Raw genomic sequence first — 71,782 nt, forward strand, 5'->3', positions numbered from 1 at the left:
CATCCTGTCTGCAGCTGCTCCCACAGGGATGTGAGGGCTGATCCCAGAGCCCCAGGCGTCACAGTCAGGGCTGCCCTCAGGGAATGCTCACCTGGTATTGAGGGGCAGCGTGGCAGCACCTGGATCTTGGAGCACCCAGCTGCCCCTCATGTTTGGATGTGCCTGAGGAGGGCTGGGATGATGCCAGGGACATCCTGCAGTGACATCCCCCCTGTCCTGCTCTGGGTGAGCTCAGTCCCAAACCTGACCCTGACCCTGGTCTCAGTCTCATTCCATGTGGAGACACACTCACAGTTCTGTATTTAATCTCATCCCAGTGCCAGACTTGTCTAGCCCCAGACCCAATCCCAACCCCAGCCCTAAAGCCAATCCCATGCGTAGCCTTAACCCCAATCCCAGCTCTAATCCAAATCTCTGCCCCAACTCCAACCCCAGCCCCAATTCTAGCCCCTTCCTAAATCCTCAGCCCCAAACCAAATCCCAGGTTCAGCCCTTCTGGGGCTTTGGGGGTGTCTCTGTCCCTGTGACCCCGATGATGTTTGGGTGGGGTCACAGCAGGGCTGAGAGGGACAGAGACCCCCCCAGCCTCCCCAGGGGTGAGAAGGTGGGAGAGCCCCCCCAGCCCCGAGCACCCTCAGCCCTGCACAGGCATTGCCTGAGGCCAGAGGGATGGAGACCCCCCAAGTATCCCCCAGGGTGAGGGGACAGAGACCCACGAGCATCCCCTGGGCTGAGAGAGACAGAGACTGCCCCGAGAACCCTTTTCAAGGAAGGACAACAAAATATTTTCTTTTTCACTGGTCAGTCAGAACAGCAATTTTCTTCATCATTTCTCCCATAAGTTCCCCAGGAGGAAGGAGGGACAGTTTCCAAGTCCTTCCAAGTTTCCAAGAATTCTTCCAGAAAGAACCACAACCTCCTCAGAGAAGGGAACCATGCTGTTGTCAAAGGCACTTGGAGTCAGAGAACAGTGCCTAAACACACTGTGCCAAAACAATGTCACAATCTGGTTAAGAAAATTGTTACAGAGATTCCTCTGCCCCAGTTAAGGTGCTCACGAGACCAAATCCAAAATGGATTTTATTGAACAGTAAATGTGAGGTAGAGAGAAAGATGGAAAGAAAGACAGAAGGGGGAGAGAGCAAGGGACAGAGACCTCCTCTGGAGGGAGCCAAGTGTGACATTGTCCCCTGTGTGTGTGCCCTTCCCAGGGTGGGGGTTTTACACCTGAGCCAGTTTGGGTAAGGGGAGGGTTATTCATGGCCTGAGCAGGGGTTACCCCACTGTTTCAGGTTGCAATGCAAGATGTAACCAAATGCATGTTTTCAATCCCCACCTTCATCAACTGCTATAAACAGGTGGGGCAGTGTTCTTTATCTCTTGCATGACTCACCCCTGATAATGCCCTCCAGGGGAGATATCTTCTGCTAATGGGCCATTGAGTGTCACTGCAGGACTGATAAAATTCCATCATCCCATTGTGGGATGCTCTGCCCAGGGGGAGGATCCAAGCATTCCTACCTGGATATAAGCTGAGCCTTGCCTACAGCAGGAGCAGCTTGCCTACTGGATTCCCAGAGGACAAGAGCTCCATAACCACCCCTGGACCTCCAGAGGAAGACCAGACCCATCTACAGGATCACTGCTGTGACAGAATCACGTTGATCACTCCAACAGGACTGCAGCCACCATTTAATGGCACTGCTGCCACCACCCTGACCAACAGGGTGTCAAGTTATATCCTGACTCTGTCAGTTTAAGGCAGTGTTTCTGTATCATTGCCCTGATCTAAATTTTCTTCTTAAATTGTAACTACGACTTAGACTCTCCCCCAAGTTTGCCTTCAAACCAGAACAAAAGACAATGTGTGCACCCTTTGTTTTCTTCCCAGAACAGGATTTCCCATTCCCAAACCTTGATTGGATGGAGGAGGAGGCTTTGAGGAAAAGGAAGAAGCCCTGGGATACCCAGGCAGGTGAGGAGGAAGTCAGTGTCCCTTTCCCCCTCCCTCCTGCTCTATCTCCCAGCCGAGCACAGATCCTGGAACAAAAGACAATGTGCGCACCCTTTGTTTTCTTCCCAGAACAGGATTTCCCATTCCCAAACCTTGATTGGATGGAGGAGGAGGCTGAGAGGAAGAGGAAGGAGCCTTGGGATACCCAGGCAGGTGAGGAGGAAGTCAGTGCCCCTTTCCCCCTCTATCCTGCTCCATCTCCCAGCCCAGCGCAGCCTGCGGCTGCAGGACAACCTTGGTGCCAAGACCGTCCTGCCGGGGATGCACTGGGGGAATCTCCTTCCCCTTCCTTCTGGAATGGAGGCAAATCCTATCTTCTCCTTGCCCTTCTTTCCCCAAACAAAAAGCTGATGATGGAGACCAGGGAGGAAAAATCTCCTTGGCAGAACCTCATGGAAGAGGCTGTTTTGAGTGACTCCATAGTGCAGAATTCTAATGGGGAGGAAAATCCCCAGAGATCCTGCAGGAAGAGGGGCTCCAAACCCAGCCCAGGGTGCTCTGAGGAGGAAAGACTTACCCAGAGGCAGGAAGGTGAACAGAGCTTCAGCAAGTTCTTGGAGCTGATGGCCCAGGAGCAGCTTCATGATGGGGAGAAGCCCCACAAGTGCTTGGAGTGTGGGAAGAGCTTCCGGCAGAGCAGCAGCCTGATCTGCCACCAGATGATCCACACCGGGGAATGGCCCTACGAGTGTGGAGAATGTGGGAAGGGCTTCAGCTACAGATCCAACCTTGTGGCCCACCAACGCATCCACACTGGGGAGAGGCCCTACGAGTGTCCCGAGTGTGGGAAGAGGTTTCGGACCAGCTACCATCTCCTCCTGCACCAGCGGATTCACACCAAGGAGAGGCCTTTCCTCTGCCCTTAATGTGGGAAGGGCTTCAAGCAAAAGTCCAACCTCATCAGACACCGGCGCATCCACACTGGGGAGAGGCCCTACAAGTGTCCCCAGTGTGGGAAGAGCTTTGCCCGGAGCTCTCACTTGACCAGTCACCAAAGGAGGCACTGGTAAAGTAATCTCTGCCAATGCCCCAAGTGCAGGAGGAGCTTCGTGCACTGCTCCAGCTTCAACCCCCATGGAGGACCCATGTTAAGCAGAGCCCTAGTGATCCATGTTCCCCATGATCCAGTCTGGGAAAACACTTGTACCTTTTCCTGCCCCTGCCAATGGACATGATGTGGCTCTGAAAAAAACACATGAGGGTCGTGGCATGACCATGTCATTATATTCTCTCCCACCTCAGGAAATTGCCTGGGGCAGGAAAGGGACTCTCTCTCTCTCTCTCTCTCTCTCTCTCTCTCTCTCTCTCTCTCTCTCTCCTGAGAAGAAGGGTGTCCTTTCCAGGCAGTGGAAAATTGTGGCCGGGAAGAGACAGTCAGTTATGTTGTAGCTTTCCCTTTATTTTATCCCTTCTGTTACCAGTATTATTTCTATTCTTGTTTGTTGCTTATCTTGCTGCATTTCCCAATAAATTGTTCTTATCCCAGCCCGGGATCTTTGCCTATTGTGCTTTCCATTGGGGGTGGGAGGGCAGTGAGGGCAGCATGGTTTTAGCAAGAGCAGGAAATTGGGGTATCCCATTCCTGAACCCCGGCCCATGGAAACCGAGCATCCCAGCTGGTCCCAGCCCTGGTGACCATGGCAACAGCCTTGGGAGTGGGTCCCTGGCTGGGGCTGTGGGAACCTCTTCCCTCTGGTGCCCAGGGACAGGAGTGGAGGGAACGGCTGCAGCTGAGTCGGGGCAGGCTCAGGTTGGATGTCAGGAAAAGGTTTTTGCCCAGAGGCTGCTGGGGCCCTGCCCAGGCTCCCCAGGGAAGGGTCCCAGCTCCAGGGCTCTCTGAGCTGCAGCAGCGTTTGGACAGCGCTGCCAGGCCCAGGCTGGCATTGTTGGGGTGTTCTGTGCAGGGCCAGCAGCTGGACTGGAGGATCCTGATGGGCCCCTCCCAGCTCAGCCAATTCTGTGGTTCTGGGATCCCGTGAGCCTGGGGATGGGGGCTGCCAATGGTTGCCATGGCAACAGCTGTGGCTGCAGGCCTGAGCTGGTGTCCATGGCAACCATGCCTGGCATAGGGTCTCCATGGAGCTCCTGAGGGACTGACCATAGAAACAGGGGGCTGGTGATGGTTGCCTGCTAAGGATCAGATTTGTCACAGGCCCTCAGAGGGGTTCCATGGGGACTTTCCAAGAGTTTCCAGGCTGTTTCCAGGCAGGGACAGGGGCTCCATGGAGACCTCCCAGGGCTTTTTGGAGATGGTAAAGAGCCGTGGGGTCAGAGGCAGTCACAGCCATTCCATGGTGACATCCCAGGGCACCTTAGGCGGCAAAGGCACCGGTCTGTCAAAGGCACTCGCAGCGTCTCCACAGTGACATCCCAGGAGTCCCCAGGCTGCCAAAGAGCCGGGATGCCCCAGACACTCACAGGGGTTCCTGTCATGGGCACAGTTGGAGCTTCAGGCAAAAGCTTTATTTCTTTATTGGAGAAACTCCTGCTGAGTCATGAGGTGAAGAAATGACACCCAGTAGCCATCATGGTTCCTCAAATCCCTGCAGGGCCCCTAGACTTCTGAAATTCCTTTTAAGAGAGCAGACTGGGAGTGGCTGTATCCAATCCCAGCCCCAGAATTTGTCAAAGGTGTAAAAGATTGAACAGGTGGAATTCAAATTTAACACAATTTGTCCTGCAGAATCAATGATAGAATACCCGAATAATTTAAATAAATATGTCTCTAGCTTATTCTCATCATGATCAGATGGAAAGATCACTAGCACAGTTATTTATTCCACAGATCAGGAGCCATAACAATAATTAGAAAATCGTGCTCTGGGCAGCAATTTTGAAGTCAATAGGGCCTTTCTGGAGTTGCTGCAGCCCATTGCAGGCAGAGCCTCCTGCTCCAGCAGGAACTGCCTTTCCTGTGCCATGAGCAGGGCAGGTCCCGCTGCAGGAAAAGCCCCAGGCCAGCCCCAGCACAGGGAAGGCCTTGGGCACAAGGGCAGAGTGCCGTGCTGGGAGCTGTGCCAGGGAGAGCCGGAGGCACCAAAGGCACCTTGGCAGCAGCAGCTGCTTGCAGGCCATGGCCAGAAGCCTCCCTTGGCAGCCCGGCCTGGTGGCCACCACTGCAGAGCTGCTGCCTCAGGCCTCATTCCTGGCTGGGCTCTGAAAAGCCACTTCTGCTCCAGGAGCCTGACTGGGAAGCCATTGGCCCCAGAACCTTGGGGACAAGATATTAATGACAAAACTCTTCATGCCAGCAGAGCCAAGGCAGGGGCAGAGGAAAGGGGAGAGCCAGGCCCAGGGGACAGGGCTGCCATGGTGATGGCTGTGAGGTCACTGCCCCTGCAGCAGCCTGGCTGCCCTCAGCAGACATTCTGACCAGAAGCGTTGTGGGGGCACCCAGCACATCAGAGAACCACAAAACAGGAATTCTGTCCAAGGGGATGAGAGGGTTCCCTTGGGTCAGGCTGCACAAAGCTCCTGCTCTTGGACAATTCCTGTGATGGGGCTTTCCATTCTCTGGAAAAACGGTTGCCATTTTGTGCCACTCTCATAATTGTAAAATATTTCCTCTTTCTAGCAAATGTAAATCCACCCTCATTCCATTTAGAGATATTGAGCCTGTCACTGCAAGATTTGCGAGGAAATGCCTTTGACTACATTTTTCCATTTTCACAGACTTTGGAGAGGAACCAAAAATCTCCCAAGATGGGATTTGGAGGCCTCATCACATAACCAGCAGGGATGGGCTGATGGCTCTGGGGTTGTTCCAGATTGAAGGCAAGATGTATTCTATTACCATCTGTATGGCAGTTGTCTTGTCAAGTGGGCAGTTTTCCTTATCTCTCTCTCTGACTGATCACAATCACTTCTCCCTTGGGAGGGGCATCTGCTGATAATGGGCTATTTGAATGTCACTGCATGACTGATAAGAACTCTAATATCTGACTGTGAGATGCTCCGCCCAGAGGGAGGAGCCAAGCATTGCTACCCAGATCTAATCTGGAGATTCTGGAATACCAGAACAGCTTTCTCCACTGGATTCCCCAGAGGAACAGCAGCTGCCTTGTCTCCCACTGGATCTTCAGAGGAAGAATACATCCTTTTCTACAGGACCTCCTGCTCCAACAGAACCACACCTGACACTCCAGGAGGACTGCAGCCACATTTCTAATTGGACTGCTACCAACATCCTGACCCACAGGGTGTCAGGTTGAGTTGTGACTCTGTCAATGTTGTTCTAGTGTACTGCATTGTTTATTTGTTTAATTTTCTTCCCTATTAAAGAACTGTTATTTCCTGCTCCCATATCTGTGCCTGAGAGCCCCCTCAATTTCAAAATTATAACAATTTGGAGGGAGGGGGTTTACATTTTCCATTTCAGGGGTAGCTCCTGCCTTGATTAGCTGACACCTGTCTTTTCAAACATTAACAAGGGGAAAGTTTCAAAGCCTCAGTTATAAAGCAAACAAAGTTTGGAGGAACAAATAAAATATGAATCAGGGATGTTCTATTAGTTCCAGAAGCAGGGTGAAATTTATTAGGAAAGGATTTACAGGTGCATTTTGACATTCTCTGGAGTGCTCCCAGAGAAAGGGAAAATGGTAGTTAAGCTTCTCCAATTAAGGGAAGAAAATGAGGAGAAAACTCAAGAGATGGTTTGGGCAAAACCAAAAAACTGAGGTAAATTGAACATGAAACCTATAGTAATAAAAATAACTAATGAGAACCATCCAGTTCAGCTATGACAATATCTACTCTCCCTGGAGGGGAGGCAAGGACTACAGCCGCTGATCCAGGAACTACTTGAGGACAGGACCTTAGAACCATGTATGTCCCCCCATAATACACCCATATTACCAGTAAAGAAGTCAAATGGGACTTACAGGTTTGTCTAAGATTTGAGAGAAGTGAACAAAAGAACTGTGAATCGGAACCCAGTAGTGCCTAATCCCTATACACACCTAAGTCAACATGCCAGTGGTTTAGCATGATAGACCTAAAAGATGCTTTTTGGGCATACCCACTGGCAGAGAAAAGTGGGTGATCTTTGCTTTTGAATGGGAGGACCCCCATTCTGGGAGGAAGCAACAGCTTCAGTGGACTGGGTTACCCCAAGAGTTTTCTGAATTCCCAAACCTCTTTGGTCAAGCGCTAGGAGAAGTAACGCAACTCTTCTCCATTAAACCTGAGATAAAGTTCATCCAATATGTAAATTATTTGCTTTTCTCAGGACAGGAAGAAAAAGAAGTTTGGGAATCCACCATAGTGTTATTAAATTTTCTGGGGGGCCAAGGATTTCAGGTATCCAAAGGGAAACTCGAATTTGTAGAAAGAGAAGTAATATACCCAGGATCTGTGATATACCCAGCTCCAAGGGAGCTGGCGGCTGAACCCTGAGAGAATTACAGGGATAGTCTCACTCCCACCAAAAACTAAGAGAGAAGTCAGAAGGTTTTTAGGCCTTTTGGGATATTGTAGGCTATGGATTGGAGGATACACGCAGGCCATCTGGTTCTTGTATGAAAAGTTAATTGAAGAGATTAGGTGGGAAAAAGACTATGAACAAAAGTTTGAAGCTTTGAAGCAAAAATTGGTCAGTGCACCAGCCCTGAGTCTTCTTGCCTTAGACAAACCCTTCTGTCTGTCTGTGGATATAGAAAAAGAGGTAACACATGGAGTGTTAGCCCAGGACTGAGGAGGATCCAGGAAACCAGTGGCCTATTTATCATAATTACTAGAGCCTGTCAGCCAGGGGTGGCCAACCTGCATTCAGGTGTGGCAGTGACTGCCCTACTCATAGCAGAAAGCAAAAAATTAACCTTTTGGGGGAAAATTGAAGATATATGTCCCAGACTCAGTAACGAGTATCCTGAGCCAAAAGGCTGAGAAATGGCTCACTGATTCCCAAATGCTAAAGTATGAAGCCATCTTAATAGATAATGGTTTAGAGCTAATTGTGAGTAACCAACTCAACCCTGCCCCGTTTTTGTATGGAGAACCAGATGAGGCACTAATACATAATTGCCTAGAGGTTATAAACTGTCAAACTAGAGTAAGAGAGGACGTAACAGATCAACCACTCCAAGGTGGAAAACGATAGTACATCAATGGATCTTCACAGGTAATAAAGGGGCACAGGTTATCGGGGTACGCTATAGTGCATGAAGGGTTGGTAGCCATAGAAAAGATAAAGTTACTTTCCAACTGGTCAGCCCAGGCATTGAGTTGTATGCCCTAAAACAAGCTCTGGATATATTAGCATAGAAAAGGGGAACAATATATACAGACTGAAAATACACTTTTGGAATAGTGCATATATTTGGAAAAATTTGGGAAGGGAGGGGGCTATTAAATTCAAAGGGAAAGGGACCGATTCACAAAAAATTTGTCTGAGAAGAGTTAGAAACCGTACAATTACCAGAGAAGTAGTGGTGGTATATGTTGAAGGACATCAAAAAGGGGAGCAAGGGAACAATTTAGCCAATTTAGAAGCTAAAAATGCCACTGAATCAGCGACAGAAAAACTAATAATAGTATTACCACCCATGAGAGAAATGGAAAAAGTCTCTGTATTCAGTGGGACAGAAGAGGAAGAATTTCTCAAAATAGAAGCAAAGAAAGATAAAGGGAAGTGGAGATTAGCAGATGGGAAGCAAATATTGAATAAACCCTTTTCCAGGAAAATGCTAGAAGGCATACATGGAAAAACACACTGGGGCACCCAAGTGCTAAGTGATCAATTTTTAAGGGATTGGGGATGCAAAGGAATTTTCAGAATAGCTAAGCAAGTAACTGAACAGTGTGTGATATGTCAACAAGTTAATAAAAAATAATGAGGGAAACACCCAGAGGAGAGCAAGAATTAGCCTTATGGCCCTTCCAAAACATCCAAGTAGCCTTTACTGAGCTTCCCCAGGTACAACAGTGGAAGTTTTTGCCAGCGATAGTAGATCACGTGACTCATTGGGTAGAGGTGGTACCCACTATGAAATTCAATGCCAATGTTGTGAGTAAAACACTTCTAGAATCAATCATTCCCTGATATGGGATGGCAAACAAGATTGATTCAGACTGGGGAACTCATTTCACATCAAAGATATTGCAGAAAGTTGTTCAGGCCCTGGGAGTAAAATGGGAATTACACACTCCATGGCATCCACAGAGTTCCAGTCAGGTTGAGAAAATGAATCAAACTCTTAAAAGAGCTCTAGCTAAGCTAATAATTTAAACCCAAATCAAGGATAAAATGTCTCCCTTTGGCCTTATTAAGAATTAGAACTCAACCCCAGTCAGATCTGAGGGTGTCACCCTATGAAATGATGTTTGGGTTACCCTTCCTGACCTCACCCCAGAAGGCTGCCACCTATGAGAAAGGGGAAGCCAATGCCAAGAAATAAGTGATGTCTATAGCACAAACCTTATAAGGGCTAAGATATAGAGGGGCAATTCCTCAAACTACCACCCTGGATTTCAGAATCCATAATGGGGATTGGGTGATGATTAAGCCATGGAGAGATCAGCCTCTAACTCCTCAGTGGGAAGGTCCCTTTCAGGTACTGCTCACCACTGAATCAGCCGTGCAAACTGCAGAGCGGGGATGGACTCATGCCAACAGAGTCAAAGGCCCAGGAGAGGAACCCGAAGAGTGGACTATAACATCCAGGCTGGGTGAAACAAGATTGACTCTCAAGCAGAGATTTACCAGCATCTGTTGAGGAGAAGTACACAAGGGACTGTAAAAGGCAGTGGGACAGCTTCCTTAAGAAAATAAGACAAAGGAAGGAGGGCATGACCAAGTTGGCCCCTTTGCTTGCTACCAAGAAGGCTCCATAGACCTGCTGTGGGTAGGAACCCCATAGGCATGGTAAGGTAGGGACAAAAGGCCATACCAGACCTCTATCATTCCTCAGTTGTCTTTTAATTCAACAGAAATCTGAAGGCAAGACTGAGTTGGCCTCTGTACTCACCCCTAAGAAACACCAACTATGGGTATCAGGCACATAGGCATTGTAGATGGGAGTCAAAGCCATACTGGACCTCTGTGATGCCCTTTTGTTCATTCCAAATAAGTGTGTCTAAGGAAAACCTGAGGTTTTTTCTGCTGTTCCCACTGTCCTTGCCCACATCAACAGATGCTGGTATGACTCATTCAAGAGAGACAGAAAATTTTTTACCTAACTGTTCGCACAAAATGACTTATAGAAAAAGAAAATGGGGGCTTGTTATAGATGTGTAATTCCATGGTTGATTTTCACAGTTAAGGGGTGAATATTAAATATATATGTTAAGAGAAGTTTTGTAGATGTATAGTTATCCTTCCCCTCCCCCTTGCATTGTTATCACAGGATGGCCTCAGTAGTTGGGCCATTTAGGAGGGTCGGCTTCTTACTGTTGCAGCACCTGACCTCCAATCAAGGTGTTAGACAGTGATCTCCACCACTGGAGAGTGAACAAGGAATCGATTCACAAGACTTTGGGAGGGGCTAGAGGTGTAAAAGACAGAATATCCATTTTGTAGATGAGCACACAGTGACTGAATTTTTGCTCCCAGCATTGTATCCTTTTCTTTATTCAGTTTTTGTTGTATTTTCATGAGGTCTCAATAAACCATTTAAATTTTTGAAAGTAAAAATAATTTCTCTCATGGGTTGGGGAATTTGGGGCAACGTTGTCCACACTGGGTCAGCTCCTAGGTACAACTTCACTGACCTGGCCAGACCTCCTTAGGAGAGACCCTGGATCAACATCAATCACAGGATGATGCAATCACCTCTTTTATAGTAAGAACAGCAATAAAAGACACCCTTTAAGATAGGATTGCATATTTCTCAGAAGCTCCTTGAAATATTTCTCCATAACTGTAAAAGGAAAACTTCCTGATGAACTGCTCCAGACCAGAGAGAAATCAAGGCAGAGCCATGGTTTGTCAGGACTTGCTTGATCCTAATGAGCCCTGTGGTGCATTTGGAGCTGAGCCCTGGAATCCTGGGCCTGACGGGAGATCGCACAAACCTTTCCAGGAGTCAAAGTCAGTGGAAAACCCCAAAGTGTCTCAAGGCACCAATGGGTCTCACTGAGGTCCATCCCAACACAGGCTCCTCATGGACTCCTTGGAGGAGAGAATTGGAGACCAGGACGGCAAAAAAATTTCTGAGAGACTCAGTGTAGAAAGGAAATTCCAAAGTACCCTAAAAACCGTGAGTACCTCAAAGTATTAATGAGCACCACTGAGTGTCAGTACAGAGCTCTCAAGGGACTCGTTAAAGCAGATAATTGGGGCCATGATTGCAGAAACCTCTCAGAGAGTCTGTATCAAAAGGGAAACACCAAGTACCTTAAAATAACTGAAGTACTCTGAAGCATTAATGAGCCCCACTGAGTGTTGTTACTGACAAAGCCTCTCAAGGGACTTATTACAGCAGATAATTGGAGGCCATGATTGCACAAACCTCTCAGAGACTCCAAGGCAAAAGACAAACTCAAAGTCCTTTGAAAAACCTGCAGTCCCTGCAGGGAGCATTCAGGAGCCCCCAGGGCCATTGCTGAGCAAGGCTCCCCAGGGACTCCTTCCAGCAGATCCCTGAGGCCACTGGGATGTGGGCTAGGGGGGGATGCTGAGGGCAGGACAAGGGGCTGACAGTGCCCAGCCTGGCTGGGGCTGTGCCAGGAGGCCCCAGTGCCTCAGGACAAGGTGTCTCCTCACAGCCCTTGGTGGCACAGACCCTGCTGTGCCCCAGGGCACCAAGACTTGGCTTCTCTTTGTCCCCACCTGTCATCACTGCCTCCAGTTCTCTGCTCTGCTTGGGGCCTGGGGACAGACACTTTCTCAGTTGTGTCCCTCACTGGGACCCATTACAAGTCCAAGAAACTTTGGAGTTGGATTCTGACTTGGAGTTCTGGAGAGGTTTCTTCAGCTCCCTCTCAGGGACTGATGTTCAAGGCCTGAGCACAAAGCCCCAGAGGCTCATTACAGTCCTTGTGCTGTGTCTGTGCTGCTGAGCTGGGCTGGGCTCCTGGCACAGAGGCAGCTCCTGGTAACCAAGAAGAGCTTCAAAAGCACATTTCTCTTGATGAGCAGCTCTTCTGCCAGCCCAGCAGGGCTGGGGCACTGCCTGCAGCCACCCCAGGCACAGCACAGAGGCACAGAGAGCTTCAATCAGTCAGGGCTGGAAAGATGCTGAGAAGTGCCTGGGGCAGAATCACTGCCAGCCCTTGGCACAGGAACCTCTGGCTGCAGGACAATGCAGCTGCAGCTGCTGGAGCCATGTCCTATAGCTGGAACATCCCAATGCCTACAGACCCTGTGAGTACATTCTCTGATTGTCTCTTGTGCAGAGCAGGCAGGGGTGCCCAGGGCTGTCCTGCAGAGCAGGGTCCTGCAGCCCAGGGCGCTGTGCTGGGGCAGGGACTCTGCTGCCTGCCAGGGACAGCTCTCAGCCAGCCCTGGCAGCTGCTTCCAGCACTGGGGGACAAGATCTGGGTGGGAGGAGACAGCTGGTAAGGCTTGGACGTGTTCTCCTTGTGTGGAGAGGATGCTGCATTGTTCAGGACTGCTTCAAGGATGGCATTTAAGGCCACAGCACTTCCAACTAGATTACACAGGGAGCATATTGAAACAGGGGCTGCATAAAAGGGAAAATCCTGCTTTTTTATCTACTGCTCTGAGTTAGAAATTGAACATACATATTCATCTCTCATTTCAGGTTGTGAAATATAAAAATAATCTCCCCATCTGAGTAAACCAGGCAGCAACAGCAATCAACACAGGACCCCCTAGAGGCTGCATCAGTGTCACTTTTTCTGCCTCCTCAGGGTCCCTCTGACGTTACCATCAGAGCCTGCAGAGCCAGAGCTGCCCCTGGGCAGTGCCAGAGGTGGGAGGGGTCTGCAGGGCAGAGCTGAGCCCCCAGGCCTGGGCTGGGCCCTGGCAGCACTGGCAGGGCCCAGCCCTGGGTACAGGGAAGCAGCTGCTGGCAGGGACAGCTCCAGGCAGCAGAGCCCTGGGCAGGCAGAAGGGGGGAAAGTTCCCCCAAGGCTGTGCTGGGATATTTCAAGTCCTCTCCAAACCCACCTATTGTTGTCTTATATATTACAACAGTTCAATTATCATTATATGTTGTCTCAGAGATTAAGAGTTCTGTTGTCTTACATTGTCTTATATATCAAGAGTTCTCTTATCATTATTGTGCAAGGATTTCATACCCTCAGAGTTTCATACCTCCTCTAAGCACTGACTGTTCTTGGTCCTTGCAGCAACCATCGGACTCCAGTGACTTCTCTTTTATACCACTAGTTCTTATTGGTTACAGGTGTTGCCTGTTATCATCCAGCCTGTTTCTCATCTTTAGTAGTAGGGTGCAGCTGCAACTTGTTGGGGGAAGAGATTACATTCTACATTACCTATACTGTGTCCTCCTACAACCTATTCCATGATTGCTTTTCTTACAGATCCCCATGCCAAGGCACAGCAAATGTCCAGCAGCAGCTCCATCAGGCACTTCCTCCTGCTGGCATTGGCCGACACGCGGCAGCTGCAGCTCCTGCACTTCTGCCTCTTGCTGGGCATCTCCCTGGCTGCCCTCCAGGGCAACGGCCTCATCATCAGCGCCGTAGCCTGCGGCCACCACCTGCACACGCCCATGTTCTTCTTCCTGCTCAACCTGGCCCTCACTGACCTGGGCTCCATCTGCACCACTGTCCCCAAAGCCATGCACAATTTCCTCTGGGACGCCAGGGATATCTCCTACTCAGGATGTGCTGCTCAGGTATTTTTCTTTATGTTTTTCATTTCAGCAGATTTTTACCTTCTGACCATCATGTGCTACGACCGCTACGTGTCCATCTGCAAACCCCTGCACTACGGGACCCTCCTGGGCAGCAGAGCTTGTGCCCACATGGCAGCAGCTGCCTGGGCCAGTGCCTTTCTCAGTGCTCTCATGCACACAGCCAATACATTTTCCCTGCCCCTGTGCCATGGCAATGCCCTGGGCCAGGTCTTCTGTGAAATCCCCCAGATCCTCAAGCTCTCCTGCTCACACTCCAACCTCAGGGAACTGGGGCTTCTTGCTGTTAGTGTGTGTTTAAATTTTGGTTGTTTTGTGTTTATTATTTTCTCCTATGTGGAGATCTTCAGGGCTGTGCTGAGGATCCCCTCTGAGCAGGGACGGCACAAAGCCTTTTCCACCTGCCTCCCTCACCTGGCTGTGGTCTCCCTGTTCATCAGCACTGGCTTTTTTGCCCACCTGAAGCCCCCCTCCATGTCCTCCCCATCCCTGGATCTGGCCCTGTCAGTCCTGTACTCGGTGGTGACTCCAGCCCTGAACCCCCTCATCTACAGCCTGAGGAACCAGGAGCTCAAGGCTGCTGTGAGGAGACTAATGGCTGGATGCTTTCAGAAACATTAAACTGCTGCCAAATTTCTGAAAATCACTTCTAATAAAAGTCATCTTTGATACTTCTTGTTTGTTTAATTGTGGAGGGAGGGGTTCCCTTTATTTTAATTTTTTTATCTTGTCCACATAGAAATGTCATTGTTTGTGCCATTTCTCATTTTGTTTCTCTCCGCCTTCCCTGTGGTCCAAGACTATGTCAATGAGTGGTTGCGCTCTCAGTGGCATTAAAGGAACTAAAGGATCTCCCAGCAAAGTTTTCTGCAGAGATGCACTTTGGCTGCCTTCTCTGGAGCTGCAGCAGCAATGTCTGTGTGCAGAGCAGGGGGCAGATCAGTGCTGGCACAGCAGCTCTGCTCCTGGAGGCCACACCATTCCTCATCCAGGACAGGAGCCATTGGCCTTCTTGGCCACCTGGGCACACTGCTGCCTCGTGTCCAACCTGCTGTCCATCAGTCCCTGCAGGTCCCTTTCTGCCTGGCTGCTGTCCAGCAACTTTGTCCCCAGCCTGTAGCGCTGCAGGGATTGTTGTGGTCAAAGTGCAGGACCCAGCACTTGGACTTGTTAAACCTCACCTTGATGGATTTGGACCCTGGATCCAGCCTGTTCCATGAGGCCCCAGAGCGTCCCAATGGTTTCCACATTTCTATGAGGTCTCCCAGTGTCACAATGTCCGTTTGTTTCCATGGGACCCCTTGGTGCCACCAAGTCCCTTGGGTCCTTGGGCCCCACAGTGTCACAATGGTGCCGTGGTTCCCCCAGGCCCTGCAGTGTCACAATCCGTGGTTCCATGAGGTCTGGCAGTGCAGCAATGCTCTCATTGCTTCCACAGTGTCACAATGGCCTCTTGGTCCCAACAGCCACCATGGTGTCAAGCATGTTTCCTTCATTCCAGGAGTCCCTGAGGAGCAGAACTGGCCCCTTGGTTCCATGGGACCCTGCAGTGTCACAATGGCCCCATCTGACACCAGGTCCTGCTCTGTCACAACGCTCTGCATGGTTCCACAAGGCCCTGCAGGGTCACAGTGGCCTCTTGGTTCCATGAGGCCTCATGGTGCCACAAGGAATTCCTTGGCACTGCAGTGTCACAATGGAGTTCTGGTGACACATGATCCTGCACTGTCACCAGGGACCCTTGGTTCCATGGGGCACCACAGGGTCACAATTTTTCCCTCAGTTCCCAGAGTCCTTACAATGGAGCAATGGTCTCTTGATTCCATTGTCCCCAGGCTCTCCCCAGGGTCTCCTTGGTTCTGCAGTGGCACGATGGCCCCTTGGTTCCACAAGGCCCTGCAGAGTCACAGTGGCCTCTGTGGTTCCACCAGTACCCATACTTTCACAATGGACTACTTGCTTCCATTCAGCCCCACAGTGTCACTATGGCCCCTTGGCTCTGTGCTGCCATGTCGTACACAGTGTCACCATGGTCCTCTTAGTGCCATCAGGCCCCACAGTGTCACAATGGCCCCTTGCTTCCCCAGGGCCCTGCAGTGTCACAATCATCAGAGAATCAACCAGGCTGGAAAAGACCTTGGAGAGCATCAAGGCCAACCTGGGACCCAACACCACCTTGTCACCCAGACCATGGCACTCAGTGCCACATCCAGTCTTTCCTTAAACACTTCCAGGGATGGTGACTCATCCACCTCCCTGAGCAGCCCTTTCCAATGCCCAATCACCCTTAGTGTGAAGAATATTTCTTAATGTCCAGCCTAAATATCCCCTGGTGCAGCTGAAGGCTGTGTCCTGCTGTCCTGTCCCAGTTCCCTGGGAAAAGAGCTGGACCCCCACATGGCTGCACACTCCTGTCAGGGAGTTGTAGAGAGTGATGAGGTCTCCCCTGAGCCTCCCCTTCTCCAGGATAAACAATCCCAGCTCCCTCAGCCACTCCTCACAGGACTTGTGCTCTAGAGCCCGCCCCAGCCTTGTTGCCCTTCTCTGAAGATGCTGCAGCCTGTCCATGTCCTTCTGAAATTGGGGGGCCCAGAAGTGGACACAGCACTCGAGGTGCTGCCCAACCAGTGCCCAGCACAGGGGAAGAATCACAGCCCTGGTCCTGCTGGCGACACCATTCCTGATCCATAGGAGAGCCAGGGGTTGGATGAGGGAAATGGTGGGGAGGGAGTGGGGACAAAGTGTGATTGATTGTCAGCTGTGAAGGGTCTTGATTTTCATATCTGTTCAGACTGCATTAGAAGGAATTGGGGGTCAATATCAATTGGACATTGCTGATAACCTTCTATAACAGGAAAAGAAAACAGGACAAAACAGTTCTCTCTGCATTGTTTTCAATACAATATATTCACATTAAATAAACTACTGAAATCTCTTCAATTAACCAGCGAAGAATTGAACATTTAAATTATTCCCAGGGGGGTTTTTTTGCTCAGGTATTGTGAACACATATATATGAGCCTTTTTCAGTGAATTCCTGAGCTGAATAGCTCCAGAAAGAATAGGCCTCTGGAATAGTAAAATTCATCAGCAACCTCCAAGAGGCTGAGGATTCAGCCCCATCAGAGCAGCAATGAACAGAAATGGGCACAGCTTTGTGACTGTCCAGCTTTGGCATGGGCCCTGGGCCTGGAGCAGGAGCAGCTCTTGAGGGCCCCAAGGCCACAGCTCTTGTGCTGCCCTGGGCAGATGGGATGGCACCAGGGGCTGCAGAGCTCTCAGCACCTCAGCCCGAGGGGAGCAGGGCAGCCAGGGAGCCTCCTTTGGCCTTGGCCAAGCGCCTTCCCCCATGGCTAGGGCTGAGTCCTCTGGCAGCTGCAGCTGCTGCTGTGCCCTTGCCAGGGGCTGAGGCCATGGGGCCAGTGGCCAGAGAAGCCTGGCCTGAGCAGAGCTGTGGAGCCAGAGCCGGCTGGGCTGGGGAAAGGCCCTTAGTACTGCCCAGAGCTCAGGCAGCTGGCAGAGCTTGCAGGGAGCTGGGCTCAGAGAGCCTGGCCCAGAAACCATCAGTGTCCATCTCAGCCTGGCTGAGCGTGCAGGGGCAGGACTCAGGCCAGGCCTTGTGGGGCAGAGCCACCACCTGTGCAAGGCATTGCAAACTGGCAAGTGACCCAGAGAGGAGGCTGCTCTGTGCCCTTGGGGGCATGGACAGAGCAGGGAGGGGGCCGAGGACATTTGTCAGCGCCAGTCTCTGTGCCCAGGCCTTTGCAGCCCTGGCTGCTGAGCCCAGCTTCTGCCTGGGCTGAGTTTGGCTGTGGCCCAGCTCCATCCTCCTGTGGGGCTCAGGGCCTGTTCCCGGCCATGGCCAGCCCTGGCCGGCCTCTCTGCTGGCCCAGAGGCCGGCAGAGCCCAGGGCAGAGCTGTCTGTGCAGCCCCACAGGTGCCACAGGCTCTGCAGGAGCTGGCAGTGGCTTCCCAGCAGGGAGGCCATGGGGCACAGCGCCCCAAGGCTGCCATGGGCACCACGGCACAGGGGCCGTTCCCAGCCGCAATGCTCCTGGCCTGGGCTGGGCCTGCACAGGGGCTGGGCCACCATGGCTGGGCCAGCACAGGGCCACAAAGGGGCCACGCAGCCGCTGCCGGGGCTGACAGCAAGGCCAGGCACACACAAGCAATTGCTGAGCATGGCCTGCGCTGGCCAGACCTGACTGAGCCAAAGGCAGAGCTCAGCTGCCCTTGGGGGCTGCAGGAACAGTCCAGAGCCCAAAGAGCCTCCATGGCTGTGCTGGAGACTAAGGCTGCAGGAGGGAAATGCAGGGCTGCTGCGCGATGAGGAGGGCATTGAATTCCAGCACACACCTCAACTCTCTGATGATCCTGGCACCATGCTGGGCCCTGTTTCAGACTGGAGCAGAGCAGATGTTGATGGGACAGGGGCCCTGCATGGCTGGCTGGGACCTGCAGCTTGCAAGGTGCTCTGCTGTCCCTCAGGTGCTCTTGGAGAGATCCAATCCCAGCTGGGCACCTGAGGGCACAAGTGACACTGCCTGTTCATGGGCACACAGCTGATGTCTGCCTGGACAGGGGCACAGGTTTTAGTGCCTGTTAGTTTCATAATATACAAGAAAATCTTTATTATATGGGTCATTTGAGTACTTTTAAGAAATTACAGAATTTTCTGACTAGGAATGGGGATATCCTGAAGATCTACTACATTCTTATGCTGATGGCAGAAGAAATAATGATCTTCCTTTCTGCCTTTGCCACCAACATTTAGTCTAATATTTCATTATCTTCTTCCTTTGGGTGTTTCCAGCTCTCCTGTTTAAATGGCCATGTCTAAGGATGTCTCTTCATTTAGAGCAGCTGGATCTATGTCCTTGCTGCTGCTCCCAGATTTCCTTCTGCAGCTGTTCTCTGATCATTCCAATGCATCTCCCTTAACAGGCTTCATGCTTTGAGCATCAGGGAGTTGCCCAATCTTTCAGAAGTTTAAATAACTCCTTAGTCAGCACCTTTGTTGTAGTTTTATTTTTTATATTACCTCTTTTTTCGTCTGTGCCAAAATCGTTCCTGTATGGCAATCACTTGTGGATGGTGGACATGTCAGATGTTGCTGACATGTTACAAGCAGCTCAGAGAAGTGTTTTGATGTTTATTAAAATTTATCATGTTCACATTTTTTATGTTGGCCATGAAGAGAATCCTTTCTGTGCCTCTGAGTCTCAGCAGTTCCTGGTCCCTCAAAGGACACAAACCAGATGAGTTGTGGTTCCCACTACAGTGGATGCACTTGGACTTCCCTCCATAGCCAGAGCAGTGCTCCCTTGTCCCACAAAGTCCCTGGCAAAGGAGGGATGAAGGAAAAAAGACAGGCTGTGGGGATCAGAGGCAGGGCAGAGCCAGGGAGAAGAATGACTTTTGCATTTGATGGAGCTGTGCCTCCCCTTGGGTTTGTTAGATGACAATGAATGAACATCCCTCTGTGTCTCGGGCAGCTCCTTCTCCAAGGAAAGCAGGTGGGAGTTGGAGCCAAGGAGTTGAAAGCTGCAGGTGCAGCCTGGGCTGGAGGCAGCTCAGATTTGCACAAGGCTGCTCTGAGTGCCAGGGCTTGGATGGGGGGAATGGTGGGGTGGGGGTAGGGACAGAGTCTGATTGATTGTCAGCCATGAAGAATCTTGATTTTCATATCTATTCAAACTGCATGAGGAGGTACTTGGATTCAGTGTCAATTGGAGATTGCACATAGCAATGAATTAACAGGAAAACAAAACTAAACAGGACCAAAAAAATCTTTTCTGGCTGTCTTTTTAAATATCATGTATTCACTTTGAATACACTACTGAGATCTAATTAAATGCAAAGGATTTGAAAATTAAAATCAAATTATTCCCAGAGGCTTGACTTGTTCAGGTGTTCTGAATGTTAATGAGCCCTGGGACACTGAATTCCTGCACTGAAGAGCTGAAGGCTGAACAAGCCTCTGGAGCAGGAAAATTCAGCAGCAGCCTCCAAGTTGCTGAGGATGTCAGCAGCCCCCACTGAGGCCATCCCTGCCCAGAGACCGTGGGGGAATGGGCAGACAAGGAGAGCGTCCCTGGGGCTGGGGCAGCACAACTCAGAGGCACCAGCGGCTCCAGCTGGGCAATGGAGTGTGGAATGTGGCTGGGAAAGCCCTGCCTGGGCTGTGCCAAGCAGGACATACAAGCCCTGACTCCCATCTCCCAGACAACTCTCTCGAAGAGAGATTTAAAAGGAATTACAATTGTTTGTGTCCTCTGAGTTGGACTCCCTGGAAAATAACAACAAGAGATTCTCAGGCACTCAAAACAACCAAACAGCTTTTACTGGCAACTTTAGAAAATCAGAGAAACTTTGGCAAAATATTTATTACAATATTGTAGTGGTTTTGGTTTGTTAATTTAAGATTTTTCTAATCTTGAGATTTCTTAACTAATGTATTGATGAGTGTTGTGGGTTTTAGTGTCAATTAATTATTTCTGTATTTATTTTATTGTGAGACAGGATTACGAGAAAGGTAAAGTAGTCTTAAAATTTTAAAAGGGTATAAAGAAAATTTTATTAAAAATAAATTAAAAAAGAAGAAAGTAGTAAGGAATTAAAATTAACTCTTTAGTACACTTTTTGTCTTCCAAATTTTTCTGACAATGTGAAGTAACTAAATTTAAAATTTCTAGTTAGTTTACTCTTTCCAGAATAGCCTTTTTTTTAGAATACTTTGAGAGAGAAGTTTTTCATGTTAAACTTATGGAGTATTTTTACAGGAGGAAAAACCAGTTTTTTTGTGGTTCTTAATTTTGTCATGAATACAGTTGTCTGGGGAACTTGGGTATTGTGAAGTTCCTTTTATTGCTATAAGCCATTTTACTGCTTGTTGATGGGCCATGCTGACTTATGAGGTATTGTTTTAAAGATGAGTTTTTTAAAGGTAAAAGGTTTTATTATTTACTTTTAAAATTATTTTTATCTTCCGGAATAGAGTTCTTCTCTTGAAGGTATTGGATTATGGGTTTTTTCCTTTTACTTTTTAAACTTTTAATAAAATTACAGTAATTTTAACATTTGTTTATTTTAGTATGTAGGTTTTTTTTTGATAATTATTTGAATATTTTTTTATAATTTTATGTGCTATAAAAAAGAGGGTTTTTTCATACTTTATAGGAGGATTTAAGATTTAAGAATAAGGTATTTTTTCTTTTTTGTTTTTATTTGGGATTGCATTTCTTTTTTACTGACTTTGAGGAGTGTTTTTTAATATGTTTGCATTTTGTTTTTTCTTTTACTCAATGGAGGATTGATGTATTGAAAGGATTAACACCTGACCTGCCAGTAACTTGTGGTGGGAGTTGGTTTTGGGTTGTGTTAGGATTGGTTTTATGGTTGGGGTTTTGGGGGTATTTTTGTGTTTAATTTTAGTTGTAGGGTTATTTTTTATGCGTTACAGGTTTTAGGGGTTTTTGATTTGAGTTGTGTTGGGAGGGGGGGGACAACGACTTGATGATAAGATTTTAATAGCTGTGGCTGGCTTTGTTCTGTTTGGGGTTTTGTAGCCACTTTTGTTTTCCTGTTTGGTAGTTGTTGGGGTTTGGTTTGGTTAGAATGGATCTGATGGGGAGGGGCAGCCTGGGGAGGGGGGAGGGGCTCAGCCCATGCCAGGGCTGCTTGGTTTGGTTTGGTTTGGTTTGGTTTGGTTTGGTTTGGTTTGGTTGAGATGGGGTCTTGGGCAGGGGCCCACTGCTTCTTTGTTGACTGGAAAAGAAAGAGGAGGTTCCTGGGCTTTTTCATCTTTAACATTTGTGTTTCACAGAAATGTGTTCAGTCTCTTAGTGGTTTAACAGATTGTCAGTTACACAAAAAGTTTTGTATTACTTTTTAAAATTCTTCTCATGTCAAACGATGACAGATATTCAGTCAACAAAAAACACTTCTCAAAGCGTTGACTTGGCCCATTCAACCTCACAAACTCTAAGTCTGTTCAACTTTAAGTTAATCAAAATTTGCAGGAGCACAGAAACTGAAGAAAAAGACATAGAAAGCAAGAAAGACATAAAAGATACAGAGAAGAACACACAGCTACCAACTCCTGGATTCCAGCAGTGTTCAGATGGAAATTCCAAGAGGAGGCAGGGTCAAGATGTGTGCTTGCCTTGTGGTCAGCTTTAAATACCCCTTGGTCTCCCTGGGCCCTTCCCCCAGGTGGGACTTGGGCTCATTTGGTCCCTCAGGAGCTGGGCTGGGGGCTGCAGAGGTGGCTGTGGAGCATTGCCTGTGCTGTGCCAGGGACTGGCAGACACTGCTGGGCTGGGATAGAGGCTCTGGGGGGACTGGGGTTCCAGGGCAGGGCAAGGCTGGACCTGCCTTTTCATCCCCCACACATGAAATGTTTTCAGCCAACAGTCTCCTCCAGTCTCTCACAAAAGGCAATGTTGGAGGTCAAATCCCAATTCTGGCCATGGGCACCTGGAGGAGAAGACAGTTCTTTTCCATAGCAAGGAAATCACAGAGCCCCCGTGTTTCAATAGCAGATGAGAAGAGACCCTCAACATGCCATGGTCAGCTGGACCAGTGAGGGGGAAGAGGAGGTCAAACCAGCCAGACCTGTTCCACGTTCCCTTAGTTTTATGGTGCCCTATAGTGTCACAACGACACCTTGGTTCCATGAGGCCTTGCAGTGTCACAATGGTCTGTTGTTCCCCAGGCCCCACAATGTCATGCAGCTCCTCTGTTACATGAGGCCTGCAATGTCACAATGGACCTTTGGACCCTGGAGGTTTGCAGTGCTACAATGATCTCCTTTGGCTCCACAGTGTCACAATGGACCATTGATGACAGGAAACCCCTCTCTGTCACAATAGACCTTTGGTTCCATGCAGCCCTGCAGTGTCACAAAGGCCTCTTGGTTTCACAAGGCCCCACAGTATCACAATCGTCCTCTTGGTTCTGTGGGGACCTCCAGGGTCACAGTGGTCTCACTGGTTCCATGAGGCCTCACAGTGTCACAATGCTTTGCTTGTTCCATGGGGCCTCATAGTGTCACAATGATCTCCATGATTCCATGAGGCCCAGCAATGTCACAGAGCTCTCCATGATTCCATGGTGCCCCACAGTGTGACAAAGGCCCCTTGGTTCCATGAGGCTGTGATGTATCTTAATAGTCTGTCCATGGTTCCATGAGGCCTTGCAATGTCACAATGGACCTTTGGCTCCATGGGGTCTCACAGTGTCACAATGGTCCCTTGGTTCCATGACACCCCAAAGTGTCACAATGGTCTCCACAGTCCTCTGCAGCTCATCACAAACATTGTCTGCTCCAGCCACTGCTGCTGCCCAACCAGCTCCTGGTTTCTGTAGGAGCAGCCCTGGGAACTGTTTTTGTTCCCTCAGTGGCACAACATCCCTGTTCTCACCCTGCCAAAGAAAGCTGTTGATGCCAAGTGCGGCCAGGATGAACCATTGCTGGGACTGAAGCCCCTCTCGTGGGGCCCTACAAACAGCACTCCAAAAGGAGCCCTTGGAGCTCTCCTGGGCCAGCAACTCCCTCTGAGTGGGGCCTCTCCCTGCCGGGAACTCTCCCGTTTGCTGCACTCGGGGATCCTGAACAACGACGGAACCTGGGCCAATCACCACACTCCTCCAGGTTCAATCCTTCACCCACTGGGGAGATGCCAAAGGATCCACAGGGAGCATTTTCTGCCCTCAGGGGAATTTCTCCCAGGTGCCTTGCACTGACTCTTTGTGTGCACACAGGAGTGCCTGTGCTGGGGAAATGTGGCAGAAATGCTGCTTTCTGAGGGGTTTGAGTGCCTTGGATAGCTGAGTCAGTCAGATATCCAGATAGCTGTAAGTAATGTAAAGTCATGAGGTCTAAGCTAACTTCAATTCTATTAAGAGTTGTTCTTTTGCAAAATTTTTATGTTTAATTTAAGTTGTTAGCTAAATTAAATATTGTTAGGTGTTATTCCTCTGTTAAATTGCTAAGTCATAGGCTATAAGTAAAGTTAAATACTGTTTAGTGCTGTTGTTTTGCTAAACTTTGATGTTTAAGGTATCGGTTACATTTAAGGTGTAAGTTAAGTCCTGTTAAGCGTGAGGCCTGTTAAGCTTTAGGCTATATTCCTTTTATCCTTGCCCTCACTGTGCATGTGTCATACACACACACAGGGACAGTTCTCAGTTCATTTCTGGTTTGATTGCCTGGATTTTGTTTGGTGTTGTTGCTTTGTTTCCTTGGTGTGCCTCAAGTTTCCAGTCAGGAGCAGAGTGACTCTTGCCAAGGAACTTTGTGCTGCTGTCCCTTAATATTAAATCTGGTTTTTGCTGATCCCTTGCCAGAGATTTTTTCAGCGCTCTCAAGGCCTCATTGGTAATAGGGTGAAGGAGCCCTGGCCCAGGCTCTGGCCCTGGGGGACACGGGGATGCTGCCAGGGGGTCCCTGTCCCCCTGTGCCACCCCCAGGGCCCGGTCCCCCCATCCCTGTGTCAGGTTCTGGGGTCGATCTCGTGGAACATCCTCTGGCGGAGGCTGCGGGGCCGGGGGCGGGGGGACCTGGGGGGACAGGGGACCCTGCTGTGCACGAGCAGGGTTGGACTGCTCTGGGGGGAACTGTGAGGGGGGCCAGGGCAGAGTGACCTCCCCAGTGATGACCTCACACAGCCCCCGTGATGTCACACAGCCCCTGGGATGTCACACTGCCCTTTGAGGTCACAATGCCCCTGTGATGTCACACTGCCCCTTTGATATCACACAGCCATCTCTGTGATGTCACACTGCCCCTGTGATGTCACACTGACCCTGTGATGTCACAGGGCCAACTCTATGTCACCCTGTGATTTCATACAGCAATGCTGTGACATCACAGAAGACTGATGTCACAAAGTCACCCTGTGATGTCACAATCTGTTCTGTGATGTCATAGCCTCCTCTATGATGTTACACAGTCACCAGGTGATGTCACAACCCACTCTCTGATGCCTCAGAGCCAACCTCTATGATGGCACACTCTGCTCTATAGCCTCACACTCTGGTCTGTGATGTCACAGCCAGCTCTGTGATGTCACAGAACCCTCAAGAACCCTCAAGAACTCAGTTCCATTGAAACACTGAAGTTTCTTGTACTTTGAAGACATCCCTGTCAGGGACACGACTGAGAAAGTGTCCCCAGGCCCCAGGCACAGCAGAGTACTGGAGGAAGTGACAACAGGTGGGGACAAAGAGAAGCCAAGTCTTGGTGCCCTGGGGCACAGCAGGGTCTGTGCCACCAAGGGCTGTGAGGAGACACCTTGTCCTGAGGCCCTGGGGCCTCCTGGCACAGCCCCAGCCAGGCTGGGCACTGGCAGCCCCTTGTCCTGCCCTCAGCATCCTCCCCTAGCCCACATCCCAGGGGCCTCAATTAATGCTTTGAGACACTTCAATGTGTTGAAGGTACTTTGGATTTTCCTTCCCACACTGAGTGTCTGAGAGGTTTCTGTGCCATCCTGGCCACCAATTCTTTCCTCCAAGGAGTCCATGAGGAGCCTGTGTTGGAGAGGGACCTCAGTGGGAGCCATGAATGCCTGGAGACACTCTGGGTGTTTCCTCTGCCTTTGACTCCTGGCAAGGTTTGTGCAATCTCCTCCCAGGCCCTGATGTTCAAGGGCTCAGCTCCAAATGCACAGTGAGGCTCATGAGGATCAAGCAAGTCCTGACAAACCCTGGCTCTGCCTTGATTTCCCTCTGCTCCAGTGTAGTTTATTAGGAGGTTTTCCTTTGACAGTTATGGAGAAATAGTTCCAAGACCTTCCAGGAAATATGTAGTCCTATTTTAAAGGGTGTCTTTTATTGCTGTTCCTATTACACAAGAGATGATTGCAGCATTCAGTGACTGATATTGATGCAGGGACTCTCCTAAGGAGGTCTGGCCTGCTCACAGAAGCTGTGTCTTGAGCTCTGAGCCAGTGTAGACAAACTTGCTCCACATTCCTCAAGCCCATCGTGTCCCTCCTCACTCACCTGGGACCTGCTTTGCTTGAAGAACTGGCTGCACACAGCCAAAGAGGGATTTTTCTTCATTTCTTTTTGAAGCAATCTAAAACTCCTGAGTTTCCCCACTGCAAACAGACATCCTCCTCAAGTGTGTGCCAAGCCCAAGGTGCCACCCAGAGCACTCCAGACCTGTCCCGGGCCAGCTGTGAGGGTGCATCATCATCCCAACATGCAATGGTGCCATTGCAAGGGACTGTTCCACGGACACTTCAGGGACCCCAATGCCGTGTCTGGGTGCCATGGCAACCCCCATCAGTTCAGGTTTCCTTGGAAACCAGCTCAAGGAGCCATTTCTGCAGCCAGGTTCCATGGCCACTTGCCTGCAGAGCTGTTGCTGCCCTCGGTTGCCATGGCAACCCTGGGACAAAGCGGTGCCAGGGCTGTTCCAGGTACAATTGCAGTGACACTCGTTGGTGCCACCAGGTGCCATGGCAATGGCCATGAGGAACCATTCCTTGGTTTGGTGCCGTAGCAGCCGATGCCCGGCCCCCTTGTGATGGTTGGTGGCCATTGAAAGCTGTCCTGGGCCCATGCTCAGGGCTGGTGTCACTGCCAAGAGCCAGAGGGGATCCCTTGCTGGGGGCTGTGCCATGGCCACCTGCCCTGTGCCGCGCTGGCCGCTCAGGCACCAGGAACCAGCAGCCAACAGCACTGCCAGGGCCAAAGGCCAGGTCAGCCAGACAGAAAGGGGCAGGGCTGGGCACTGTTTCCATGGCAACTGGCACTGGGGGGGACACCTGGGTCACCTGGCCTGGCAGTTGCCATGGAAACCCCTGGCAGGGACTGAGGGCACAGCCCCTGGCACTGAGACACTGCTGGGCCGGGTGCTGAGCACAGGGCTGAGCACGCAGAGATGGTTTTGTTCTTGCTGAGCTGCAGCACAGCCAAGGCCTGTCCTGCCCCTCGTCCAGCCACGCTGGGGAGGGGCTGGGGCTGCGGGGCAGCTGGGCAGGGGACACAGCCAGGACAGGGGACCCCAACTGACCCCGGGGTACCCCAGACCAGAGCACATCATGCTCAGGGTATGAAGGGGGGAACAGGGAGGAAGGGGGGAATTTTGGAGGGAGGGTTTTTGCCTTCCCAGGGAACACTTAGGCAAGAGGGGGCCCTGTTTCACCAGTGGGCAGGGTCACTACCAAAGACACAGACACCAACTTAAGGAACTGTGTCATTTATATAGGGCACAGCTGCCAAGATTTACAAAAGGATAAGCTCAGCAAAGCACATCATCATTAGCAAAGAATTACAAAAGAAGCTCAGCAATCCATCATAACCCATCATCACATTTTGATGACCAATCCCTTGGTGAAACACCAGAGGTGTTTGTGGCAGACAAAGATTCTGGCTGACTATCAAGGTACACCTTACAGACATCAGCTGTACTTTAGTGACACCGTTCTTCATTCTTTTTTCTCAATCTCATTCCAATTAGGAACAAGAATTCTGTTGTGCATGGAGCTGCCACCATGTTAATTGTCGGATTTTGGGTGCTGTTTAGATGGTCTGGGAAAAGCCCAAAGATGGCCTTGGGCCCCCGGGGTTCGAAAGGACGAGAGGAAGCTTCAGAATTGTTCTCGGTCTCGGTGTTTATTAATTGCTTATCTAAAAGATTTTCTCTTGGCCTGACAGAGTTCTGCTCAGCAGTCAGCCATGGGCACACACTGAGAGCCCCTGGGGCGGCCACCTATCTTTATACCCGGAGTTACGTATACAATATTTATCATTTTTCTCCAATACCCTCTACCCTTATTAACCAGTGTTCCTCTAGTAAGGTCCAATCCTGGAGTGCCAACTCCACCACAGAAGATGGAGGCCTAGAGGAAGAAGAAGAAGGAAAAGGGCACGCCCCAATTCCTCCATCTTACCTCTCTAGACCCCCCTGTACAGGGATCTTAAATCCTGTATCTCACACTCCAATTAACTTGTCCCTTCACCATTCACCCCAGTGAAATCCTCCCGTCCTCATACTGATGTCATCTCCCATGTGGGATCAAAGTCCAGCCACCAGACATTTCTGGCAACATTCCAGGACTCCCGAGCCCCCCAGTTCTGAGAGACTGAGATCCCACAGTTAATTCCAGAATAATGCCCCCAGGCCCTTTGCTGTTCAGCTTTACCATGCTGTCTGTGGCTAACAAGGCTTGGGGGCCCCTTTCCCCTCTGGCTGGAAGGGGCCGGGTCCCAGTCCCTGAGGGGCACCCAGGCTCCTGAATGGAATTCCTGTGCAAGTCCCTCAGTGTCACGGCAAACAGGAAGGTCTGGTCTGGCAGGATGTGTAAAACAATATCCTGTCAGATCTACTTGTTCTCACACACAATACTTGGCTGCAGGGACACATTCCCATTGTTCCTGCCCAGGTTTCAGGACTCAGAGTTGTCTTTCCTAGGAGCTGCTCCTTCAGCTGCCTCGGGAGGGCCTTTTGGCCTCCGACCCACACTCTGGCTCCATTATTAGCGCTACTGGATCCAAACCCTTTATCTCCACAAACGGTGGTGACTGGAGCTGGATCTCCTGTTTTCACAATTGTTCTTAAAACTGCAATATCGATAATTGTGCTACCCTGTCATGGGGTTGAATAATCCAATCTTGTTCATTATTGTTTAACAGAATTACTGTAATTTCTCCTGGATATTCTGCATCAATTCCTCCTGCCATGACAGGAACACTTTGCAAGGCCAAGCTCCAAGGGAGCAGTTACCAAAGCAAAGTGTCCTGAAGGAATCTGAATTCCTGTTTCAGTATTGACAGCTCTCATTTGCTTTGAATTTCTCCTAATGAATTCCAGTGCATGAAGGCCCAGCCCTGCAGCCTCTGGGCTGGCCCTGCCAGGGGCCATCACAGCCAGAACAATTTCCCAGGCAGCCCAAGTCTCACTGCCAATGGTTGGATTTGCAAATTGGGGGCAGCCGTGCACAGCCAGGGGGTTTCATTTCCCCAGTGCGCCATTGGGAAGGGCATGGAGCACATCTGGGAGATGGGTTCTCCGTGGACAAAGGTTCCCATCTCCTCATCTTTCCAACTGCTCTTTTAACAACCCCTTCACCCTTTCAACCAATCCTGCAGCTTGTGCATAGTCTAGTACATGAAAAACCCTGCAGGAAAAATCACTGTATTTTTCACAGGAACAGACAAAACACTCTGCATCACAGTATCAGCACACCCTGTAGAAATAGCCAATTTCCTCCCTTCCTCCTTTTTCCATTGTATACAATCTCACAAAGTTGACCACTGACATTAGGGTCCTGGCCAATCCTGTTCTGTAGGGTATTTCGTGTTACATCCCTGAGCAGCCAAAGATACCAAATTAGTATTGTCAGCACTATTTCACATTATTATTATATGTACATATTTATATATAAATACAGATATAGACATGTAGATATAGACATATATACATAAAAATCTATAAATATAAACATGAAGGTCTTATTATACTATAAATATGTATATAGTTATTTATTATATTGATATTTCACTTGCACAAGGGCATCTGAGCTCAAGATGAAAACCTTCTTTTGTTGCTCCATGTGGGAGCATTCCAACAATGATTGTTCCTTCTGAAGGTGCTGTTTCCTATGTACTCTCAACAAATTCATCTTTGTCTGCCCAAATCCACAAGGTCTTTTCCTTTTCCATTTGCAATTTTTGGATGCATTTGAAGCCATCCAGGGGTGCAGCTCCTTTTATCCAACAGTCTCACTGCTCACACGGGGCTCCAACCTCAGCCCACTCCAGAGCCAGGGAACTCCAGGGAAGGGCTTCCCAGCTAGGAATTTCTGATGGGACTGATTCCTCACACTGACACTGAACAAGTGACATTTTGTTGGGATCTGGCCAGACTGTGCCAGTTTTGTTTTGCCAGTGGGCAGGGTCAGCACCAAAGACACAGACACCAACTGAAGGGATTAGGGTCATTTCCTGCAGTTCAGAGCAGCAAAGAATCACAAAAGGAGCAGCTCAGCAATGCACCCAACCATCCCCACCAAAGATTGCCTGCAGAGATTAACAAAGATCCAGCAGCATTTACCCTCAGCCTTTACCATCCCCCGGACCCACACAGCAGCTGGGGAAGCTGTCACAGCCAAGGGCTGCAGAGCCACTCCTGGGCACTGGGAATTCCTGCAGGTGCCTCCAGCCCCGGGAGAGGCTCCAACCCCGCTGGGAGAGGGCCCAGCTCTGACAGTGCTGAATGAACAAACTGACAGCACTGCTAGTGTGGCAACATCTGCTTTCATCCTCCTCTTGGGTCTCTCTCAAAGCCTGGCCAGGGATCAAGGAGGAACCAAGGGAGCTGACTTTGACCATACAGCCCCAAACAAGGCCAGATGTCAGATTTCATGGCCTTGTCTGGTTTCTAAATACACAAAGGTCAATCCATGTCTCACTAAGGAGTGGCTACATCTATCACAAGGCTGATGACCATGCATATGTCATCAGGGAGCAGATACAAAGATAACCTTTGCTTGGAAGGTTCATCCAGAGGCCACCTTTGGCTCAGGGCCTGCTGTCCAGGCCTCACTCAGGGCTGGTGTCCAGGCCTTGGCACTTCAGGGACGTGGTTTAGTGCTGGGCTTGGCACTGCTGGGTGAGCGGCTGCACTGGGTGAGCTCAGAGGGCTTTTCCAACAGAAAGGATTCTGTGATTCCATTATTCTATCCACTGCATTCAGCTGGGTCTATTTTAGCAGCATTACTTTGCTCCAAAAGTTCCCTCTTGCCCAGCTCCTGTGGCCTGAGGCTTCAGCTCCTTCAGCTCCTGGTGCTGAGCTGCTCCTGCTGAACGAGACGAATCAGAGAGAAGAACACAGTCCATGCAATTCCTTCTGGGACATGGAGAGGGGAGGCTGTGCAAACAGGAGCATTGTTTGCTGTGGCCTCCTCTCTGCCCTTCACGCCTTTCAGCGCTTTGAACCAGCCAAGAGCTTTCTCCAAGAGTGCAATGGAGCAGCTGTTCCTGCTCCGAGGCCTGGCTCTCTCCAGTCTCTGCCCTTGCCTGGTTCTGTCCCTCTTGCTGTGCCCTCTGTTTCCCCAGGGCTCGCTGGCTGCTGCCCAGGACTGTGGCACTGGCACAGATCCAGTGCTCCAGAGCCTCCTTTCTGTGCCCTTGGAGCTGCCTGGGCACAGCAGCCTTTTCCATCTGGAAGCTCCCCATGGACAGGGAGTGCCCAGCTCCGTTCCCTGCACAGCCTCCAGGAGCCCCGGGCTGCCATCTCCAGTCCCTGCTGGCACTGGGGGCTCCCAGGTGCCTCAGGCTGCCGTGACACCGCTGCACACGGGAGGGAAGAGGGGCAGGGGCTGTGCTCAAAGTCAGCTCCATCTGCTGCTGCTGCTGCTGCTGCTGCTGTGGGGTCATTTGTGCAGCCCTGTCTGCCCAGAGTCAGGGATCAGATCCTGCCAGTCTCTTCCAGCCCTGGCTGCTCAGAGTTTGGGCCTTGGAGCCTCAGGTGGCCAAAGGCAGCTGCTGCTGCTCCCTCTGTGTGCCCGTGTTCAGAAGTGCTGCTCCATCAGTCTGTGCCCAGCAACGGGGAAAAGCCTCAGCCCTGCAGGGCCAGGAGCTGCCGGGCTCTGCCTGCGCAGCTCAGCCAGCAGGAAGGGAGCTGCTCCACACGGGAACCAGGAGCAAAGGACATTCCTTTGATAGGACATGTTTTCTATTTAAAGGAAAAAAAAGGAAAAAGGAAAAAAAATAGGTAAATTGTAAAAGATAGGAATAAAATCCAGGTGTTAGTGAAAAAACAAAACATAAAGGCAAAGTTAAATTCTTTGCATTAAGAGGTAAATGATCTTTTTAAAAAGAGAACTCAGGTATTTACATTGTAAATGTGCTGATGGCATGCATCCATCTTACTGACCTCAGCAGCCTTTTAAAAGATTTTGGGCTTTGTTTCCAAACATTCGAAATTTGTATTTTAAATTGTGCTCGAAGCAAGAAGAAATTGCTTTGTGCCCTTCCAGCTCCAAGCAGGACTGGGAATGGAAACTCTGTCAAACCCCAAATCCTTCAGAAGATGACCTTCCTTCTCAGCCTGAAAATGAGCTGCACATTCCCTTTGAAACTGTCAGGGATTTCTTAGAGACACAAAGTCCCACTTACGGCTTTTTGCTCTGGTTTGGAAGTGCAGAAGGGCAATTCTCCATCCACCAGCTCCAGACTGCACTGCCTCAGGAGCACGGCCCACTTGCCAGCTTTGGCCCACTTGTGGCACTTCTAGAGGAGGAAGAAAGTGCAATTGCACAATTCCAGCCAATCAAGAAGGAAGAATGGGACAGACAAAACACCCTGTGCAGATCCAGGCGTTCAGCTGGGACTGTGGAGAGTTTGGGTCCTTGCCAGTTGGATGTGTGTCCCCAGCTGCAATCTCTGGGCCTGCAGCAGAGTCTCACTCACCTGCCAAAGCAGAAAGCTCAGGCACTGTGCTCGCAACGGGCTCGTCTGATGCAGAGCTGTGACAGCAATGTCAGGGCAGAGCCAGCCCAGCTGGGCCTAGGGCTGAGCCCAGCAGAGCCCTGGCAGAGCCCAGAGCAGCCTCAGCACCCGCAGAGCCCGGCTGCAAGGAGAGAAAGCAGAAACCGCCCGTCAGCTGAGGGCTCCTGTGCCCTTGTGCCAAGGCCTGCGGTGCCCAGGCCATGCTGGCTGTGCCCAGAGCTGTGCCCAGAGCTGCCCATCCCTGCTGCCTTTGGCAGCAGAGCAGGAGGGCAGCACATGTGCCCAGCCTGCAGCCAGCCACGGCACATCCAGCCCTCAGCAGCTGCCCAGAGCAGGATGCTCCTGTGCTCGCTGCCATCTCCCAAAAGCTCTGATCCCACCCTGCCAAGCACACAGGGACCCACCTCACACCAGCCACAGCTGGAAGAAAAGCTGCTCCCAAACCACGGCCTCAGCCTTCTCCAAGGGCATGGCCCATCCACACCACAGCTGCTCCCAAGCACTTCCCCATCCACACTGGACCACCTTGAATGCTTCCTCTGGAAAAATAAACAACACATTATTGAAAAGAGATTAGATGCAAAAAGGGAAAACAAGAAAAACGGTAAAAACTCTTATCTGTGTCAGGGCCTTGAGGAAGGCCCAACCCCCACATGCTAGAGAAAAACCCAGCCATGGGTGAGGGAAGCCCACACTTTCTCTCTTCCCCTCTGCACTGCCGCCAAAAATCACAGTGACCCCAAAGCAAACAAGGGCAGTGAAGCAGCCCAAGCCCTTCCTTGCCTGCACAGCAAAGCAGCTGTGCTCAGGTTCTGGAGTCCCACCTCTGCTCCCACCATAGGGGTTTGTTTGTGTTGGCCTGGCTGCCCCAGCCCCAGCCCCAGCCCGGGGCACGGTGGGTGCTGGGGGCTTTTGGGAGGGCCAGGAGCCCACTCCCATTTCGTACCCACCCCAGCCCATGCCCCAGCCCTGCCAAAAGCAGCTGGGCAGCCACTGAAGAATGAGTTGCATCTGCCCCAGCAAAGGGGGAACCTTTGGTTCCCAGCCAGGCTGGGCAATGCCCAAATCTGAGAGCATCCCCCTGCCTGTGGACTCATCTGCAAATTCACTGTGGAGCCTGGCTTTGAAGAAGGTGCCAGAATCAAAGTCCATCATCTTCAGCTGGCCAGGTTGAGGAAGAGCTTGTCATCCTTGGTGTCCTCCTCACTCTCTCCAGCAGCAGCAGCCCCACCCGGTACAGCTTCTCCAGGGGCTTCTTCTCCTTCCCTGGGGGGAGACCAGGCTCCCAGGGCTCTGCCCAGGGCCCCAGCTGTCAGGGAACCAGGACAAGCAAAACCAGCTTGGATGGCGGCCACCAGTGCTGGGCAGAGCAGCTCAGCTCCAGCACAAGGGCTGCGTGTTCCCATCCCATGACCCCGGTGCAGTGACACTGGCAGCACAAAAAGGGCTGGGTTCCTTTGCTTCTCATTGCCAAGGCATGTGTGGAGCTGGAACTTACCAGGGCCCTGGATCAAAGTATGCCTGTGGCTCTCTCCCTTCTTCTAGGGCAGATGAATATCCTGCATCCAAGGATGACAGAACAGCTCTTCTAATGAGGGCCTTTCCAAGTCCAGCATGGATAAACACCGCCTGATCAGATCTTGGCACTCTGGGCAGAGAAACCAGAAACCACCACTTAGTTGGAGAAGGCTCCTATTGGCTTTGCCCCACCATTCCCATGCACTGGCCATGCTGGATGTGCTCAAAGCTGGGCCTAAACTTTCCCATCCATTCCCTGTTTTGGAGGAGAGCAGGACATTTGCCACCTCCTCAGCAGCTGCCAGTGCAGGATGCCCACGAGCCTGCTGCTGTCTCCCAGCACTGGGATTCCCCCCGTGCCCAGAGATGAGGATCCACCTTGAGAGAGCCGTTCTGGCAGCGAGAGCTGATGGTCCCAGCTGATGTTCTGGCACCTCCTGAAAGGGTGCTCCCCACAGACCATCTGGTGCAGCAGGATGCCCAGGGACCAGATGGTAGCTGGCTTGCCATAGTACCAGCCAAAATGGGTCCATTCCGGGGGGCTGTATGACCGTGTTCCTATGGAATACAGATGGAGTTCATCAGGGGGATGAGGCTGTTCCCAGAGCCTGGCCCCAGCATCCCTAGGCATGTGGGGGCTGCCCCAGTGGCACACAGGGTGAGCATTGCCCTCTCACCAGCACCTGGGACTTGTGTACAGACTTGGGGTTGGAAAAGAAGCCACTGGTGTTTCAAGAGGGCAGTGGAAGCCCTGGCAAGGCCTGACCATAAGGAAGAACCTACCCAGTGCTGGGAAAAACCATGCTCTCATCCTCCCTGCCTGCATTGCCCCAAAAAACATTATGAACCCCAACAGACCAGGTGAGTGGAGCAGTCCAAGCCCTTTCTCACCTGCACACCAAACCGGCTGGGCACAGGTTCTGGTTCTCCCTCTCTGCTACCCCCACCCACGGGTATTTTTGTTGGGCTGGCTGCCCCAGCACCAGTTCTGGGCAGAGTGGGGGGCAAAGGCTGCCAGCAGGGCTGGAAGATGGCTACCCACTCAGCCCTGAGTTTCAAAAGAAACTCGCTGAAGACTCAGTGCCATGAAGGGCCGCAAAAGAGAGAATCCCTGCTGCCACAGTCAGCTTGGGCTGGGAGATGTTGGGTCATGAGATGCTGGGCCCAGGAGCCCTGCGTGGGCTCACCTGCAAAGTGAGTGTAGGCTGTGTCCTGCAGGTAGGTGCCACAGCCAAAGTCAATCAATTTGGCCTGCCCGGTGGCCAGATCAACCAGGATGTTCCCTGGTTTGATGTCACGGTGCAGGACCCCGCAGCTGGTGCAGTGCCGCACGGCCTCCAGCACCTGGCGGAACAGCTCCCGTGCCTCCTCCTCGGGCAGGAACCGCCGTGCCCAAATGAAACGATGCAGGTCCTGACACCGCTCTGGCCGCTCCAGCACCATCAAGATGTCCTTGGGGAGCTCAAGCCACTCCAGCAGCTGGACCACACCGGGGAAGCCAGTGGACACCTTGGCCAGCAGCACAATCTCCAGGGGTGCGCTGGTGCCATCGGGCTGCGGGAGGAGCACGATGCCGTCAGTGGAGCCGATGCCGTGCCGGGGCTCGTGAAGCCCTCAGCCAGCCCGGGATGCTCTGCGCTCTGCGCTGGCCCCATGCCCGCTCTCCCTCGGGGCGTCCTGGCGGCTCCCACCGTGCCGGGCCTCGGCTCATTCCCGCCCGGCACGGTCTGGCTGCTGCCGCTGGCCCTGCTCACTCACCAGCTTGCCCCAGTGCAGGACGCGGTTCCGTGGCACCCTTTTGATGGCCACCTGCAAATCAAGGGGAGCAGAGGGCTCAGCTCACCGCCTTCCCTGCCCAGCCCCATTCTCTGCCCTCCTCCTCCTCCTCCTCCGCCCCCTCCCCTCCTCCGCCGCTCACCGGGGCGCCGTCCGAGAGCCGCGTGGCCGCGAAGACGCTGCCGAAGCCGCCGCGCCCCAGCAGCGAACCCAGCCTGTACTGCTCCTGCAGGCCCTGCTGAGTCTGCCCTGCGGGCGGGACGCGGCGGTCAGCGCTCGGCCCGGGGCCAGCAACGGCCCCCGAGCGCCTCTCAAGCGCCCCGGGCCGGCCATGCCCAGGCGTTCGCTCCCGGGAACGCGGCACGGGAGGCTCGGGGCTGGCGGCCGCGCTGCCGAGAGGCGGAGCTCGGGCCGGGGAAGCCGCAGCGGAAGCGGCGGGAGCGGCCGCGCCGCGTGTGTCCTCCGCGGGTCCCGGGAGGAGCCGGGGCCGGGGCCGGGGCCGGGGTCGGGACTGGAGCCTGCCTCGGGGCCGGGGCCGGGCTCGGGCCAGGCGGAGCCGAAGGGCCGCGATGCCGCCCCCGCCCCAGGCACTGATGCCCGCCCAGCAGCGCCACCGCCAGTACGGCCAGAACCAGGCGGAGGCGAGACCGCGGCGGGACGGCCGGGGCCGGGCACGGGGCAGCCCCGCCCGGGGCCGGGGGCGGGCCGGGGGCATGGCCTGGCCCGGCAGGGGAGAGGGAGGCGGGGAGAGGAGAGGGACGCCGGGCAAGGGACCCCGAGAGAAGGGCGCCCGACAGCGGGAGAGAGAGAGAAGAATGAGAATGAGAGTGAGAATGAGAATGAGAATGAGAATGAGAATGAGAATGAGAATGAGAATAAGAATGAGAATGAGAAGCAGTGTTTAGGGTCTGTGGTCTTTTTTCTGCCGACGCTGTTGCTGCTGCTGCCGCTGCTGCCGCCGCTGCCGCTGCTGCAACTGAGGCACCGGGGCCGTTCGTCCCCGTGTCCGTTCCCCGCTCGCCCCACAAGCCCCACGTTCGAGCCCCGCGCGCCCTGGGGACAGCCCCTCCGTCTGCCCAAACACGGGAACCTTCCAGCGCTGAGCCCAGATGCAGAGCCATGACTCCTGCGCACTGGCACAGCGATCCCCTCGCTTGCTGCTGTGCATTGTCCTTGCTGAGGGTCAAACACTGTCGGGCCACCTTCCCTTGGGGTAGGATTCCTACCTGAGCCCAGCACTGCACTTACATCTCCAGTGTTGCTTTCCAGTAAAAAGAGGAGAAGGAAAACTGTGTGTGGCTCATGGTATTTTAGAACGCCTAAAAATCCCTAAGTCACTGATCTTAGAGGTGAGGTACATCTGGAATTACTGGGATGCAGCATGGAAAAGGGGAGCATAGAAATAAATAGAGGAAAACATCTTGGATTGTTTCTTCCATTTTCATTTCACTTTTGGAAAGCTGTTTCAGTTTTACAGGAATCTTCTCCTGTCTGCTCTTCCCAAGAATTTCTCATGGAGAACAAGGTCAAGCTTCTGTCACAAGATTTGCCACCAGGAAATTATGCCACTGGTGAAGTTTTCATTGTGACTGTTTGTGCTGGCTTAGGGCAAATTTTGGGAGGAAATCTCCAAAAGGAATACATCTAGAAAGAAAGTTCAAGCAGCCCCTACCCCTACTAGTTCAGGAAAAGACTTCCCTCGAGAAAAGTGAAAAAAACCTCAGTTTATTAAACAAGTAAAGTATTCACAAGCATGAAAAATGAATAATATTAAATAAAACCTTGGACAGTGCTGAAGAGATGGAAAATTCAGAAAGTCCTTGTTGTGGGTTGTAGTTGGCTCACTCGGTCTCTTCTAAGTCCCTCTGGTGCTGGAATGCAGCGTCCCAGAGCTCGGGGGGCCACAGGTGTGAGCTGCAGGTGTTTGTCTGGGTTTTCAGTCCAGAGCAGGTTTAAACAGTTCCAAGAAAAAGGAAAGTCACAGTCCGAGGAACTTCTCTTCCTAAGCTAGCTAAAACCAAATTGCTAGACCTGGGCTGTGAAGGCATCGGGAAATTTCCAAATCTGTGCACTGGCAGTCTAGGCAAACACTAGATCTGGATGGTGCTGGAGTCAGAACCTTGAAATTTCCAAATTTTAGATTTCTGTGCCAGCAAATCACTGGACTTGGGCTGTGCGGGCACCAGGAAATTTCCAAATCTGGGTACTGGGGCAGCAAACACAAGATATGGGAGGTGCCAGACCCAGTAGCAGGAAGTTGCCGGGTTTTGGATTTCTGTGCCAGCAAATTGCTGCACTTGAGCTGTGCCAGAATAGGGAAATTTTCAGGTCAAGGCACTGGCAGTTCCAGCAAACCCCACATTTCAGGAAGGATTGGATCTGGACCCTTCCCTTCCCTTCCCTTCCCTTCCCTTCCCTTCCCTTCCCTTCCCTTCCCTTCCCTTCCCTTCCCTTCCCTTCCCTTCCCTTCCTCCACAAGGTGCGAGAGGGGCCAGACAGCAGCCAGGCAGAAAGGGACCTGCAGGGACTGATGGACAGCAGGCTGGGCATGAGGCAGCAGTGTGCCCAGCTGGCCAAGAAGGCCAATGGCTCCTGGCCTGGCTCAGGAATGGTGTGGCCAGCAGGAGCAGGGCAGGAATTCTTCCCCTGTGCTCAGCAATGCTTGGGCAGCACCTCAAGTGCTGTTTGCAGTTCTGGTGCCCCCAATTTAGGAAAGACATGGAGGGGCTGGAGCGTGTCCAGAGAAGGGCAACAAGGCTGGGGAGGGGTCAGGAGCACAAGTGCTGTAAGGAGTTGCTGAGGAAGCTGAGGTTGTTTATCCTGGAGAAGAGGAGGCTCAGGGGAGACAAGGCAGTGTCAGGGCACAGGCTGGACTTGATGATCTCCATGGCCTATTCCAGCCTTGCTGATTCTGGGATTCTCTGGAACCACCCTTGGAGCAGTTGCAGGATGAGCCCTGGGCCCCCTCTTGAGAAGCTCCAGCAGCCCAGGTCCCTCAGCTTCTCCTGCCAGCCCCAAAGCCCATCCTGTCAGTCCTGCAGAGCCTCTGCAGCTCCTCCTCACTGCCCAGAACAGGGAGCCCCAGAGGCAGACACAGCAGCCCAGATGTGCCCCCCTGGCCTGGGGTGCCTCTGGCAAGGGAGCAGCACCAGGCACTGCAGGAGCCTGCAGACAATTCCTGCAGCACTTGTAGGATGATTCTGCTCCCCAGGGGATGTTCCCATGGGGCCAAGTCAGGAACTGCAATGGGGAGTGGAGCCAGAGAGGAAAGGGCAAACAGGGATGAGCTGTTTGCAGGGGAGGGAAGAGGGGTGGGCAATAGGAAGAAATTTGCAGCAGGAAGAGCAAAGAAAGCAAAGGTGAAGCCCAGAAAATGCTCAGGGCAGTTTGGGGGTGGCTGCCAGGCAGCCCTGGCTCTGAGCAACAGCGTCTGCAGTGGGACAGGAAACTCCCAGCTGATGGGAACAAACTTTCTGGCTGACTGCAGAGGCCAGGACAAAGCTGAGTGGTTTCCCTGGTGTCCCTCAACCCTTGCTGGCCCCAGGGGCTGATGGCATTTGTGCTCCCTCACGTTCATGTCCCCACACCAAGAGCATGGGGGTGCTCCTGCCTGTTGTGTGCAATGCAAACAGGGGCTGCTGAGCCAGTGCTGCCGTGTCTGTGCCTGCAAGGATGGGGCACCTGTGTGAGCTGGGGGAGAGGCCAGGGCTGCAGAGGGGGGATGTTGTTGGCAGCTGCATGAGGATGCTCTGGGACGCTGCCCTGGGCTGTGCAGCGCACTGGGGATGGATCAGCCCCTGCTCTGCTGCTCCTTCCCATCTCCCCCAGGGCCCTTGCAGAGCCCCAGCCATGCTGTTTGCTCCCAGCCTGCCCACGGCCAGCCTGAGGCTGCTCACGGGGTTTTCTGTGCTGAGCATTGGCCTGGCTGTGTTCTTGAGAAAGCCTGGGCAAGGAGCCTGGAGCCCCCAGGGCCTGGCCTGAGGCATCAGCACTGCCCCAGCAGTGCCCATGGCCTGTCCCTGCTGCAGCCGCGGCACTGCCACACCCAGGACTGTGCCCGGCCCCAAGAGCACTCAGGCCCTGCAGCAACATTAGGGCCACCAGGGCAGCCAAGGGAATCTAGATAGCCCTGGCAGCTTTTGTCTGGGAGGTACCATTGGAAAACTGTATAAGGAATTTTGGAGGCGGATTCTCAATTTTGGCCATGGATGTCTGGACTTGAAAGTGTTTTTTTCAATGGGAAGAAAAGAACGGGCCCCCAGTGTTTTGAAGGCAGATGAGGAGTGGCCCCCAAGAGGCCAAGGCCAGCCAGAGCAGTCTGTCCTGGCAGGTTTCATATGGGAATAATTCTTGGATATAATCAAATTCGGAGGTGGAATCCCAATTTCAGCGTTGAACCCCTGGAGAAGGACAGTTCTTTCCCACAGGAAGGAATGCACAGAACTCCGAGGTTTCAGGGATTGATAAGAAGCAACTCTCAACATGCCAAGGCCAGCTGGACCAGTCAAGCAGCCCCCAGGAGGCCCAGCCACCCAGACCTGTTCCATGTTCTTGGATCCTTGGGCCCCTGCAGCATCAAAATTGCCCCTTTGTTCCATAAGGCCCTGTAGGATCACCACAGATCTTTGTTTCCATGAGGCCCAGTGATATAACAATGGTCTCCTTGGCTCTGCAGTGGCACAATGGCCCCTTGCTTTCCAAGTGGCCTTGCAGTGTCCAAATGGTTTCCTTCTTGCCATGGGACTGCACAATGCCACAATGGCCCCTTGCTTCCATGAGGTCACAGAGTCTCCAAATGGCCCCTTGGTTCTATTGGGTTCCCCAGGATCACAGTGGCCCCTTGGTTCCAGCAGGCCTGGATGTGTTACACTGGCCCCTTGTTTCCATGGGGACCCACAGTGTCCCAATGGCCCCCTGCTCCCACGAGGCCCTGGGATGTCACAATGGTCTCATCGCTTCCACAAGGCCCTGCTGTTCCACAATGCCCTTGAAGTGTCACAATAGTCCCAGTGGGTTCCCCTGCTGGTTCACAGTGGCCTCCTTTGTTCTGTAGTGTAACAACGGTATCCTTGGTTCCATGGTCAGAATGGCCCCGTGGTCTCATGGAGCCCCCACAGCCCCTTATGGAGCTCCACAGCCCCTTATGGAGCTCCAAAGCCCCTTATGGAGCCCCAGAGTGTCACTTTGATCCCCTTGAGTCCATAAGGCCCTGCCATGCTACAAGGACCCCTTGGTTATACAAGGCCCTGCAGTGTCACAATGGCCCCTTGGTACCAGTGGTCCTGAAGTGTCCTAATGGTCTCCATGGTTCCACGACACCCCACAATGTCACAATGGACTTTTGGTTCCATGAGCTTTCCTACTGCCAACAACAGTCTCCTTGGTTCCACAGTGTCACAATGGACCCTTTGCTCCATGAGGTTCAGTAGTGTAACATGGATGCCTTGATTCCATGAGGTTGTGCAGTGTCACAATGATCTCCTTGGTTCTGGGGCCCTGCTGTGGCTGCTGTGTAACAATGGATCTGTAGTACCATGAGGTTCCATAGTGTCACCATGGTGCCTTTGGTTCCACAAGGCCTTGTTGGGCCACAAAGGCCCCTTGGTTCCATGAGGCTCTGTACTGTCAACAATGATTTCCTTGGTACTGCAGTCACAGAGGATTCTTGGTTCCATGAGGGGCCTGGCCTCCCACAGCTCCTCACAGACCCTTATGGCCCCTCATGCCCCCTCACAGCCCCTCATGACTCCCTCACAGTTCCCCATGGCCCCTCACAGCTCCCCATGGCCCCTCATGGCCCTTCACAGCCTCCCACAGCTCATGGCCCCTCACAGTTCCCCAAGATCCCTCACAGCCTCTCACTGTGGATGCCCTGGAAGAGAGAGAGAGAAACAGCAAGTGTTTCTCACAGCAGCATGTGAGAATTTTTAGGGTATGGTAGGGATGTGATAACTTGTTAAGTATAAACAATCTGCAGGTGGTGTTGCTCTACTTCGTCTTTCTGTTTCTCTATAAAAACCGCACAGTTCTCTTGAATAAAACCTTCTTTCACTCTCTCTACACAACTGCCTCCTACCTGTTCCTGTGACATTCTCGACGAGTGACACCTCACAGCCCCTCATGGCCCCTCAAAACCCCTTCACAGTTCCCCATGGCCCCTCACAGCCCCTCATGGCCCCTCACAACCCCTCACAGTTCCCCTTGGCCCCTCGCGGCCCCTCACGGCCCCTCACAGCCCCTCACAGTCCCTCATGGCCCCTCACAGCCCCAGACGCGGGGCTCCTCCCAAAGGAGAAGGTGTCGGGCCCTGATTGCTGTTCTTTCATTTCAATCCTTTCACAGCCATGAGTGCAGAAAGGCTGAAATGGGGTTTCCCTTGGGGTTAATTGCGGGCTGAAGCTCTGTGCTGGCGCTAGCCCCAGCGCCACCATCCCTGCAGCCACCAGGCCTTTGCTGTCCCCCCGTGTCCGTTCCCTGTCCCCGAGTCCCGCCCGGCTCTGGCAGCAGCAGCAGCCGCAGTGCAGGGGGCGCCGGCCAGGCCCAGCCGGGGCTCCCGGCCAGGAGCAGCAGCAGTGCCGGCCCCTTCCCGCCTGCTCCTTCCTCTGCTCCCAAGGGATTTTTCCAGCTCAATTCTGGAGCAGAGCAGCAATCACCCACACACAGCCCTGACTGCTCAGGGCTCGCCTGTGCTGCCCTGAGCCAGCCCTCAGAGCAAGAAAGGATTGGGTTCCAGCACTGTTTCCAGCTCTGACTCACCCTGAGGTGACAGGAGGAGGCTGCTGGTGCCTCTGCCTTGGGAATTGCAGATCATGGCTGCTCTTGGCCCTCTTCTGCTTGCAACCTGAATTTTATCCATAAAAATGCAAGTGCCTCTTTCAGTTGGTGCTACCTACGGTGCTTTCATGACAGTGAAGTCAGTATTTTTGTCACAGACATAAAGATCAGCAGATACTGGAATGCTCACCAGCCCCTGAACACTAAGATGAGGGGAATTAAAGCTTCACAGGCCACATTTGCAGGGCTCAAACAGAGCCCTGTTGCTGGCACTGTTGAAATAGAATAAGCTGACAGTGGCTGCCACAGAATTTGCCTCCGCAGTGTGGAGTTAAATTAAAAAATCAACCAGGAGAAGCAGAAACCAGAACTTCTAAACTCGCTTCATTGTTCCTTCCCAGCAGCAGGAAACACAGATGCCCAGAGGTGTTTTGCACTGCTGCTGCCCCCAGTTTGAGCCCAGGCTCTGCCCAGGCCCAGCGGGAACCTGAGCCCAGCCCAGGCAGCTCAGCGCACGCGGGGCTAGGCCCAGAGCCCTGGGCACAGCTGCCCATTGCGGGGCAGCGGTGCAGATGGAATGTCCTGTGGCCCAAACCTCCTGCTCCTGCCACACAGCTCCAGCGCTCTCCCCCTCCTCCTCCTCTCCCAACAAGGCACAAATTCCAGCTCGGAGGAGGCTTCCCCAGACAGCGCTCTGGCTCCTGTTCCAGTTGAATGTCCCTGCAGAGAAACAGGGCATCTTTCAGCCACTTCCACAAGCTCAGGCTTCGCACTTCATGGGGAATCTGGGATGCAAATGGCCTTGTTAAGAAAGCCAAAGGCCAAGGGAATGGATTATAGATTGCTGAAAAAAAAGTCACCCATCTTCCAGGCAAAGTTTACCAAGGCATTTCCTGCATTTCTTCTTTTCAGATTCTTTCAGTTGGCTGATCTGGGAAGTCCAGCTTGTACTGGTGCTTATCATGAACTGTTATGAATTGTGCTCTTGATTTACGCACCAAGACACCAAATGTGGAATCATCTATATGGAACTGTTATGAATGATCAATCAAAAGCCAAATTATAAAAAATCTGAAAAGATTTCTTTATCTTTTTCCGCTACTAAAATATGGTCTTCAAAACCACCACAGCCAAAGAGACAGTGTCGAGCCCGGGGTTGGTGCTGGGTGAACCTGGATCCCACCTCTATTGCATCGGACCCTCCACCATTCACGAGAGCCGCTTCTTGCAGGGATGCTTTATACAGTTTATTATGCCTGAGCGAAGAAGTCCCAGTTTCTTTTGTAACTCTGCATATTCATAGTTGGTTCTTTCACTGTGCAGAGCTGGACAATCGCCATTTCCTTGTTGATAGCCAGCACTGATCAGATTCAGGGAAGTCACGTATTCACACATATCTTTCTGGCGACTTTGTCTATCTTAATCGATGTTATCAACAGGGCAATGATCACTCTTGGGTGTCTTCCAATGACATGACCACAATGTCTCGGGATAATGGTGATCATCACACTGGGTGTGTCTATTCTTGGGCTAAAGTGCCGATCGTTATCTGGCCACCTTCAGGAATTTTGGAATTTGAATAGACGCCTGCCTCTCAGGCTGCTTGTGGTCAGAGACTTGTTTGGATTTTGCAATCTTTATGAAATACACGCTTTTATAGCATGAATTATTTCCCAACATATATTACAACATCACTACAATCTCACAGAAGAAGGCAATCATACCGGTCAGTGTATAGTCAAATTGCCCCCTAATTCTCATAAAGTCCATCTACTCTGCACACCCTTACTTTGTATTTTTGTTTCTCAGTCTTCACAGAACTGAGAGCTGCAAGAAAAAGAGAAAGAAATATGAACAGGTATCCCTTAGGTAAGGGAAATACTGGACTGTCAGGAACTAAAAATAGTTGATAGCATCTGTATCAGGAAATTTTTTTTACCCTCTACCAGTGTCCATTTCAGGCATCCTGTTAACATGACCTAGGATTTTGCAGCTAAATGCAATGGGCTGCAATTTGACAGGCCTACAAGAAAAAAAACTTATCAGACTTTTTTCCCCCCCGACTGACAGGTGCAAATTACAAAATGAAAGGGCCTACAGAAATTTAAAATTTTCTAATTTTAGAAAAATACAGTATTAGCATCAGATTCCAAGGGCATAGAGATATAGGAGCAGCAAGGAAATGCTCCCAGAAATGTTTTCTAGCCTGAAGAGACAAGCTAGCCACAGGAACAAGAGACAGCCACTTCTTTTAAAATGTGTGAATTACTGAATGCAAGAGCCATTGGCCCTTTCAGCTTCTGTTTTTAACAAAAAGTAAGCTATTAACTTGTGTTTATGAAGACTTTAGTTGGACTTCAATGTTTTTGAGACAGCTTCTGAGCAAAATACAAAGAAACTACATTACATATTCGTAAATGCAGCATCTAGAATAACAACTACATAGTCCTATCTCATAGTTAAATGTTCAGTTTTTCATAAATTGTGATTAAGACCATGAAATGCAGCACCTAATGCAGTTAAATCCCACCTACACCTCAGATTTGCTTGTGTAACTAATATTTTCCACTCCACTCCCTATCCCTTCTCTCACCACAGTCGTCAAGCTCTCAGCCAGGCACAAGCCAACTTCTCAGCTCAACTGCTGTTAGCAATTACCAAGCACCTGTTGGTAATTGCCTGAGCACCTGCCCCACCCACAGCAGCTGTAGGTCCCTGGCTGCTGGGAGAACAGGTCTGAAGTGCAGACCCGAGCACCACCACCCCCCACAAAAAAAAAAAAAAAATTAAAACTTTTCTAAATAATTTGAGACTAGTAAAAGATCAGGACATGGAGGGACTTGTTTATCCCCTTTAGGCCAATCAAGAAAAGGTTTATAGCCTTCTCTGGAAAGGGAAGACTGGGGGGTTTTTGTTGAAGCAGAAGCATGTTTTATCAGCCCAGTTTCCTTCCTCATTTGTTCCTGCTGCCCAGGAGGCCATTCACTAGGCATAGATATAAATATCTCTGTCTGAAAACACATCTACAGGAGTGCATGACTTACACTGGTGTGATTTAAAACAGTTTTTATTGTACAAAAATGCAAAAATCTGTTCTAGGAGAGGCACATCTTGTGGAGCTGTAAGGACCCTGACAGCACATCTGCTACCAAAGCAACAACTCCTGCTCTGCAGTGGCTTAAGCGGGCTGAGATGGAAGTGTTTCTTCATAAATGCATAAACCACAACAAAGTAGTGGTGACAAGCCTTTTTTCCAAGTCTGACTGAAGGTTTGGGAAGCAGGTCTGCCGGCAGAGGGCATAAGAAGCATGACAGGTTTGCCTACTGTGCGCCTACAATTTCTACACCATCATATCACTACTCGGTCACTGAGCAAGCTGACAGTGTATGACACGTTATCCATCCTGCATAGAAAGTCACAGAGAGAAGAAGAGAGGAAGAAAACACGGAAGATGACAATGCAAAAAAAGTTGAAGAAATGTGGCAAGGATTGAGCATTAAGGGACAGAAATAAGAAGAGACCATACCCTTGAACTATAAAGTCCTGTCAGGAAACTGCAAGTACTTGCATATTTGAGTTCACCACCTGGACTTGCATGCTTCTCCACATTACCATTATTTCAAAAATTTTGCTTCCTGGACAAGCTGCCAGGTCTCCAGTACCAGTCCTAGCTCCCTTCCAGCAGTCTGCATCTGAGCAGGGAGTTGAAAATAGATCAGGGATTACCTTTTACACTGTAAGCATTCAAGACAGCCAAAGAACGTTGAGGAAAAAGGCCATACTGAGTGCCCAGGACAAAGAGATCTTTAGAAATTGGAAGAAGGAAGTATTGATTGAGGGTCACAGTTATGTTGAGGTTTAGCCTTTCAAAGGTTTGTTGCTTTTCTACTGAAAACTGCAGGTGAGAAAGCCTAGGCAGAAAAGGGAAGGAGAAGCTATGTGAACAAACCCATAGCTGTACACAAGGACAGAAGCAGATTTCTTCTTCACCAGGCTGAAGAGAGTGGTTTTATTATTCGAAAAACAAAAGCCAAACTACCCCAAGTCAAATATATATTCTCCCACTACATTTAGATATTACAACAGTAAAAATGCACTATAAAACTACTGCAGTAAATTAGTCAGTTAGGAACAATAAAGAGGGCACATGTTAATAGTATCCATATCTATCTTTGGAAAGATGAGCAATTACAATCTCATCCCAGCTCATGCTCAGTATTTACTACAATCTCAAGTAACAATAAAGTCAAACACAACAGATGACTGATGTTCCTACCTTCTGCTTTCCAAACAGAGTTTTAAAAGATATTTTATTGCAAAATCAGTCTCAAGTATTTTCAAGGCCTTGGGAGCTCTCTAAGTTTAATTAATATCACACATATAGAACCCATTTTAATATTTGTGTAAAGCCAATATTATAATATTATAATTTGTATTTAACCATCTATCTGTAATATTGCTGAAAGAAGGCACACTTTTCTAAATATCTACTGGCTTTGGTAACTGCTAAAGGTAATGTAGATTGGGCTGTACTACTGTTTACTCATCTTTCTGTTGCACAGAAATCTTGGATACTTTAGTGCGTACATCTGTAATTCTGACATTTTCTGAAATTAAAGTGAGAGGAGAAATGGGCTAAATTCAGGTACCTTAAGTTACATATCAACATTTGCAGACATAAATCAAATACATAAGGAAAACTTTTCTATGGGAAGAATGCCAGAGCAAATTAAAATATGTATTGATAAGAATAATCAACACAGTAGAAATTAAGAGCATCTGCACCATAGGAGAGAGTGTATAAAATCACACTCTGCATCAAGAGAACATAATCGGTATTTCTTCACAGCCTTCTGCCTTTGCATGCCCCTCTGCAAAGTGCAAGGGGCCTCAAGGACTGAAGGAAACAAAGGGAGTCAAATGGAGACACTTGCACCTGTCTCACTGGGGCTCCTGGGGAAGCAGTTCCCTTGGGAATCAAGCCCCTCTCTGCCAAGGGCACTTCCCCAGATGTGTACATTTCATGGGGAAAACCAACACACCCTTAAGTGCATGGTGTGGAGGTTCAGGGGACATCACAACATAACCAATATGATCCAGTGAAGCTAAATTTATTATTCCTAAAAAGACTCTATTTATAATAAATCTTTACTGCCCACGTGTCTCTAGCTAATACATGATTAGTTAATCCTATCTGTTCACACATCTAAAATAGAATGCTGATTGGATCATCTAAATTTTTACGCATCTTGCTGGGGTTGTCTGGCCCACCCATGGCTCACTTTCCCAAGCCTGCTGACAAACTTGCTGAGTCCTGATGACTCTTCTTCTTGTGTCTTTTTCAGGGATGTACCAAGCTCATTTCTGAATATGTCCATAAATAATGCTTTGTGAAGGTGTTCATTGTCCATTATTACAAGCAGGCTGGATTGTGCATTGGCTGAATATGGCCATTCTCTAGCAAAAACTCGTCCATTCTGTCTCTGAGCCAGCATTTGAGCCAGTTAAACAAAATCCTCCCTCTCACGCTGTAAAGAATGAGGAATTAGAGTTGGAATGTGACCCTGAAATAGAAGCAGCTCAGAAACTCCAGTAGAAAAAAGTTATTGCAGAAGCTATTGTAGAAGGGACTTTTCTCTCCAACGATGTAGAAGCTTTTCCTGTAGTAACTAATGCTGCAAGTAGAGTTTGAGAACCTTTCAATTGGAAGATTTTAGAAAAATTGAGAGCTGCAATTTCACAATTTAGTTGAAAATCCCAACTTGTACAGTCACTTCTGCAGTATATTTTTCCATCTAACACATTAATTCCAGCTGATATGCGTACCCTAAAAAGACTTATAAGACCACCCTATCAGCAGGAGATGTTTCATAAAAGCTGGGAGGAAAAGTGTGCTCAAGAAGCAGCAAGACCTAGAGTGCAGGGTGATCCTCTGTATGGTTTAACAGAACAACAGTTACTTGGCAAGGGGCCCTGGGCTACTGTCACTGCCCAGGCTAAGAGCATTGATAAAGTCTTACAGATGAGCCAACAACTAACATATAATGCTATTCTTGCACTTCCAGATAAGTTACACACCATGTCTTTTACACAGATTTGTCAAAGAAGAATGAAGACTTTGATAAATTTGTAGACAAATTGCATGAAGCTATCTATAATCATTCTGATTTAAATTCAGACACAAAGATACAATTAGACTTTGGGACCAATTTGGGACAATATGGACTTTGGGATCATTACTCCATTCCAAATGGCTTTCCCTTCAGTCACAACAGGCTTCCATCTCTTCCAAAAACTGCCTGCTGAAACTCTTCTGCTCCCTTGCAAATCAGTTCACTACTCCAGCATAACCCTTGAAGCACAGACAGACGACTCTTCAACTAATTATAGTAGAAAAGAGGGTATTTATTGCAGCCCTGGTCACATGTGAACTAGTTTCCAAAGACATGTGCAAGGAGTTGCAGACTCCTGCTCTCTCTTTCTACAGAAAAGGTTTTACAATAGGTTTCTAAGGACCCATAATACATAATTATTACCCGCCTGTTTCGCATTTTTATCAGCTGACTATCTACTACAGCTGTGCAATTGTACTCCCTTAACTGGGTCGGTGGGATTTTGAAATGAGGGAGTGGTTTTATGGGAGGAAGAAAGCTGTCTTCCTCATGGTGAACTCTTCTCCCATTGCCAGCTGGCAAGACCTTTGGACCTGCTGCTCACGGTCCAAGCCTCTCCTGACTGTTCAATTATTCTTAAGGCAAGTTATTTCTATGGTTTCTGCTTCTTCACAATTGCTTCCTCTATCCCTGTCACTCCTAGCTTTATGTTCCTAATATATTTGGTACTCTTTAACTACAGGACGTGATTTCTGCTAGCTGTATTACTAACTTAGCTTCTTACCTCATTTGAAGATCTTAACTAAAATATGCAATCTTCTACTATCCCAATTCTATTCCCAGCTGGCCCCTCCACTCATCTGCACTTTTCAATTATCCTCATTACATTTTCAGCTAACCCCTTGACTCACCTCAGGCACATCCCCGACTGCCTCTTTCCCAGCAGCTCAGAGCTGCATTGCACAGCGCTTGCTGCGCGCCAGAGAGCACAAAGCAGGCTGGCCTGGTGGGCCTGAATATTTCTGCCAAACATTGTGCATCTCACACCTTTGCTCAGGCTCAGTGCAGAACTGCAGGATTGCAGGTGCTTCCTCCCAGAGCTGCGTGAGGCGCTGGCTGCTGCAGATGGGCCCTGCCAAGCTGTCCCTGCCTCACGCTGGCCTCACTTCCCTGGCGCAAGTGCCGAGCCTGAAGGAGCTGCCCTGTGCTCCAGCCTGCCGAGCAGCCCGGCTCCCTGCCCCGGTGCCCAGAGTGCTGCACACACTGCTGGCCTTTGCCAGGGGTTGCAGGGCAGCCGGCAGAAGAGGAGGAATCCTCAGCCAACCCAGCGGCCCACGGCTGCCCTTGGCCTTTCCCTGCTCCTGGGCACACTCCAGATGGCCAATGCCTCCAGGCCGGGCTATGCCCAGCACGGCTGCGCTTCCCCTCGGCAGCAGCCAGCTGCCACCTGGGCTCTGAGAGTGGAGGATTCGCCCGCTCCCAGCAAGAGGCACCCAGGGCCCGGCTGCTGCCTCTTGCTGGGAGCGGGCGAATCCTCCACTCTCAGAGCCGGCAGCTACAAGGGCCTCCTTCCAGCCTGCCTCTGCCGGGGCTCAGGCTGCTCCAGCCTCTGCCAGGGCTCTGCTGGGGCTCCAGCCCGGGCAAGGCCGGGCCCGCTCTCACCTCACAGGCGCTGACAGCTCTGCACCACAGGAGACCTTCCCGAGCACCCTCTCTGATCTTTCTGCTTTCTCACTTGAGCAAGGCTTTCCTCCAGCCAAAGAGATTATTGCATTTAGGGATACAAATCCAAGTGGCAGGAACCCCAATGCTCTCCAGTCACAGCTGAAGGCCTGCATCTGCACAAGATGTTTGGGCTGCCTCATTCTTCCTTTGGTTTTGCCTTCAAATGCCATTGCCCTTTCTGCCTCAACTAGAAATATCGCAGCTGTGCCATAACCAGCCAGTGGCTCATATTCCAAAGGCAGTGTGGTCTGGAGAGGATGAATGAAGAAGAACCCTCCTCACTTACGAAAGCATACAAAAGAATCCATATGTGTGACTTAGCACCAATAAAAAACAATTGGTAATTCAGAAGGAAATGTTGAATTTTCTGAAGGGGTCAGAAGGAGGAGAATCTTCCAAATGAGTTGATGTTTCAGAAACTTTATTAATTACAACTCTAATCTATAATTCTATGCTACAAATCTGTTCAGCAACCCTACTCTACAATCCTACTCTAAATTGGTAACAGAGATAACATCTTGACATGATTGCTATGTTCTAGTCTCCTAGGGTTAGGGTTAGGCTAAGGCTTAGGCTTCGGCTTAGGTTTAGGTTTAGGTTTGGGTTTAGGCTTAGGTTTAGGCTTAGGCTTAGGTTTAGGCCTAGGCTTAGACTTAGGGTTGAGGTTAGGGTAAGTTTAGGGATAGGGTAAGGGTTACAGATAGGGACAGGGTTAGGGTTTGGGTTAGCATTTAAGGTTAGGGTTAGGGGTTAGGGTTAGGGTTTAGGGTTAGGGTTATTCGTCTTCACTGAGTTGATGAGTTGTGCCAAGATGAATGGTGGCTTGGCTGAAGTTACAAATGGATGCTGTCCACCGGAAAAAAAAATACAACAAAGAACAGTGAACCATTACTTTCCAAGCTCATTGCTTCAGGGACTCAATCAGGATACATCAAGTTCCTGGAAAGACCCAGAAAGAGGAGCAATGGGACCATCTGCTCCCCAGTCATCTCCAGTGTGCAAGACCTTGCCATCACAGGCAAACCTGGCCCAGAATCCCACTCATCTGTTTATTGTGATTTCTTCATCATGCTGGGATTTTTGCCCTGCCAGTGCTCTAGAAATGGCGCTTTCTGTCCCTGGGTTTTCTTCCTTTCAGGAAACTCCAGTGACTCACACAGGCCCCTGCCTTTGAAAGACAGGCACTGTGCTGATTGCCACAGACACAGAAAGCAGTGTCTACTGTTCCATGCCCTGCCCCTCGTGTGCTGGATGGCACCTTCCTTCCCAGCAGAGCCAGCCCAGTGGCACTGGGCCCTGCAGTTCCCTCTCTGCCACACAGCCTGGCAGTAACCCCGGCGCGGTTCCCGTCTGCTTGAGCGTGCCAGGCAGCAGATGGGGCTGGGACAAGTCCCTCCCAGCTGTCCCTGTTTGCATGGCAGAAACCTCTGAGGGTGGGCTGGGGGGCACAAACCAGGGTCCCTCAGAGGCTCACAGTGAGCCCCCCACAGCCCCTCCTGCCCAAATCTCTGACTCCTAGGCTGGGACTGGCTTCCTTGGGTTCCTGCACCACCATTTCATGTCTCTGTACCCCGCATTGCTCTACTTCAATTCTTTTGCCTTTAGATAAAACTGAACACCCCACCAAATCACAAAAGAGGGCAAAGAAACAGTCAGAGGACAGAGCACCTCTCCTCACAGGAAATGCAGAGGGAGCTGGAGTTATTCAGTTTTGTGAAGGACAGGCCCCTGGGAGACTTTATTGCCACTTTCCAAGACTTCAGAGTGGCTTTGAAGAAAGTGGGGGACATCTTTTTTAACAGGGCCAGTTACAATAGGATATGGACAAATATTTCTAAACACAAAGGGCATCTAATCAGAGTAGGTCTAAGGAAGAACGTGTTTACTCAGAGCATGGTGCAACCCTGGCACAGCTTGCCCCAAGAGCTTGTAGGAGCCCCATCCCTGCAACCATTCCATCTCCGGTGGCAAAGGGCTCTGAGCAACCTGATCTCTTTAAAGATGTCTCTGCTCATTGCAGGACACTTGCACCACAGGACCTTTACAGGACCCTGCCAGCCCAGCCCAGTCGAGGATTCCTCACCATTTTCATTTGAAGAGCACCAAGAATGGAGGTGAGGAGGAAGGGGGCTCATCTGCTGCCTTGGACTTGAGTGGAAGAGGAGCCCATCCCTCAGAGCCTGTTTCACCTGCAGCCCCTTCACATTTTACCTGCAGGAGCTCCTTGGCAGACCAGCGCCGCTCCTCTTCTGTCTGCAGGCAGCAGCTCAGGAAGTCACGCAGCAAAGCTGAGAGGAGCTTGGGCTGCCGCAGCTGTGGAGTCCCTACTGTGGCTATCAGTTGTGTAGCCTGGAGAAAAAGGAGACACCAGGCTCCACCTCCTGCTTTCACATCTCTAAGGCTCTCCCAGATCCCTTTGTTTAACCTCTGTTCTTCAGTTGCAGTTTCTGCCCTGGCAGAGACCCAGAGATGACTTTCCTTTACCAACCAAAAACCCAAACCCCGATGCAGCCACAGCTTTTCCACCATCCCTCAGATCTTGCCTTGGCAGCTGATTTCATTGCCTGACCTAGTTAGTGGGAACTACATCAGCAAAAGGACATTTGCTTCTCTGAGGATTCATGCCAGCTTGAGATGGCTTTTGGAAGAGGGACTTTGCTATACTAACTAATTTCATGGGTTAGTACATGAAAGGCATCTCTGCAGTGCTTGTTGGTCCTTTAAGCACACGTGCCCTACAACAAAACTCATCAAGCTTTTTGTACTGTTCTTGAAAACAATGGTAATTGTAAGAAAAGAAAGGAAATCCATCAGTTAATACCCAGGTAGGGAAGCAAACATTTACAATCTCCTCTTCAACACAGACACATTAAGATGCCTGCACAAATGTATTGGGATGAAAATGCCTGCTTGGGCACACAGGAGGCACCTGCAGCTCTGTCTCTCAGCAGTCTGAAAATTTCAGCTTCCCATTTTTGCAGCAAAAGAAAAATTGTCTACGTCAGAAGAAGGAGAGGCTCCATCCGTATGGTCCCCCTCCAGTCATTTGGCTACTCAAGTCAATGCAAAAATGGTTGGCCCATCCCAGAAAGTACCAGGAATCACTGGGAGGTTTTGGCAGGCTCTCCGCATCACCAGGCTCTGGCTTGGTTACGTGGAGAATGTGCCTTGGGCTAGGAGAGAAACACGGTCACTGAGTGTTTCAGCAGCACTGCACAAGAAGCAGAAGAGACTCTGTGGTCTTTACACCCTCATGCCCATGTTTCCCAGTGAGAAGAAACTGCACACAGGGTTAGGTTCCTCTCTAAAGACCACGGTTTTAGAAACTTTGTTGGGTTTGGGTTTCCTTCCTTCATTTCTGGAAATATAACAACACGTTTAAGATGCTCTTTTCCTGTTATTAAGCCATCTACACAGACAAAAGAACTGGAACCACTAACCCAAATGAAAGTGTTGCCTGAGAACACTTTGTTTGTTTGGAGTTTGTTTGCATGTGGTAAGGCTTGAATTCCCCCACTGATGCATCAAAACTACAGCAGATGCTGATGTATTGCAGGGACATTTGTAGGAGGGGACCTTGGTGGAAGTAATTCCAGCAGATGGCAATGGGATTTTGTCCAGTGGCACACAGGACATGGGACAGGTGAGAAAGACAGTGGGATCAGTGAGTATTTGCTCCTTACCGTGCCAGAACTTTCACTCAAGTAAGGAGGTTCTTGTTCTATCATTTCAATTCCCACAATTCCCAAAGACCATATGTCCACTTTGGGGCCATATGGTTGACCTGTCACTACTTCAGGCGCCATCCACCAAGGAGTCCCGGTTACCGAGCACCGTCTGCTCTGCTCAGGGGTGAGCTGAGTAGCGAGGCCAAAATCAGCTAAGGAGAAAACAAAATACTGGTTTTATCTGAATTCTGTGCAATTAGGAAAGCAAGCAAAAGAATTCCCCAGTAGAAGTTTGAAATTGTGCTGTTGAATCTCCTGACATTGGTGACTTTAAAAATCCCCCCATTTTTTACACTGCCTCTAGCAGTGGCTTTTGTTCTTTGGAAACTTTGGACTTGTAACTCCCTCCCTCTGGAAGGGACACACACAGAGCAAGGCCACTCTTGACTGCTTGTGGCTCCTTCTACCTCTGTGCACGTTGCAACTGTGCCTTCAGCTCGCAGCAGGGGTCCCTGCACTGCCACCAGCACCATTTTTGGGGAGATGGCAGTCACTCCAAGCAGCCCCACACCCACATCCCTGGAATGCTGCACCTGACCAAGAATATACTGACCCAGTTTGACAGAACCGTCGGTTCTGAGAAGGATGTTGTCACTCTTCACATCTCGATGGATCACATCGTTTGAATGAAGAAAATCCAGTCCTTGCAGGCACTGAGCGAGAAAACAGAAACAGAAGGGCAAAAATGAGTGATGTGATTTCATCACACAAGACAGGAAACAAAGAATCTGAAAGATTCCCTCTCCAGGGGAATGGGGAGTAATGACAGAACAGTAATGGCCACTGAGAGGAAGAGCTTGCTGCTCCAACACCCGCAGAGCAGGACCTTTCTGAGGAAAGGCACGTCAGCTTTTGAAAGGGCAACAGCACCTGCTGTTGTAGGCTGTCCCCTGCCAACCAGCCAGGATGACTCCTGCTGCAGTGCATGTGCTCAGAAGCAAAGAGCATTCTGGCTGCACTCCTATCCTTTTCAGCTGAGGACTGAGAGAAACGAGTCTCTCTCTTTTTTCTTTGCTGTTTGTTTCAAATCCTGCCACCAGCACCTTTGCTTTTACAGGCAAGGAATGCAGTGAAGTGGAGAACAGCAAATACAAATACAAGAGACAGAGTGAGAATACAACAGCAGGAGATAAGAGTACTGGCATTGAGTACAGGGAGTGCAGGGGCACTGGCAGGCCTTTCACTTGAGATGCTTTTACTTGCCCATAGCATACCAGCAACACAGAAACAAAGCTTGGCACAGGAAACTTCTCCTGTTCTGAGCCCCTGTTTCCCAGACAATGCTGCCCAAGCCCTTGGAAACACAGATGGGATTGCTAACCTCCCGACTGATGGCTGCTGTCTCATCTTCAGACAGGCAGGTCTGGCTGACGATATCGCTCAGGACACCTCCATCCATGTACTGTATAACCAGCAAGAGTTCCTCGCCCAGAAGGTAGCTGAAAGAAGGAAACAAGGGCATGGAGATGAACATGCATGGCTACATTGATTTTTTGCTTCCAGGTTTCTTATTTCCAGATGCCTTTGTGACAAGGACAGAATCAAAGGAATAGATATTCCCTCTTGGCTGTGCATTGTTTGCAATCTGTGCAGTCTCAAAGAGAAAGACCCATCTGTGGAAAAGGAGATGTCTTAGATGGGCAGCAAATGAAAAGTGCAGTTTAGAAACAGCCCAGATAAAAAAAAAACTGTCAGGCATGGTGTTTCTGGAAATAAGCACCTAGTCTTCCTGGCCTACATAGCAATGGCAGGGAGGGGCAACAATCCAAGCGAAATCCACTTTAGGATGGTTCATCTGCACTTAAGAAACTTTAAAAAATCAATCCCAAATAAATGTGGAGGCAGTGAACTTTGAGGCTATTGAGTTAGGAAGATACAGCTGATCCAGGTATTGAATATTTTGGAGTAATTATCAAACTAGGTGTGCCAGGGAAGACTGATGCAGACAAGATGCACTCTCTTCTCATCCATTGGAGATGAGTAGAGAAATATGAATAAATAAAAATTAACAGCTTTACTTGCTGCCACGAACCAAAGTGGGTTTTTAACCTCTCATGTTTGCTTAATGTAAACACACATCCATGGGATAAGACCATGACCTCTCACCTGTCTAAAAAATTCACAACATTGGGACTCCTATACCTCTTCATGATCAATATTTCATTAAAGGTTAGCTCCTTCCTCCTCACTCCTTGAAGATTTATTTTTTTTATTGCCACCTAAAATGACATTGAAAATTAGTAACTTGGGAGGTTGGTGGCACGAGACCACAAGGCATGTGGAGGGAGTGATTTTGCAATGACACGGCTGAGCTGTGCCAAACTGCCTTGTGATTAGGCACTGCAGTCATTAGGAACTGACATTCCAACAGCCCATTTCTCTGCTCCCTTGGGAGCCAGTTACAGGACACGTGGGGGCGCTGACATTTTGCCTTGACCACTTGGTAACAGCAGTGTCTCAGTTATCACCCACAAACCTCTGACCACACTCTCTGCTGCTTTGTTTGGGACTCAGAAGAAGTAATCCATGCCTTAATACTCTGTGGATACATCTTGTGATATGGGCAGGGCTTTGGGCTTTCAGGGACGCCTTGCAGATCTCTCCCTATGTGCAGTTTCCAAGTGCAGCACTGCAGGTGGCCAAGGAACTACCAGTAACTTTGAGATGGATTTGCTGGCAGCCAGAAATGAGAATTCAGGACTCTGAAGCTGTAGCCCCAAAGAGCAGTGAGGTGCTCAAAGGCACCGCCTTTGTTTTAGCAATGGAGAGCGAGTGAGCGCGTCCTTCTCTGAAAGGAATCGCTGCCCTCCGTGCCTTCCTTCCGGCAGCTGAGGAGGACAAAGTCCCAAATGTGTTTTGTGGGCTGGCACCAGTCTGTGCTTCTTGTGCCTTTTCAGCACGGCTCTGCCCAAAGCTCCAGCCACAGCTCACACCAGAGGGGAAAGCCCTCGAGTGCAGCAGAGCCTGCAGGGGCTGTTGACATTTACCTCTCCTCCTGTGGAAGTGTCAAGTGCTCTGTAAACATCTCCATACCCCCTAGAAACAAAACAGAAGCAGAGAAAGGAGAAGCTGTTTAGACCTTGCAGTGAAAGCCAGCCCACACAGGAAATCTCTGCTGGAAGTGTCAAAACCTGCAGGATGCAGGAGGGCTCTGCCAGAAGGCAGATGATGCATTTTCCTCTCAAGTGCATGGGCACTGGGCCTGTTCCTGAAGCACTGGGGTTCAATTTCTAAAGGGAGGTTAGTATTTCCTCTTGGGTTTCACTGTCTAAATGGTGTGGTCCTATCCTGACCACAGAGTGTTTCCTTCCTCAAACCAGGGGAAAGAGTTGCTCCTGGGAACTGTTATCTCTCAGCTTTGATAGGGCGTAGGTTGCTCTTTCAGGCAAGCAAGTTTCTTCTCTTTTCATTAGTGTGCCAGTATGATTTTGAGACATAAAAAAAACGCTAAAGAAATTGACACAGAGCTGTCCCACACTTGAGAGACAAGGAGACCTTCCAGGTCCTGTTCCTTGATGCAGGCAAGACCTCGGTAGCAAGGCATCTCTGACAATGCCTTCTGAGCCCACTCACAAATTCTGAGCAGCATTGAGAGATGGGACAATCTATCCCCAGTGTGTGAACATTTTTGCAGCTGGCCTGACTTCACGCTGGATAGACATTCCACCAGAAAAACACCTGGCCCATGGTTGTACAGGAGTAACTGCTGTTGGACTCACCCGCTGCCAATATAATTCAGATGTGTGTATTTCATCAGGGGATTTTCAGTGGGGTTCACCGTTCTCCCTGAGGGAAACAAAATGCAAGATGCTGACTTTAAAGCAGAGATCCCAGCTTCCAGGAGATACAAAAGGTAGCCCCAGTGCCTGGAGCTCTGAGCCCTTTGTGGTCGGCTGGGTAAAAACAACCACAACCAGGCAGACAGCCCTGCAGCACAGGTGGCCAGCACAGAGAGTGATTTGTACAGTCTTTTGAAGAGTTCTCTTGACAGGAAACAAAGCACAGGGACCTGCAATCCCAGGAGAGGAGGACATCTTCCCCACCTTTCAGCAATTTGCAAAAGGAATGCCTTCCCATTTGTAAACCAGAGCACCTCAAGCTGTAACTGATTCTGACGGGGCTTTCAGCATCAGGACCCTGACCTGTTTATGAGCAGGCTGAGCTCCAAGATGCCCCTCTCCCAGCTAAGGAAGGCTCCAGCCTCTGCAGTCCCTCCAGCCCTCAGGGACAGGGCAGTTAGCACAACAAGGCTGGCAAAGCCCAAGCATGAGCACTGACAGGCACTGATGGGAAGAAGCCAGAGTGAGCCTGGGCCCCGGACAAGCTGTTGCCCCCATTCAGGACACACCAGGATGGGCTTTGAGATCAGCCACACCGAGGCGCAGATCAGTGCCCTTTTTGTCCCAGCAGGTGATGGCAGACACAGCATCCACTGGGCTCTGGTCTCAGCCCCACCAGGTCTTATCTGAGAGCACAGCACTGGCAGCTGTTACGGGCAAGAAGCAGATTCATTGGGTTGTGCTGCAGAATCACAAAGGGCTTGATGTGTTTTCCTAGAGCAGGGCCTGGGCCAATGGGTAGGATTCTAACAGTCATGGGAAAGAGTGGGAATCAGGTATGGAAAAGTGCCATGGATCTGAGGAATATACCATGGCTGAGCTGGAGGCTCTCTCCTGAGAAAGGCCTGCAGTACAGTTTTATCTGATCACGCCACTTGGATGTGTCTCCTGGACACATCTTGATAAGCATAAAACTAGAAGATTAAATAAAGTTTGTTATCAAAGTCTCTGTTTTTTCTTTGGGGGCACATAGAAAATCCCTCGTGCTCTCTATTTGTCCTGTAACCTGATGTTCTTTCAAAGTAGTTCTTATTGACAAAAAGATAGCATTCTCTTATTGACAAAAATATAGCATTCTCATGAAAATAAACTGCAGATGTAGTAGTGGTAACAGTAACAGTCATAAAAATGACATCAGTAAGACATGGGGTAGAAGGGCTCCTTCAGGATAGAGAAAAACACAACAAAGAACCCCCACTAAAAATGAACAACACAAAAGCAATCCCACCCCCCCTCCCCCCAAAAAAGATTCCCCAACCAAAAAGACAAAACTCCAAAGCCAGTCCATTTCTCTGAAGTTTTTTTGCTCTGATGACTGGTTGGAAGTCAGGAGTCTAAGGAGAATTTAGGAAGCTAAAAATTCTATTCAGTTTGGCCACTAGCACATAGGACTTGCCTAGATCATTTGCTAGGTCACAGCCTTCTGCTGATCCAAGAACAATCCCTGCTTCAGCCTTTAGCAGAGAGGGAAGCTCAGGCAAACCCAAGCCAGTCCCAGGTGCCCTCAGAGGCAGCAGGAACACCCAGAGCTCTCTCGCTGCCTCGGAGCACAGCACTTCCCCTGGGGAGTCCTAAATGGCCCTGTGACACCAAACTCAGGAGGAGCATTTGGTACAGCTCTGCTGACACCCGCACACAATTCACTGTCCCTCAGATAAGAAACACCCCAGACGTACCCAGCAGCTCCAGGTACTCCTCCTCCATCTCCTGTTCCCAGGATCTGCCCAAGCTTGAGTTCCCAGGTTTCACAGAAGGGTTTCCTCGAGGTGATGCTGCTGCGGCAGCAGGTTCAGAGCCCAGGATGTGCTGAACCTGGAGCATTTCTGGTGGGCACTGTTCCTGTGCCTCACTCCTAACTTGGGGTCCTTCATTGCCACACATTCCCTGCAAGTCTTCGCAGGCTGCCCGGTGAGATGTCAACACTTGCACCTCAAGTCAAACAGAACAAAGCAGTCAGACACTACAGCTTGTCCCTGTCAGCCAGGAGTCATCGACTGTGAGGAAAGGCAAAGAACAGATTGACAGGGGATACAATAGCTTGTTTCAATCCTCCATCTGGGTCACCAAGTTCCACTGTAAAAACACCTCAAGAAAAAAGGAGAGCAGGAACAGGCCAGCAGGAATCAATTTGGATGACTGCTGGCCAAAAGGCCAAAGGACAAGTTTCGCTGTCCAGGGCAGCAGCTGAGATTCAGCACACCAGGAAATGTCCTTCAGAGTGACCTGTGATACACACACTACAGCAGGATGGCACTCAGAGGCATGGCCCCACTCCCTGCTGCTCTGCACTGGAAAGGCAAGAAGGGCAGAAACCACCAGACTGGTGACTGCAGTGGCTGCATCCCTCTTTCACTCACTAGGTTTTGCAGAGACTGATGGAAGCGATTAAGTTTCTCTCTGATGATTTTCATTTCTTCCTCCAGCTGCTTGTGCCTTGCCTTGGTCATACTGTGAGCTATCTGAAGCTCTGCATCCAGCTGTTCCTTCATGTTCTCTAACAAACAAAAGAGAGGACATTTCATGAGTGGAGTGGCTGCCACTCTTTCATTCACCTGGTTTTGTTGATCGCCCCTCTGCTGATGGAGATTCTCCTGTTGAATTCTTCCCATGTCTTCCTTGTTCTTTCTCTTCACTGCCATGATGTCACTCTGAGCTTCGGGCAGCTCTGCTTGTGGCTCTGCATTGATGTTCTGTACACACAAAAGCAGAGCAATAACTGGGAGCTGCCGTAAGGCTCAGCTTTTCTCCTCTTTTAGCCTCAAAATCACATTTATTCAGCCATTTCTTTCTGCTTCCCTCCCCACATCACCCTCCATGGCAAACCTCCTGTCCCAGGGCTAATCTCTGCAGGTTGCAAGGCTCTGTCCTTCCAGTGCCTGTGGGACTCCTGGCCTCCTCAGTCCCAGGAGCTCTGGTTTACGCCCCTCTTCCTGCCCTTCCCTCTGTCCCCTGGCCAGTCAGGCTCACCTGGCCATTCTCCTGTGGCTCTTCCACCTGCTGCCTGTGCTGCTCTTCCTGCCCTCGGGCAGGGAACAGCTCTCCCCGAGTCTGGCATGGCATCTCAGATGAGGCAGTGTGCTCCTGCTCTTTCTCTAGAAGCACCTGCACAGAAAGCAAGACAAGATGGGTTTCAACTTCCCATACGCCCTTTGTGGGCCAAGACTCAAAGGCTGCTGGGCTCACACGTTCCCAAAGCACAGTGCTGCTGCTCTCCTGGGTCGTTCTCTGCCCGAGGGGAGGCACAGATTCCAAAGTGACCCTGGCCCTACAATCAGGGGCCATCTGGGACTGAAGCCCCAACAGCCTCTCAGGCAGCTGGCAGGGAAGGGGTGGCATTTCTCAAGGGTCTGGTGAGAGCCTCCCTCTGCTTCTGCCATGTCCTGTTTGTCTTTCAGTAGTGACTGACACCCCTCCCTGTCCCACAGCTCCATCCTGGCTCTGCAGGGGCTTCCTGGGTGAGCTCACTCCTTGTGAGAGACACTTCTGGAGTTCACCTTCTCTTCAGGCCTGCACCAGCATTCATCCTTCCTGACATCTAAACTCTTGCTAGAAAACCGGGTCATTCAGGAGATGAGGATGCGTGCAAAGATCTCTGATGGAAGTCAGAGAACCTCTACGGCCATCTCAGTATATGGAGGAAGACCAAGGTGTTTCTTCTCCCTCTTTTGTCAACTGAGAGTTCTGACCAGCAGTAACAGAGTTTCTCATAAGGCCCCATTAATGAATGCACTCACACAGCCCTGGGGATGCCAGTGAAGGAAACCATGTGTCATGTAATGCATGTATGAGCAAAGTCACCAGACCCCAGCTACAGCATGGGATAGTTCCACTCCCTTAGGACATGCAAAAATTTAAAGGATAAAAAGAAGGCTTCAGGGCACAAGAGGCTGGAGTAGGAGAACAGGAGGGGAAAAATCAACCATCTCTGGAGGGGGAAACATCTCTGCCTGCTCAGGATCAGTCAATGGAACTTGTCTCTACCCCTCTCCTGAAGGGATGCCTTTAGGTGAGCTTTGCATCTTCCACTGCTTTGGAGCAGAGCCAGGAAGATTCAAATAGACACGTAGACAGATCTCACTTTTATAATCTCTCTTTACTGTACTGTGGTATTTACATTTTTTGTACACAAAGAGATATAGTTCTCTCTCCTAGGTTATTTTTTTTAAGAGAAGGTAGTGAGAAACTTAAAGAACAAGAGAAAGCAATTATTATCTCTACTTGCTGTTCTTGTTGTTTAGTACATGTAGAATGTGTTCTAGTGATTGTTTACTGAAAGTGATTTGTTAATTGGATTTTAGTGGTAGTTGTTTAGCTTGATTAGCTAATTAGATAAAAGCTGTGTTGTGACTGTCTGGAGACAGTCACGAGTTTTTCTTTAGTACCTTTATAGTATAGTATCTCTTTAGTATAGTTTTAATACAGTACTAGTGTAATATAACATAGCTTAAAAAAGCATTTGTTTAACATTCTAAATCATAGAGTCAAAGCACAATATTCACCACGTGGGGGTCACCCTGAATCAACACTGTCATTTCTGTCACTACACACATCAACACTCGGTAGCAGTGCCCCGATCAGCAGCCATCCTGAACTTGCTCTCCTGTTGCTTCAGTAACCCACACTCCTGGGTAATCTGGAGCGTGTGGGTCCTTATGGAATGCAATCAGACCCAGAGCATTGCACTGTGAACTGAACTCTTTGTGCATCTGTGCTCGGGCAAGTTCTTCTCTTGGACTCGACCACACTGATAGTGCTGAAGTGGCTGGAATCAGAAATACAGCCCAGCCCCTCCCAGCTCCTCTAATCCCTGAGCACCAGCTGGAATGCAAGGGCATTGATTTCCTGCTCAATTCCCAAACACAACACACACTGACTCCCTGGGCTGCCAAAAGACATGGGAGCCGTTACCCTGAAAGTGATGTGTTTCTGCCAGTGCTGGAAAAGGGCAGGAAAGATTGAGAAAAAGCTCCCTGGAGAAGGAGAAATAACACAAGGCTTCTCCTTCTAGTAAACAAACAAACAAATAAACAAACAAAATATGAAAGTGTTACCCACTCCAGTGTCTAAAGCACTTGGATGCACTGAAGGGATGTTTGGCAGGGAAGCAGCCCTTGTGCTGAGCAGTGGCTCTATGGATCTAAGGCAGGGATCTATGGAAGTCTGCCTGAAGGTCCCTTAGGAGCCCCCATTGTCGAGGCTAAAGCTCCCTCAGCGCCTCCTCCCTGGCCTTGTGTTGCACCCCCTTGCCCAGCTCCCCTGTCCTTCTGTGCACACGCTGCAGCCCCTCCATGACTTTCTGCTTCCCAGGGCCCACAGCTGCACACAGCACTCCAGCTGTGGCCGCAGCGCTGCCCAGCACAGGCCACGCTCCCTGCCCTGCTCCTGCTGCCCCACTGCTGCTGGCACAGCCACCGTGCCCTTGGCCTTCTTGGCCCCCTGGCCCCACGCTGCCTCATCTTCAGCTGCTCACGGCCGCCAGCCCTGTGTCCTTTTGGCCCACGCAGCTCCCCAGCCACAAAGGTGCCCATTGCACTTCAGATAACGCAGGCACCACTGCAAGATGGTCTTCCTTTTCTACCACCTCATGTTCCAAGTAGATATCATAAAATTTGATAGGAATAGGAGTCTAAGTCACTCTGTTTAAATTAAAATTATCTAATTCAACTGTACAGCAAAACGGTCTTAATTAAATTTTTCCTATCTGCTGTCTGCAAGCATTGTTCTCTTTTCAAAACTAGGTTTTAGTTCTTCAAACTCTGAGAAGGAAATTTAAAAATATCTATAGCTGCCTTTGTTACTTTTTTTTCAGGTATGGAAATGGATTTCTTTCAGCTTTCCTAGCTGGCCCTCTACACTCTACTGCTACTGGCCAAGGTCCCAGCTTGCTCTACAATTCCTCAACACCAGGAACATGAAATGTTCCTTTCTCACTCACCTCAGGATCTTTAGCACTGCTGAATACACGCTTCAGGTGACCTGTAGTGGGAAGGGAAAATGAACCAGATGCTGGCAGAAAACTGCTTGGGCTGCTGAATCCAACAGAACAAGTCAACCCAAACAGGTACGATTTCCCGTTTCACAACATCCCTCCAGGAGACACATTCCATTCACACAGCCAGCAAGGGATCAGGACAATATTCTTGGCTGTTCCTACACTTCAGCCTGTTTAGCCAGTAAATGAATACAAAGATGATCAAGAAAATGCAAATTGTTCTTTAACACTCAATGCTCCTGTTCTACCAAACACATAAAAAAGCTTCTGAAATCCTCTCCTTCAGGTACTCTTTTTTTTTTCCAATCAGATACATGCACTAATTCTCATTAACTTGCAGGAAACAGTTGCCCAGAAAAGCTTCCCAAAATTCCCCTGAGCTGTGGCAGTTCTGTTGTTGAAGAGCACAGCAGCACCTCTAGGGTTCAGGAGCAGACACTCACTGCTTTAGAGTTTGCACTTCCTTTCAAAGGGAATAACTATTTTTGCACTCAGTAAAAGGTTATTAAGTTAGACAGTCAAATCCTTTAATGACAAAATTTAAAAAGAAATAAACTTTCTCTGAATCCTGGGAACAACTGCCGAGTTTTTAGAAGGCCTTCCCTGAAGCTCTGCCAGTCTACATTTTCAAAGCTGTCTTGCTTGTCCCAGCAACCTGAGTAAATGACAGACTCTGCTGCCACAGACTCCCCTGCGGAGGGAACGGAAGCCCTGCAGGTTCCCCTGTAAATGCTGCTCCTGTGGCTACAGACACCCCCTTTTTAGCTGAACCTCTTGACAGGAGCTTTACCAAACCACTGGCACTCTTATTCTCTTTCTGTTTCAAAATCAGAAACTCAGCCACCAAGAAAGAGCAGGAAGACATACAAAAGCCACGTTAGGATACACCCTTACCGAAGTAGAATGGAAAACTCTACTTACGAACAAAGTGTGCACCGTAATATGCGGAAAAACAAACACCATAGGCAGCAAAAGCTGCTGTGGCCAGATGGTGGATCATTGTCCCAGTGCTGTGCAAGTTTTCTCCAACACTAGAAAAACAAGTGCCCTGTCAGAGTGCAGCTGCCCACTAACCAATGCTCAAATCAGGAGGGTTCTCCTGATCTGAGCAAGGCCTAGGGCTGCTCTGACACTCAGGCCTTCCATGCACCAAGGCAACCTTCTGATGCCACTATGACGATGTGGCAACCATGCCCTGACATCACAAAGCAAACGCTCCATGTTGGTCTGTGAATTTCTGCACAGCAATAACCAACCTTCCCTTCAGCAAACACAAAAGAGCCTGGGAAGTTCTTCTCTGTCACAAAGCAGCACAAAATCCCCTCATGGGCCAAACCCTGTTGTTCAGGGATCCAAGAGGAACTCCAAGAGTGCCCCAAGGACCTACAGCCTGTACCCCAGCTGAGCACTCAGATGGGCCTCAAGCAAAGGCAACCAGGCCAAGAAAATGGCCCAGAGCATTGCACATGTGAGAAATGACTCCCACTTTTAAAGGTTTAGTAAACCTCAACAAACAACTAAATAAGGAAAAATTGCAGCATTTGGAGTCTCTGTGACTAGCAGCCATGTGCTCATCTACAGAAAGGATGCTCTGCCTTTTATACCCTTAGCCACTCCAAAAGTTTTGTCAGTCAACTCTTTCTCTGCTGTCCATTGGTGGAGATTACTTTCCTGCATCCTGACTGTAGTCAGGTGTTGTTACACCCTGCCTGCTGGTCACAAGCCAGCCCTCCCCAAATGCCCTGACTACCAAGGCTATTACAAGGGGGACGGGAAAGAGGACTATGGGAGGATATATTACATTACCATCGCTACACATTTGAACATCCACATAACATCTGCTTCTTAATTGTCAGAGCCAACCATTGCATTACTCGTCTAGAACACACAGAACCAGGAGAGAAGCCACTGTTGGCATCACAGCTGAAATCCTTCCTAACAAATCTCCCCACATATTTGCACCTTTATTGGACATGCCCAGGGCTCCGGTGCGGGTACATCTCTGCCTTTCTTTCCCTTTGGCAGCAGTCGAACTGGCAGCATGTGCCCGCCAGCAGCAGCTGCTCCAAGCTGGGAACGCCACTGGCGGTGCTGATTTCCAGAGGCTTCTGTGTGCCAGGGGAAGCCAAGGCAGGAGCGGGTTGAACGGTGCTGGCGCTGCTGCTGCTCTGTGCCAGAGAGCCCCAGCTGGGCAGGGCACGGTGCCCACTGCACTGCGGGCTCCTTCTCCTGCCACAGCTGGGCACACCTGGCAACAAGGCATGACAACTTGTGGGCAAGCCAGGGGGTTTCTGGGGCTGCACTGCTCTGCACACACCCAGCACACCTGCAGCACAGAATTTTAACCCTCAAACAGGTGAACCAAAGGGAAACAGCTGGAAAAGATTTCATTTTGACCATTCTTACCTGCTCAACAGAAGTCTTCAAAATGAACGTTACCAAGTAGGGCCCAATCCCTGCTGCCAGGTCAGGGTTAGAAAAGAGGCAATCCTTGATCTCAGCACTGGGTGTGTGGGGAGTCACTTCCCCAACACGTGCACACCCAGCAATCTCAGTTACTAGTTTGTATCCATGGATCTAAGACATACGCAATACTTTGCTGAAACTCACAGGCTAAATATTCCCCCAAATTATTTGATTTACTGATTGATACTTATTGACTTATTGATACTTAAATCACTTCTCCGAATTTACTGACATGAGAATAGGAGTGTCCTTTAGTCCCTGCCAGTCTTTGACACAGGTTCAGGAGGAGACCCATGCACAAAATAACCCAGGACAAAACTGGGATTGCAAAGCAAATTCATTCTATTTGTTGCAGTAGCAAATCATACATACCAAGCCCTGGATTCCTAAAAATCTGCTGAGCAGGAGAAGGAGGTAGAGCGTGGCACTCGGCAGCAGGGGCAGGTAGGCAGTGCACGTTCAGGACATCCCCTGGATCAAAACGCTGTGCATCTCATCCTTCTCACCCTTCCAGTTCAGAACCAGGCCTTGCATCTCCTGCTCAGGAGTGGAATTTTCCAGTTACAGCATCGGCTCACACATGGCTGATGTGTGAGATGAGGCCAATGAATCCAGGATTTAAAAGAACTGGAAGAGTTAAAATTTTAGCAAGATTTAGTTAGGCAGAAAGAGTATAGCAAGAAGAATAGAAATAATAAGGGATAGTTAATTTCTAGCAGATAAGTTAGTTAAGGCTAGGGTAATATATCACTTGCCTGTCTTTACTATGTTTAAAGAAGCAGGATGGGATGCGGATTTCTTTGTGACAAAGAAGAGGACCGTAGCCTGCACCTGGGCCCTGAAATTTCAGCTTTAGCCAAGGGGTGCGAAAGCCTGCCAACAGGTCATAAGGAAAGAGGTAAAATTGAGGAAGACGTCTTGGCTTCATCAGAAGGAGACCATTCCCTGCTTTAAAACCCACCAACCCATGTGATGTGAAAGAATCCGCAAATATGAGGGAACTTTGGACTGAATTATAATACATTTTAATACAAAGGGGGTTGGTGGGGTTACCTAATTAATATGTATTAGTCATTTTGAGAATTATATGAATATGTAGGACTTTTTTAGATAAGTAGAGCGGCGGTGATTCTTCACACATGTCTTTAAGAGACAACTCCTCATATGCCTGGCACTGTAAAAAACACACCACCTTCTACCTTAAACTGTGGTGAGTTCTATTCCACACCTCATTTGGTGACCGCGGCAGGAACGCTTCTCTGCTCCAGCGAGAAAAACCGGGCTCTGGATGTCTCTGGGCACTGCCAGGACATTCCTTTCCTGGAGGCACCTCCGCTCTCAGCTGTTCCTCGTGGGGGACAGACAAGACTGCTGGGACTGTGGAGAAAGGGAACATTTAACTCTGTATAAAGTAACCTGTAAGGTGTATGCAGGGGAAGGGCTGTTCACAAGTCACACAGAGACGTCCTGTGCACAACGTACGCCTGTCCAGTTTGGGTTTGGGTCTGGCTGCTGGCAGAAAGGATTTGCTGTGTCAATAAGGACCTGCTAGCAATTCTGGGGGTGATTTGAGCAAATCCTGTTTCATTGCTGCTATTTTTCCTGTGTGTTGTAATTGTGGTTGTGTTTTCAGTGTGTGGATGTTTGAGGAAGATGATGTGTGTTGATGCTGATGTGGTGGATGGTGTGTGTTGTGTTGGGAAAAGTAAGCATTCTGTCCCCTCATAAAGATATACTCCTTTCCCAGTGAGCCTGTGTGTGTGGACTTTCTAATTGCAGGGGTTGGTGCTCCCTGTGACACCTGGTGCCTGGGTATACAGGGGGGTTGAGTGGTTTTTCTCCCACACTGTTGTCATTTGGGACTACAGGGTTGCTTTTGGGGAGATTTTAGGATTTTGTTTTCAACAAGTGCAGCAATTTATGCAGAAAACTTCAGTGTGGTGATTTAATTTGTTGAATTATGGTAGTTCCTTTCTACCCACCCTGCTCCCCCAGGGTTTCAAATCTCCTGCCATGAGGTGGATGCTCTCTTTCCTCCCCTGGACATTTTCTTTCCTCCCCTGGATACTCCCTTTCTCTTCTGGAGTCGCTCGCCATTAAAGCTGTGGGACTTTGGTCCCGGGAAGAGAGAGCGCCTCTCGTCTTTTGCTTTTGTCCTTTTCAGTGTCACTGGGCCCAGAGCTCGCCAAACTGATCCCCCATGGGATGAAAACTGACAAATGGCGCCACATACACAGCTCAAAAATTGGCCACATTTTTGATGGACTGGGGTGTTCGCCACGCTTTTGGAATTCCTTATTCCCACAAAGGTCAGGCAATTGTTGAAAGGACGCACCACACTCTAAATCCCATTCCAGATCAACAAAAGGGGGAGTGGCCCAAGCAACACCCCAGATGAGGCTGAGCAAAGCTTTAGATGTCTTTATGTTTTGAATAGCTCATTTGCAGGACCTAATCCTCCAAATTTTAGGCACTTTTCAAACAGCACACAGGAAAAATTGAAAGAAAATCCTTCAGTTTCGATCAGAAACCTTGAGTTAGGACAAATTGAAGGACCATTTCCGCTAATCACTTGGGGCAAAAGGTATGCTTGTATTTGCACAGGTGCCAGACCTAAGTGTGTCCCTGCAAAGGACGTGAAACCATCTCATACACAAGAGCGCAGCAACAATTCCACCAGCAGGGAAATGAGCACGCAGATGTGAGCCGCACAGAGAAGCTATGGTGCATGCCACCTGTTCCCTGTTCAGCCTGTGAAAGCTACAAATCTTGAGTTTGATGTTGCTTTTTGGACTGTAAAAATGGTTTGTATCATAGAGCTCTTTCAGCAAAAGCGTGGTGTCCATTGTGTTCAAAAGAATTCTAAGATATCCAAATTTGTAAAAATTGAAGGTTAGAGGGACAGTTTAGTGCCCTATAGTTGGCCAGCCCCTGAACAAGTGCTAAAAGATTTGCTTGAGAACTGAAATAGATAAGGGATCTTTTACCAGAAAGCAGCTGAACAGGAACATGGAGCTTGATCAAAGGATATACTGGCACTTGTTGGTTTTGCTTGCTTGCTTTTGCTGTGCATACATGCCTGTAGATCAACCAAAAAATGAATGTTTGCCTTGCTTTAGCCAAGTCAGCAGGCTCAGACACCATGTGTTTGACCAATTTGAGCCCAGACAAATCCTTTGCAACCTGTTTGGTCGGTGTGCCTGTGCCAGCCAAGGAGTAGCCAATACCCAATCATGACAAATATTGGTGTGAGGCTGCCAATGAGGCCAATCCCATAACCAGCTGACATCACTGGGCCCCTGATCTTCTTAAAGCACCTTCTGAACCTCAAGAATTTGAATTCTTGGTTCATTGGTGATGGAATTTTGTGCTGAGTTTCAATACCAGGGAGATCCACAGTTAAATGTTACTCCCCATCATCCTGAGGACAGACACTCAAGTTTGTGGTGCAATTGTACTACCCCAGTGCCCCCTGAGGGTGAAACTGCTAATGAGTAGATGACCAAGATGAGTCCCCATGAAAATAAGCAACAGAATATTGGCTCATTTGTGGAGATAGAGCCTGGCAGGACATTCCCTCAAAAATTAAAGGTGGCCCATGTAGCATCATGCAACTCACTGTGATAGCACCTATCGTTAAAAAAGCCATCAAGAGAAAACACAGAGAAAAAAGGTTTGCCATTCATCATAAAAAAAAAAACCTGTAATAGCAATTTCAGACCCTAGGGCCCTGCAAAATGAGGTACATCGAATTTATTTCTACATCAACTTGCCTCGGGCGAGGCATTGAAACCATTATACCGACTGGGTTGTTGGCTGAAGAAAGAAGACAGTGCTACTTCCATTGCAATTAGTGACATGATGACTAATGTTAGTGCTGTCAGACATGCAGCCTTACAGAACAGAGCAGCAATTGATTTTCTTTCACAGGCACATGGGCTTGGTTTTGAGGAATTTGAAGGATTGCATTGCATGAACCTGTCTGATCACTCTGAATCCATCCACAAAAGCATACAAAAGCTGAAAGATTTGACAGTCCAATTAAAGAAGATGGTGGGTCATGGTTAGATCATTTGTTCCAAGGATGGAGCTTTGCACCTTGGCTAAGGGAACTTTGTAGAATAGGTCTCTATATGTATTGGGTGTTTTGGTAGTGATAGTAATAGTAATGCCTTGCATATGTCAGTGTGTGTGACAAATGATGGACAAAACTATCAAAGAAGTTTTCATCACACAAGAGAGAGAGGTAGGAAATGGATTCACAGAGAGTTCTTGAAATGGATGATGGTATAGACATGGAGGAAGGTTTTGTATTAAAACTTCGGAACAGGCGAGACTTTTTTTGGACAACGACTTGTAATTGCTATCAGACATGACTTAAGCCCTTTGAACTGCCTTGACTTCCACAGCATTAAAATTGCTGTGTTGCAATACAGCAAGGCTTAATGCGAGCAAAAAGGATGCTTTAAGCAAGAAATAAGCAGGTATACTATAGTAAAGCTATGAAATGCAAGGTAGTTAATAAACAACATGGTTACAAAGGTTTCTTTTTAGTTGTACCCAGAGGGGGAATTGTGGGAATCCTTCAACTCAGAGGGTTTTGGGAAAGCTGCAAAAGGCAGGCCTCAGAGACAACAGAACTGCAGTTAAGCTAAGCAGCAGCCATAAGATTTGTCAGCAGAAAACTTATATAAGAAGTAGAAAAGTAAGGACAAATAGAACAATGGTCTGTGTATTAATACTTGGCTAGAATGACTCCCTAAGCTTCAAAAAAATATCTCTAGCAAGATATTAGGAACTTCTAAGCTTAATAATGGAGCTCGGTGCATTGTGTTTTAAGGTTTACAAGCAGGTATTGTATTCAAAATAAGCAAGCAGTGTTTTAACCAAAGGTACGTGTGCTTATAGTGGTTGGGTAGAACTACTGTCAATATGCTTCTGCTTTGTGTGATTGGTCAAAAAACTTTTCAAGTAAGTTGTATCATTAAGTCCATTGCCCACTGCCAGAGATGTGAGCTGCTGGCATCTTCCCATTGTCATAACCATGGAATGAGACTGATGCTGGAAAACAAACAGCTTGAGGCGCGTTCCTGAGCAGACCCATCATGATTTTTACAGAGACCCCCTGCCAGCAATAGTATATAGGTGTTAAATTACAGATATGATAAATTAATATGTATTATTTCATTCATTTTGATATCTTTTCATTCCATATAGATTTATATCTTTTCATATAGATTTATTTTCTTCCTCCAGCTTGGGAGTGTGATGATTTACAACAGTTCAAAACCTTCTGCCCACAGAGCAGTCAGCCTCGGGGTGTGTGCATGCACACCCACCCACTGTGCCTGCTCTTCTCAGCATCTCAGGGCTGCTGTTTGCATAGAATTGGGATAAATTTAACTTGACAGAGCCACGAGTGTGCTGTCCAGCTTGTCATGAACACTCATGTGGCAACGAACAACACAAAGCTCTCAAATCACATTATCACAGGTCGTTTCATTCCTGCTGGGCACTGAGGAACTCTTAAAACACACTGAAAAGGGGTGGAAAACATTGGCATCATGCTACAGCTGGTATCCTCCTGGAGG

The sequence above is a fragment of the Melozone crissalis genome, unplaced genomic scaffold (assembly GCF_028551555.1).
Source record: "Melozone crissalis strain CALT ecotype California unplaced genomic scaffold, PUWL_Pcris_2 ptg000003l_1, whole genome shotgun sequence".
Lineage (NCBI taxonomy): Eukaryota > Metazoa > Chordata > Aves > Passeriformes > Passerellidae > Melozone > Melozone crissalis.